Below are 60,948 nucleotides of genomic sequence, written 5' to 3'. Positions count from 1 at the left end.
GTTCCTCTAGGCTTTTCCAGTGTATATTATCATGTATCTTTTAAGAATGCATTCCAGGGAGTACAAACCAAAGGACTTCAACCATTCCCAGTAATTTAGGTGCTTTATCGTACTTATACGTGCCGTGAAAATTTTCTGTATATTCTCAAGGTCTGCAATTTTTTCTGCCTTGCAAAGGACTGTTAATGTGAAGCAATATTCCAGCCTAGAGAGAGCAGGCGATTTGATGGGCTTGGCATCTCTAGTTTTGAAGGTTCTCATTATCCATCCTATCATTTTCCTAGCAGATGTGGTAGTTGCCAGTTTTCATAGGCATTTGTCGACAGACTTTTAGCCTGGTGTTCTGTGGGTCTTTTTAGTTGTTTGTATGTGTGTGCCATTAGGCAGAGAATTCCACATTCAAAAGGCGAACAGGAAATAGCAAAGACGAAGAGAGCCCTTAGCTTAAGCAGAGGAGAGAAAAAAAGAGAAGGATAAGAGCATGGAGAGACTTAAGGAAGCAAAGGGCAGACGAAAACGAGAAGCAAGCAGATTAGGCAGAAATGAATATGCATTGTGAGGCGAGAGGCTGAGAAAAGATTTGAGAATTGTGTGTGTGTGTGTGTACTCACCTATATGTGGACGCAAGAGTCGACTCACAGCACCTGGCCCCACCCCTTCGTTTGTCACTCTAGGTCCACTCCCTGCTCCAAGAGCCTTATCATACCTTTTCTTAAAGCTATGTATGGATTCTGCCTCTACTAATACACTTCAGATTGTTCCACTTCCTGACAACCCTAAGGCTGAAGAAATACTTCCTAACATCCCTATGACTCATCTGAGCTTTCAACTTCCAGTTGTATCTCATTGTTCCTGTATCTCATCTCTGAAACATTGTCCCTGTTCCCCTTCCTCTCAGTATTTTTTACGTAGTTATCATGTCACCCGTATCCCTCATATCCTCCATTGTCATCAGGTTGAGTTTCTTACCCTCTCATTATGGGTTCTGCAGGAGTTTAGGTAAAGGGGTCAACCTGACCTAGTCCGGAGTATACCTGGAGTATACCTGGAGAGAATTCCGGGGATCAACGCCCCCGCGGCCCGATCTGTAACCAGGCCTCCGGAACATTGTGTTCCAGTCTCTTTTTTGAAGGTAACTTGTTTCTTCTCCATTATCTGCCCACATTTGGGAGGCAAAATCTTGACCGGACTTCTGTAAGTTTATTTAGGTACAAGTACATATTAGTACAATTACATAAATTTAGGTGACTACAGTTATCATACATAGTAACATATGTTGGTAACAGGACTCATGCCATAAACGGTCGTATTTTTATATTATGTTCCCTGTCGAGTAATAAACTCGTAAGAGATCATACAGCTCTTGTAGCATGATACTCGATTGAATTTTATCCCGTATAGGTATAAATGCCCAAATATAGGCAATAAATACAGTGATCATCTTAATACATATGTGGTGATCACATATAAGTATAACTTGTCCATTCACAGACAATATATGCATTGTGAGCAGCTTCATGCAATTTTGAAGTTTATGCAATTTTGAACGACTGATTACCTACAGTCAATCAAAATACAGCCTGGTTGATCAGACCCTGATGCACCGTGAGGCCAGGTCTGAGACCGGGCAGCGGGGGCGTTGACCCCCGAAACCCTCTCCAGGTAAACCCAGAACATCTCAGGTTCCATGTGCTGTGGTAGCCCTTAACAACAGTCAACAACAATAACATCTGGTTCGTGCGCGTCACATCCGGATTTTTTAGTTTAGATCCGGATTTTGGCGATGAACGCATCAAGCCTCAGCCAATCAGGAGCATTCGCGCCATTTATATAGTTATTTACTGAACGTGAATATGTCTGCTAAGAATAATGTTGTTAATTTGTTCAAATTACACGGTCTTGCAGTGCGCAGGTAAGATTGAATTTGGGTAAAGACTGTCACGGAAAACTTTGTATAAATGTAAAAGTTTGAGTGCAGCTATAGCAATTTAGTTCTCAAGTAGTAAAATATCTTCATTGTAGAATAATAAGAAAATATTATAACCTTTATACTATAATAATAAGGTAAAAGGACCCCAATGGAAATAAGTCACTCTGTCTGACTTTTTTGGGTTATCCTAGGTTCTCTACACATATGCTGCTATGTATGATAATTCTATGTAACTGTATTTGTGTATACCTGAATAAACTTACTTACTATCAAACGTATCAACACATCTGACCAACACCAAGATTCATAATTATGAATTAATTATAAAACCTGTGGTTAAATCTTCCTCAAACAAAGTTTCATCAGAGTTAGCCTCCCATACCTTGAATTGAACTTGATTATGCTGGAAACCTGATATTCAATACCAACTTTTGTCTTCAGGATAAGTGTTGGTAATTACGAGGTTTCTTTCCCATGATGACTGCAAGACATAAATTTCGACTTTTTATAAATTGCAATACATAGGAATATACAATAATCTGAATGCCCATAGATGGACAGCATCTTGGGCCAGGGCAATACTGTCGTCTTGTGTCACACGTCACATTGTACTGATTCACATTTGATCTGAGGAAGGGAACCCCTCAAGGAAGGTTCCTTGATGTTGGTGAGGGGCTCTTGATTTAGGGAATTGGATCTGTGCTCCAGTTCCCCGAATTAAGCCTGAATGCCTTCCACATCCCTCCCCCAGGCGCTGTATAATCCTCCGGGTTTAGCGCTTCCACCTTGATTATAATAATAATAATAAATGAGGAAGGGAAGGTTTACTTCAGTCCCTTTGATCAAGATCTCTTACTAACATATAGTCACCCCTATTGAAGGAATACACATTTGGAACCAGTCCCTCTAATATTATGGTATAAATATCTGATGATTTTGACTTTTAAGTCTGTAACAGGACTTGTATATTGTTGTTTAATTACTAAAGCCTCTCCATATGTTTTGTATGTAAGTGATGGAGCCAAGTACCTGTGTGACCTACTTAATCCACTGCCCAAACATGAACATGATAAGTGGATTGAGAAGGTTATAGAAGCTGTTCAAAAACTTCCAATAAGTTCAACATTAATATCTAAGGAAGACATCCACAAAGCTGCCCAGGTAAATATTTTTTCACTTTCTCATCACTGTTTATAACATTGCTTATTGCAAACATTGTTTGTTAATAAGATGCAATATGCAGTTTGACATTTTATTGATAAAAATAAAATAAAATGCCATTAATCATATATTGCATCATATTTACATGTCAGTACAGTATATAATACTGTTGATATGCAAACATTGAGATTTAAAATAGCTGTCTGTAAAAACATTTGTAAATTTAGTCTCAATAAAGTTATCTTAATGTTGGAAGCTGATAATTACACTTATCATTTTTCAAAAAAGATTTTAAATCCAATTCAAAATTTTGATCAGTATTTGTTACCAGTTATGACATAATTTGTGCTATAGACTCATCCTCCTAAAGCCAGTTATGCTATACAAATTTTTAAGTAAAAAAGCAAACATACTCATTACTTTGGAGATATTGTGATCATTTTGCAGGAAGTTGGCACTTCTGAAAATGATGATATTGAAAACCTTTTGCAAATTGTGGATATCTACAAAGTTCCCAAATTAATTTACAATACAGAGAGGAAGAAATTTGTGCTAGCACCAGCAAGAGCCCGGGACTTACATGGAGATCCATCAGATAAGGCTGGGATTTTTCGGGACAGGTAATTTTAATATGTTTGTTGTTATATTTTATTGTATGGATGTGATTACTTAAGGGCTACAGGAGTGATAACTTTAAACAAGTCATAATACGGTTACTCTTATACAGGAATTTAAAGTACTTAAAAAGCTGGAGACTAAAAAATTTAGACTCCTGATGTTTTTCAAGAGATCCAGCATGGTACATTCTCGAGGTACAATTTTGAGGTTTCCCAACCACATTGCAGATGTCAGGAAGTTCTTTTTCTCTTAGATTTATTGTTATAATTATTGTTATTATTATAATATGAAACTGCTATTATTATTATTATTATTATTATTATTATTATTATTATTATTATATTCACCTAATCTATGGTGTGTATAAAACAAAGACTTTCTACCCCAGGGCCACTAGACAGTTACCAATAGGTAACTAGTGTACTTATCCTCATCAATATTACTTTATTACTGAATTTGTATCACTGAATTTGTGAGGTGTTCTTTACATCATCTTGACTTCCTTTCTCTTCATATAATCTACACCTAACTTAAATATAGTATTGGCAGTCATTATTAATTTTTCGAGACGTTAAAAATTATTTATTCTTTTCACAAAATCTCAAGAAATTTGTATATGCAATAGAAGACATTATATTTCAGATACAGCATAGTTTATCAGAGAACGTGTAATCATGATCTGTTTCGTCAGCCAGTTGTTGGAAACACTGATGAGGATAGCAAGAAATTTGGCCTTGTGAAGGTAAGCATTTTAAATGTAACTACAAAAGCTATTAATGTAACTTTTGGCCTAGTTGTTTCAGCTATTAAGAAATTAAAGCTGGATTGCTCATGCCACATATTTTCTCATGATTTTATGCCAGATTTTGTCAGTGTTCCCAAAAGTACCAGAAATTTAAAGAAAAATGAGCCTTTACACAAGTTTAGATTTTAAGAAAAATTGTATTTGACATCTTCATGCACAGATGTATTCCATATACAAGTTTATTATCTTATTACTAAATTCATTATACAAATACAACTTTATTTCAACATGATACATAGTTTATAGAGAAATTGGTAACACTTGAGAGCATGTTGAATGTCTGTAGCTGTTGCAGATATTGAAATATCTCAAAATGCTCTGCATTTTGAGATATTTCCATGTTTGCAGTAACTGTCTACACTTTCAAATATTGTAGTAAAATTGAGTGTGAAATATCTTAATATGTACAAGGTAGAGCAGAAAGGTATTAACAATATGTTAAAACCTTTCTGGTTTTAACATATTGTTAAAACATTTGTAACATTTCAGGTCGAGTATCTGTTGGGATCAAGCTCCCGCTTGGAAGGTGTGGTAGCATTAGGTCTATTAACACAACTGATTGAGGGTCAACACCATCTTGAAGATGACACAGGGGCTGTTCATCTTGATCTTACCAATGCTAAATTCCACCCAGGTCAGTATCTTTCTTGTTGTAAGTCTTGGTGATATGGAATTTTACCCAAAAAAGGTTCTTTTACTGTTACAAACCTCAGATTCTTAATATCAAAAGTTGTAAGACTCTTGATAATAAGTCAACACCAAGCTTAATGGTAAGTTTATTCAGGTAGAAGTACACATAAATACAGTTACAGAAATTGTCATACATAGCAGTATATGTATAGATTATCTAGAGGCAGTTAACATCATTTACTCACTAGTGTGTTGCCTTAGTGACAAACTTCCAAATTATTGATGTAAACCTTGACTAATAAGTGTTCAGTTTCCTTGTTTTAGTTTCCTTAGTGACAGCTCTGTCTGTCCGTGTATTTCTGTTATCTTATTTTCCCAGTAACTTCCCTCCAGATTAGCGGACATGGTAGAAAAACCTCTAGGTAAACCTAACTGAGCATGATGTTTTAGCTAGTTTTATACCTCTTTTGCTTTTATGTTAGATGTCTACCAGTCTTTATTAATTCATTCTGCTTCAAATACTGTTTCTTGAACACATGCCTACCCCTCAGATAATACTGAATAGATTGGTAAGGATCTAGATTATTATCTGTTATTTTATTTAGCCCATGGATGCCAGGATATGGTATATTGGTATAGTAAATCACTGTAAAATGATTGTTTCTTATACTTTGACTTGTGCTACAAACATATTTGTTGTGTGTGGCTTGTAAACCAATGTTAACATTTCTCTCAGGTTTATTTACACACAATTGCTTTATCTTGGTGGAAGGATGGTATGAAGATGGAATGCTACATGCCAGTGCTATTGGGCTGCCACCTCCTGAGGCTTCCAGCTCAACAAGGTCAGTTCTGACTCCTAATTCTTTTTGAATTCTGATTAGCAATGTGGTCACTGAATGAAACCAAAAAATCCTAAAAAAAAAAAAGAAAAATGCTTCATGAAAAGCATTTAATCTTCATCTGATCATTGATGAAATGGTCATTTATGAGGTTTTACCAGTGACTGCATGTAATCATTAAGTTTTAAACAATAAATTGGAGGGTTTTATTCATATTACAAAAAAAGTTTCATTATGGTTGTCTGATCTGTACAACCTCAACATGTGCACCTTGGGTGGCCAATGACATTATATGTATTGACCAATATACGTATCAAGTGTGACTTTTAAATGCCATCATTTTTTAATGTTATATACTAGTATATGAAAAACGTGTCTTCAGAAACCCCCGTAAGAAGTCTAAAGGCATGGGGGCCATTTTATGGTAAGTTGTGTGTGTTGTAATTTACTGTAGTGTTGACCTTTGGACACCATTTTGTAAAAATATGGTTTAAGTGGCAGAAATATGGGTGATAGACATGAAAATGCAGTTTTCTGCATATAGTATCTCCAACAATTATTTTAATACAGCTTCACGGTTGTCTAATTGTAGCTTGAACATATGCACCTCCAGTAGCCTTTAACATACCTGATACTCCAAGTTCATTCCAAGTATTGGCTAACTCTGACTTTCCTGATACCATTTATTCTGAGATGGAGTATTTTAATGTCAGCTAATGATGATATCTGGAAACCATAATTCTTCACAAACCTACACTAAAAGAAGTCTAAAAGAGTGATATCAGGGAAGCGAAGGGAAGGGAACCATTGGTTTGGGTCATCATGCCCAGTCCATCTGCTAGGAAGCCTCATAAATATAGGCTATTCAATGTAAGAAACCATGTTTGCAGAAAACTGCATTTTTATAACTTGGAGTATTCTTCGTTATTTCAACACACCGGCCGTATCCCACCGAGGTGGGGTGGCCCAAAAGGAAAAACGAAAGTTTCTCCTTTTACATTTAGTAATATATACAGGAGAAGGGGTTACTAGCCCCTTGCTCCTGGCATTTTAGTCGCCTCGTACAACACGCATGGCTTACGGAGGAAGAATTCTGTTCCACTTCCCCATGGAGGTAAGAGGAAATAAACAAGAACAAGAACTAGAAAGAAAATAGAAGAAAACCCAGAGGGGTGTGTGTATATATATGCTTGTACATGTATGTGTAGTGTGACCTAAGTGCAAGTAGAAGTAGCAAGACATACCTGAAATCTTGCATGTTTCTTTCTTCTTCTTTCAACAAACCAGCCGTATCCCACCGAGGCGGGGTGGCTCAAAAGGAAAAACGAAAGTTTCTCCTTTTACATTTAGTAATACATACAGGAGAAGGGGTTACTAGCCCCTTGCTCCCGGCATTTTAGTCGCCTCTTACAACATGCATGGCTTACGAAGGAAGAATTCTGTTCCACTTCCCCATGGAGATAAGAGGAAATAAACAAGAACGAGAACTAGAAAGAAAATAGAAGAAAACCAAAAGGGTGTGTATATAAATGTTTGTACATGTATATGTAGTGTGACCTAAGTGTAAGTAGAAGTAGCAAGACTTGCCTGAAAATCTTGCATGTTTATGAGACAGAAAAAAGTACACCAGCAATCCTACCATCATGTAAAACAATTACAGGCTTTCGTTTTACACTCGCTTGGCAGGATGGTAGTACCTCCCTGGGCGGTTGCTATCTACCTATAAACTTAGAGTATTGTTATAATAAATTTTGTAATTGGAGGACTTTCTGGACACCATATATTTGTTGTAACTGAGCAGTTACAACAAATATGGTATTTTGAAATACTTGTAATATAATATCAGAAAAGGGCTCCTACATAATGTCATAATTCCAGACTTGAATGAACTGATTATACATCAAAATTCGTTAAATCTACTTGTTGCAAACTGATGCATCACAGCTTGGATCACCTAAACTTGTGGAAGACAGCTGCTAGTATGGTGATTCATATATGACAAGGCACACTAGTTACTAGTGTAGCTACACTTTTTGTATACAATCTATAACAATGAAAAAAACTCCCACAAGTTATTTTGCTTAAAAATGAAGTAACACTGGTATAATTTATTAGTTATTTGATTGTAAAATGTTACAAAAGTTATAGCTACAGTATATACTTTGTTTTGCATCAGTTTGTTGCACATTTTCTTCACAGGGCACTGATGGGGAACATCAATTATTTTGGTGGTCAAGGAAGCGTATGCTCGAAAAATGTTATAAAACTCCAGCAAGCCGAGCAGGAGAATAAGGATGCTATGTTCGTTATATTGTCGGATGTCTGGTTAGATAAAATTAAGGTACAGTATCAACTTTGTCATGGTAGATACAAAGAAATGTATACTATATATCAAGCATATGCATGCATGCATACTTTTTTTATTTATGTATTTATGTATTTTATTTATGTGTTTATGTATTTATGACACAGTTACTTTTTGCTGATGATACTGTGCTTATGGGAGATTCTAAAGAAAAATTGCAAAGGTTAGTGGATGAGTTTGGGAATGTGTGTAAAGGTAGAAAGCTGAAAGTGAACATAGAAAAGAGTAAGGTGATGAGGGTATCAAATGATTTAGATAAAGAAAAATTGGATATAAAATTGGGGAGGAGGAGTATGGAAGAAGTGAATGTTTTCAGATACTTGGGAGTTGACGTGTCGGCGGATGGATTTATGAAGGATGAGGTTAATCATAGAATTGATGAGGGAAAAAAGGTGAGTGGTGCGTTGAGGTATATGTGGAGTCAAAAAACGTTATCTATGGAGGCAAAGAAGGGAATGTATGAAAGTATAGTAGTGCCAACACTTTTATATGGGTGTGAAGCTTGGGTGGTAAATGCAGCAGCGAGGAGACGTTTGGAGGCAGTGGAGATGTCCTGTTTAAGGGCAATGTGTGGTGTAAATATTATGCAGAAAATTCGGAGTTTGGAAATTAGGAGAAGGTGTGGAGTTAATAAAAGTATTAGTCAGAGGGCAGAAGAGGGGTTGTTGAGGTGGTTTGGTCATTTAGAGAGAATGGATCAAAGTAGAATGACATGGAAAGCATATAAATCTATAGGGGAAGGAAGGCGGGGTAGGGGTCGTCCTCGAAAGGGTTGGAGAGAGGGGGTAAAGGAGGTTTTGTGGGCGAGGGGCTTGGACTTCCAGCAAGCGTGCGTGAGCATGTTAGATAGGAGTGAATGGAGACGAATGGTACTTGGGACCTGACGATCTGTTGGAGTGTGAGCAGGGTAATATTTAGTGAAGGGATTCAGGGAAACCGGTTATTTTCATATAGTCGGACTTGAGTCCTGGAAATGGGAAGTACAATGCCTGCACTTTAAAGGAGGGGTTTGGGATATTGGCAGTTTGGAGGGATATGTTGTGTATCTTTATATGTATATGCTTCTAGACTGTTGTATTCTGAGCACCTCTGCAAAAACAGTGATAATGTGCGAGTGTGGTGAAAGTGTTGAATGATGATGAAAGTATTTTCTTTTTGGGGATTTTCTTTCTTTTTTGGGTCACCCTGCCTCGGTGGGAGACGGCCGACTTGTTGAAAAAAAAAAAAAAAAAAATTATTTTATTTATATTTATTTATGTATATATGTTATAAATATATAGACAGACTACTCAGCTCTCTTTAAACATTCACATAGTCCAATCCAGTCTCTATCCTAAAGAAAAATGCTGCAGTGAGCTTCACATTTCAGATGTAGCATTTATTGAGCATTCTCTTGAAGAATTCTGAAAACAAAAGATCAAAGAATTCTACCTTTGTGAAGAGAATGGAAAACTTAAATGTTCATATTCTCACTTGTACTGTTTTTTAGAGCAATAATTATCATGAGTAGCAACTGAGAAATCACTCTCAAGAAGATAAAAGATAGTTTTCTGATTCCCAAGAACCCAACCATGAAAGTATCTAGAAAAGAGAGTGTGTGAGAGAGAGAGTGAGTCAACTTAGCTATGGTGAGAAAGTATGGAGTCTGAATTATTATTATATTCACAAAAAAAATGCTAAACCTGTCTTGAGTCATTCAAGTCTACTAAGGAGGCTGGAAGAGCTTGAGAGCAGCAAACCACTTGAATGTTATTAGAATTTTGTTATGTATTTATGTGTAGAAATTTTTTAAGAAATTATTTGTTACTGCATTATTGTATTGTTTCAGGTTACAGAAAAGTTGCGGACACTTTTTACTGGTTATGCTCAGTTCCCGCCAGTGGCTTTCATCTTCTGTGGTAATTTCTTATCAGTCTGCCATGGAGCTGAGCAGGTCAGTCTGGGCATCAGTAGTCTATGATAATGACTAAGTTTTTAGAGAAATGCATCTTAACCTTGATGCTAAGCAAGCATAATATGATGTGCAGTTTATCTTTGGGGTAATCTAAAAAAGTATTATTTCTTGTTAATAAAAACTATGTACAAAAATGTATAGTAGGCCTAGTGGGTCTGTTCTTACTGCAGAAGCATCTCATCACTGTCTTGCCAGAGGCATGCCGATAATATACTTCAAATGATTCTCTAAATTGTAATATCCCTACCCCTCTAAAGTGCAGGTACTGTACTTCCCACCTCCAGGACTCAAGTCCAGCTAACTGGTTTACCTGAATCCCTTCATGATGTTACTTTGCTCACATTTCCCCTCAAGGAAGGTTCCTTGATGCTTGTGAGGGGCTCTTGATATAGGGAATTGAATCTGTGCTCTAGTGCCCTGAATTAAGCCTAAATACTTTCCACATCCCCTCCACAGATGCTATATAATCCTACAGGTTTAGCACTTCACCCTTCATTATAATAATAATAATTTCCTCACACTTCAATAGGATGTTGAGTCATGGATACCACTTGCCTCCATTCTATCTTGCCTAATACACTTGCACAAACCTGTTGAGTGTCCAAGCCCCTCACAAACAAAACCTTTACCCTGTCCCTCCAACCTTTCCTAGGATGACCCTTACCCTGCATTTCCTCCACTATAGATATATACCCCCTCCAAGTCATCCCATTTGGCTCCATGTTCCTTAAATGTCCAAACCACCTGAACCACCCCTCCTCAACCTCTGGATAATACTTCTAGTAACCCTGCACCTCCTCCTAATCTCCAAACAACGAGTTCTCTGCACAATATTTACACCACACATTGCCCGCAAACACGACATCTCTACTGCCTCCAGCCTCCATCTCGCTGCAACATTCACAACCCATGCCTCACACCCATATAAGATTGTTGTGCCACTATACTCTCGTACATCTCTCTCTTTGCCTCCATGGATAACATTTTTTTGTCTCCATGGATGCCTTAATGCACCACCTACTTCTTTTTCTTTTTTTTTATAGCTTTCAGCCTTCCTTTAATCTAATTTTGCAGTTGTATATGGTTCACATGGGGAAGTGGAACAGAATTCTTCCTCTGTGAGCCATGCATGTCATAAGAGGCAGCTAAAATGCCAGGAGCAAGGGGCTAGTAACCTCTTCTGTATGTATTACTAAATATAAAAGGAAAAGCTTTTGTTTTTCCTTTTGGGCCACCCTGCCTCAGTGGGATACAGCTGGTTTGTTGAAAGAAGAAGATATTGTTCATTTCTTTTAATACAAGCAAGTAATGATATGATAACTATAATAACATGAAACCTCAAAACTAAATACTGCATCGGAAGTATTTTATTAATGTCTCTTGTTGAAAAAGATCAATGACTTAGCCTTACATAGATGTAAATTAACAGTAATATTTGTTAAATCATTTGAAGAGGTATTTCTAGGAATTATTTATGTTGGTAAATTACTCTAGAGAAAAAATAATCCAACTTTTACTTGACAAAAATAGAAATAAAAGTTTTGTTTAAGATGGTCTTCACTTTTTGTAGGCACCTGAGTTACGTCAAGCACTGACATCACTGGGAACCCTCATTGCAGGGTTCCCTGAACTCATGGCTCACTCCAAGTTTATCTTTGTACCAGGACCCAGTGATCCTGGACCAGGCAGCATCTTTCCCAGGTGATTTAAAACATTAAAAGATTTTTGTTTTTCTTCTATGAGATTATATATATATATTTTTAACTGGACCCCATTGTCTGCACCCTTTAACAGGGTTTACACAATGGGGTCCAGTAGTGCCCCACTGAATGCCAAGCTCCTTGTCCAGCTTCCAGAGTATAAGCATTTATTATGATTCCCGTGCTGCATTTTATATAATTACCCTTAGACACTTCTTAATTATGATAAAGCTGACTTACAACACTAGAGTAGCTTCCAGAATATTGTATAATATAATTTTAGTAAGTTCACCAGGGTGGCTTAATCAACCAGGTTTTCTTCACAGATATTGGTCTGTTTTCAGCATTAGCATTTAATATGGTAGCTGTTATTACAAAGAATTTTAACATTTACACTATGCACTTATTGATTATGTGAATGTATGGGATTGAACACTAATAGGATAGCATCTTCCCTTTAGTATTTCTGATGCATAATTTTGATGCAATACATCCTCAGACCTCCACTGCCAAAGTATGTAACTGAAGAAATAAAGAAAACAGTGCCAAGTGCCATCTTTGTTTGCAACCCGTGTCGTCTGCTTTACTGTACCCAAGAAATTGTTATCTTTCGGGAAAATATTGTAGCCAAGATGTGTCGGAACTGTGTTTATTTTCCCACCAATTCTGAGGACATTCCAGCTCATGTAAGTCTTGAATAATGTAATATTCTCACCTAATTTATTTGGATATTTAATATGGTTAGTAAACATTGCATCACTGTATTATGAAATGTAAGCTCCAGTCAGCACTTGTGAATTGCCTGAAATATGGAAAAACATAAAAAAATTTAGATAAATCACTGATTGAATGACAGTGGAGGTGTTCCTTCTTTTCCGAGCCATCCTACCTCAGTGGGAGACGGCCAAGTGTTAAAAAATATGTGTATAAAGTATATATATCTATATTTTTTTTTAACACAATCAGCCAATTCCCACCAAGGCAGGGTGGCCCAAAAAAGAAAAACTTTCATCATTCACTCCATCACTGTCTTGCCAGAGGGGTACTTACACTACAGTTATAAAACTGCAACATTAGCACCCCTCCTTCAATCCCTGCCTGTACCGTGGTTTATAACCTTATTGCATTTCTGTAACCATTAATTGATTAGATTATCATTTGGTCCAAGTGTGTGCAAGTAATGGAAGATGAAAACCATTCATCAATAATAGTGTGTCAGTGTCAGTATTGGTGAATATCAGCCAATTTTGGTGGCATCAGTATTGATGGGTATTAGCTGATTTTGATGGTATTGGTATTGGCCTAAAATTGACTATTGGTATTGGCAAAAACAAGAATAGTATTTTGCCATACTTAATCACTTGCATACTTCCTTATTTGAAAGCACATGATTCAGTGGTAGGCTGTCTTACAGATGGACAGGTTTGAGACCTGTAAGAGTGTGAGTTTTAAGGACTGTGTATTATAATTTATTCAGATTTGATGCAGAGGTGCTTTAGGACATGTTAATATAATGTACTGTACCTCAGTGGGACACATACAAACACAAAAAAATTAAATTAGGTGTAAAGCATGTATATGACCCAGAAGTTGAGACTTAATAATTGTGTTGTAGGATAGTGTTGAAAGGACAAGGGCACTTCCCACAGTTATCTTTCAATGAACACTTCAGTTTTCTACTTACTTGGTATCAGTATTCAAGATGTCACTGCACTTGAAACTTTTATCTTTTTTTAACATTCAGTTGGTTTTGTATGTTGGATATTTCCAGACTTCCTGAACAGAATGATAATAAAATAATTTACATATTATGTGTACTGTGTTTTCTTATAGTCATGTTATTGAATATCATTTTGGTTTGTATTTTCAGTGTTAAATAAATGAAATTGGTTTTATTGCAGTTTGCAAAGACACTATTGAGTCAGAGTCATCTGGCAGCACTGCCTCTTCATGTTTTGCCCGTGTACTGGGGACTTGACCACTGCCTCTCCCTCTACCCAACACCAGACGTAATTATCACTGCTGACAAAGGAGATGCATTCGCCACAACATACAACCACTGTGTGATCATGAATCCGGTATATTTTTCCTCTGACTTGTATTTGCCAGTTTTTTAGTAAATTTTTAAAAAACTTTTTTTTTTTTTAATGTTCGTTTGATAGTTTTATAAGACAATATTTTTTAATATAGTTCTGTATATTAAAATGTGTAATAAATGCTACCTTGCTCAAATATAAAATAAAGACAAAGTGTTTTCAGTAGCAATAAATACAGGCAGAATAAGATTTTAGATTATTGACCCAGGATAACTCAAAACCACAGGTTCACAATAATTTACTAACAATATAAGCCTCTCAAAATTTTTGTGAGGAGGAGAGTTAGGATAAGTGTGTGAATAAAGTGAATCATTATAAATAGCAAACAGTATTGATGCTAGTGGGGCGGGGGAAGAAATTGTGTAGTGATGTGAAACTTGGGCAGAATGGAAGTACATTATTGTGCTGTGCTGAACATCAAAATCTTATTCTCCCTTTTTGTGATTGGATCTTCATTGCTTTTCTTAATTCTTTTTGTCTTGCAGGGCTCATTCTCCAAGACAGACTTCAGTTTTAAAGTTTACTTTCCTGCAACGAGACAAGTTGAAGACAGTCAAATTGGAGATGAGGACATTTAGCATTTTTTTAACACATCCTAAACATGTTCAATCAGGTAAATTTCATAATCCTATTGGAATTACATTAGTGATATTAAGCCTTTTAAATATTTATGTACAGAATATGATTATGAAGTTTAATGTAAAAAGGAATAAAATGTTGTATACATGTACTGTAATAGTATATTCAGCAGTTTATTTTTACACCTTTTTTTTTTTTGGTAACAAGAGGCTTTTATGAAGGTGACCCCACAGTATATAGCATAATATAATAAGAGTGTGAGTGTGGAGTGTGAGCAGGGTAATATTTAGTGAAGGGATTCAGGGAATTGCGTGTCGTATGAGGCGACTAAAATGCCGGGAGCAATGGGCTAGTAACCCCTTCTCCTGTATACATTTACTAAAAAAGAGAAGAAGAAAAACTTTATAAAACTGGGATGCTTAAATGTGCGTGGATGTAGTGCGGATGACAAGAAACAGATGATTGCTGATGTTATGAATGAAAAGAAGTTGGATGTCCTGGCTCTAAGCGAAACAAAGCTGAAGGGGGTAGGAGAGTTTCAGTGGGGGGAAATAAATGGGATTAAATCTGGAGTATCTGAGAGAGTTAGAGCAAAGGAAGGGGTAGCAGTAATGTTAAATGATCAGTTATGGAAGGAGAAAAGAGAATATGAATGTGTAAATTCAAGAATTATGTGGATTAAAGTAAAGGTTGGATGCGAGAAGTGGGTCATAATAAGCGTGTATGCACCTGGAGAAGAGAGGAATGCAGAGGAGAGAGAGAGATTTTGGGAGATGTTAAGTGAATGTATAGGAGCCTTTGAACCAAGTGAGAGAGTAATTGTGGTAGGGGACCTGAATGCTAAAGTAGGAGAAACTTTTAGAGAGGGTGTGGTAGGTAAGTTTGGGGTGCCAGGTGTAAATGATAATGGGAGCCCTTTGATTGAACTTTGTATAGAAAGGGGTTTAGTTATAGGTAATACATATTTTAAGAAAAAGAGGATAAATAAGTATACACGATATGATGTAGGGCGAAATGACAGTAGTTTGTTGGATTATGTATTGGTAGATAAAAGACTGTTGAGTAGACTTCAGGATGTACATGTTTATAGAGGGGCCACAGATATATCAGATCACTTTCTAGTTGTAGCTACACTGAGAGTAAAAGGTAGATGGGATACAAGGAGAATAGAAGCATCAGGGAAGAGAGAGGTGAAGGTTTATAAACTAAAAGAGGAGGCAGTTAGGGTAAGATATAAACAGCTATTGGAGGATAGATGGGCTAATGAGAGCATAGGCAATGGGGTCGAAGAGGTATGGGGTAGGTTTAAAAATGTAGTGTTAGAGTGTTCAGCAGAAGTTTGTGGTTACAGGAAAGTGGGTGCAGGAGGGAAGAGGAGCGATTGGTGGAATGATGATGTAAAGAGAGTAGTAAGGGAGAAAAAGTTAGCATATGAGAAGTTTTTACAAAGTAGAAGTGATGCAAGGAGGGAAGAGTATATGGAGAAAAAGAGAGAGGTTAAGAGAGTGGTGAAGCAATGTAAAAAGAGAGCAAATGAGAGAGTGGGTGAGATGTTATCAACAAATTTTGTTGAAAATAAGAAAAAGTTTTGGAGTGAGATTAACAAGTTAAGAAAGCCTAGAGAACAAATGGATTTGTCAGTTAAAAATAGGAGAGGAGAGTTATTAAATGGAGAGTTAGAGGTATTGGGAAGATGGAGGGAATATTTTGAGGAATTGTTAAATGTTGATGAAGATAGGGAAGCTGTGATTTCGTGTATAGGGCAAGGAGGAATAACATCTTGTAGGAGTGAGGAAGAGCCAGTTGTGAGTGTGGGGGAAGTTCGTGAGGCAGTAGGTAAAATGAAAGGGGGTAAGGCAGCTGGGATTGATGGGATAAAGATAGAAATGTTAAAAGCAGGTGGGGATATAGTTTTGGAGTGGTTGGTGCAATTATTTAATAAATGTATGGAAGATGGTAAGGTACCTAGGGATTGGCAGAGAGCATGCATAGTTCCTTTGTATAAAGGCAAAGGGGATAAAAGAGAGTGCAAAAATTATAGGGGGATAAGTCTGTTGAGTGTACCTGGTAAAGTGTATGGTAGAGTTATAATTGAAAGAATTAAGAGTAAGACGGAGAATAAGATAGCAGATGAACAAGGAGGCTTTAGGAAAGGTAGGGGGTGTGTGGACCAGGTGTTTACAGTGAAACATATAAGTGAACAGTATTTAGATAAGGCTAAAGAGGTCTTTGTGGCATTTATGGATTTGGAAAAGGCGTATGACAGGGTGGATAGGGGGGCAATGTGGCAGATGTTGCAAGTGTATGGTGTAGGAGGTAGGTTACTGAAAGCAGTGAAGAGTTTTTACGAGGATAGTGAGGCTCAAGTTAGAGTATGTAGGAAAGAGGGAAATTTTTTCCCAGTAAAAGTAGGCCTTAGACAAGGATGTGTGATGTCACCATGGTTGTTTAATATATTTATAGATGGGGTTGTAAGAGAAGTAAATGCGAGGGTCTTGGCAAGAGGCGTGGAGTTAAAAGATAAAGAATCACACACAAAGTGGGAGTTGTCACAGCTGCTCTTTGCTGATAACACTGTGCTCTTGGGAGATTCTGAAGAGAAGCTGCAGAGATTGGTGGATGAATTTGGTAGGGTGTGCAAAAGAAGAAAATTAAAGGTGAATACAGGAAAGAGTAAGGTTATGAGGATAACAAAAAGATTAGGTGATGAAAGATTGAATATCAGATTGGAGGGAGAGAGTATGGAGGAGGTGAACGTATTCAGATATTTGGGAGTGGACGTGTCAGCGGATGGGTCTATGAAAGATGAGGTGAATCATAGAATTGATGAGGGAAAAAGAGTGAGTGGTGCACTTAGGAGTCTGTGGAGACAAAGAATTTTGTCCTTGGAGGCAAAGAGGGGAATGTATGAGAGTATAGTTTTACCAACGCTCTTATATGGGTGTGAAGCGTGGGTGATGAATGTTGCAGCGAGGAGAAGGCTGGAGGCAGTGGAGATGTCATGTCTGAGGGCAATGTGTGGTGTGAATATAATGCAGAGAATTCGTAGTTTGGAAGTTAGGAGGAGGTGCGGGATTACCAAAACTGTTGTCCAGAGGGCTGAGGAAGGGTTGTTGAGGTGGTTCGGACATGTAGAGAGAATGGAGCGAAACAGAATGACTTCAAGAGTGTATCAGTCTGTAGTGGAAGGAAGGCGGGGTAGGGGTCGGCCTAGGAAGGGTTGGAGGGAGGGGGTAAAGGAGGTTTTGTGTGCGAGGGGCTTGGACTTCCAGCAGGCATGCGTGAGCGTGTTTGATAGGAGTGAATGGAGACAAATGGTTTTTAATACTTGACGTGCTGTTGGAGTGTGAGCAAAGTAACATTTATGAAGGGATTCAGGGAAACCGGCAGGCCGGACTTGAGTCCTGGAGATGGGAAGTACAGTGCCTGCACTCTGAAGGAGGGGTGTTAATGTTGCAGTTTAAAAACTGTAGTGTAAAGCACCCTTCTGGCAAGACAGTGATGGAGTGAATGATGGTGAAAGTTTTTCTTTTTCGGGCCACCCTGCCTTGGTGGGAATCGGCCAGTGTGATAATAAAAAATATAAAATAATTCAGGGAAACCGGTTATTTTCATATAGTCGGACTTGAGTCCTGGAAATGGGAAGTACAATGCCTGCACTTTAAAGGAGGGGTTTGGGATATTGGCAGTTTGGATGGATATGTTGTGTATCTTTATACGTATATGCTTCTAAACTGTTGTATTCTGAGCACCTCTGCAAAAACAGTGATAATGTGTGAGTGTGGTGAAAGTGTTGAATGATGATGAAAGCATTTTCTTTTTGGGGATTTTCTTTCTTTTTTGGGTCACCCTGCCTCGGTGGGAGACGGCTGACTTGTTGAAAAAAAAAATAAAAATAATAAGAGAAGAAAGTACATCTGATTGTTCTGAGATTAGTTCATTCAGCAGGTGGCTGGATATCCACAAGTGGGTAAAAAGACCCAAAACATCGTCATAAGTTTCAGTCTTCTAAGTGCGGGTTATTTGTGTATTGCTCCAGTCACGGTATTGTGCCTATGTATTCTTTGTTTAATTAACCTCTTATACATATATATAATAATGTGAGCTCTGCCAACACAGGAAGAAAATACCTGTACCACAAATCAGTGAATTACAAGAAATTCTAGGTCTCTGACTTCCAGGCTCTGGGTCTGAGGTACAACTTGGTGGATTGGGGAAAAGTCGTATTTATACCTTACTGAACATAATGAATTTCCCAACTGGGTAATTATCAACATACTTAATATACTGTAATATGTTGGCAAATAATTTAGAATTTTATCAACTAAATTGTTAGTGCAGTAAATAATCCACTGTGCTTAACCATAACCATTCGTACAAAATGACATCCAATTTCCATTTTTCTTTTGTAGCCCCCCATGTGAGATGCCTTGATATTCAACAAAATGGCCTATGCCTTCCCTTCCTCAGATCATACCTGATTGCCTCCCATTTCTCATTCACTGTATGGACTGTTTAGCTCATTCCCTGTATGTGTGTATGTATGTGTGTGTGTGTGTGTGTGTGTGTACTCACCTATTTGTACTCACCTATTTGTGGTTGCAGGGGTCGAGTCATAGCTCCTGGCCCCGCCTCTTCACTGATTGCTACTAGGCCCTCTCTCTTCCTGCCCCATGAGCTTTATCATACCTCGCCTTAAAACTATGTATGGTTCCCGCCTCCACTACTTCACTTTCTAGGCCATTCCACGGCCTGATCACTCTATGACTGAAGAAATACTTTCTAACATCCCTTTGATTCATCTGAGTCTTCAACTTCCAACTGTGACCTCTTGTGTCTGTGTCCCATCTCTGGAACATCCCGTCTTTGTCCACATTGTCTATTCCGTGCAGTATTTTATATGTCGTTATCATGTCTCCCCTGACCCTCCTGTCCTCCAGTGTCGTCAGGCCGATTTCCCTCAACCTTTCTTCATAGGACACTCCCCGTAGCTCTGGGACTAGTCTTGTTGCAAACCTTTACACCTTCTCTAATTTCTTGACGTGCTTGACTAGGTGTGGATTCCAAACTGGTGCTGCATACTCCAGTATGGGCCTGACGTAAATGGTATACAGAGTCTTGAACGAATCCTTGCTGAGGTATCGGAATGCTATCCGTAGGTTTGCCAGGCACCCGTATGCTGCAGCAGTTATCTGATTGATGTGCGCCTCAGGAGATATGCTCGGTGTTATACTCACCCCCAGATCTTTTTCCTTGAGTGAAGTTTGCAGTCTTTGGCCATCTAAACTATATTGTGTCTGCAGTCTTCTTTGCCCTTCCCCAATCTTCATGACTTTGCATTTGGCAGAGTTAAACTCAAGAAGCCAGTTACTGGACCAGGCTTGTAGCCTGTCCAGGTCTCTTTGTAGTCCTGCCTGATCCTCATCCGATTTGATTCTTCTCATTAACTTCACATCTGCAAACAAGGACACTTCTGAGTCTATCCCTTCCGTTATGTCGTTCACATATACCAAGAACAGCACAGGTCCTAGGACTGACCCCTGTGGAACCCCGCTTGTCACAGGCGCCCACTCTGACACCTCGTCACGTACCATGACTCGTTGTTGCCTCCCTGTCAGGTATTCTCTGATCCATTGCAGTGCTTTTCCTGTTATGTGTGCCTGATCCTCTAGCTTTTGCAGTAACCTCTTGTGAGGAACTGTGTCGAAGGCCTTCTTGCAGTCCAAAAAAATGCAGTCGATCCACCCCTCTCTCTCTTGTCTTACTTCTGTCACCTTGTCATAAAACTCTAGTAGGTTTGTGACACAGGATTTTCCTTCCCTGAAACCATGCTGGTTGTCAATTATACACTTGTTTCTTTCCAGGTGCTCCACCACTCTCCTCCTGATGATCTTCTCCATGACCTTGCATACTATACACGTTAGTGATACAGGTCTGTAGTTTAGTGCCTCATGTCTGTCTCCCTTTTTAAAAATTGGGACTACATTTGCCATCTTCCATACCTCGGGGAGTTGCCCAGTTTCAAATGATGTGTTGAAGATCTTTGTTAATGGTACACAATATCTGCTCCCTCTTTAAGGACCCACGGAGAGATGTTGTCTGGTCCCACCGCCTTTGAGGTGTCAAGTTCGCACAGCAGCTTCTTCACCTCCTCCTTGGTTATATGTATTTCATCCAGCACTTGCTGGTGCCCCCCCCCCCTGTTCTGATTTCCTGGAGTCCTACTGGTTTCCACTGTAAATACTTCTTTAAATCTCGTGTTGAGCTCCTGACATACCTCCCGGTCGTTTCTTGTGAATTCCCCATCACCCTTCCTCAGTCTGATTACCTGGTCCTTGACTGTTGTTTTCCTCCTGATGTGGCTGTACAACAGCTTCGGGTCAGTCTTGACTTTTGATGCTATGTCATTTTCATATTGTCGCTGAGCCTCCCTTCTTATCTGTGCATATTCGTTTCTGGCTCTTCGGCTAATCTCTTTATTTTCCTGAGTTCTCTGTCTTCTGTACCTTTTCCATTCTCTAGTACACCTAGTTTTTGCCTCCCTACACCTTTGGGTGAACCAAGGACTCGTTCTGTTCTTCCCATTATTTCTGTTTCCCTTGGGAACAAACCTCTCCTCTGCCTCCTTGCATTTTGTTGCCACATAGTCCATCATTTCTTGTACTGGTTTTCCTGTCAGTTCCCTCTCCCACTGAATGTCTTGAAGGAAGTTCCTCATGCCTGGGTAGTTCCCCCTTTTGTAGTTTGGTTTTTCCCACCCTATTCCTGCTACTCTCTCCACTTGGAGCTCAACTATGTAGTCGAAGCACAGAACCACATGATCACTAGCTCCCAGGGGCCTTTCATACATGATTTCCTCGATGTCCGAACAACTCAAGGTGAATACAAGGTCCAGTCTAGCTGGTTCATCCTCTCCTCTCTCTCTGGTAGTGTCTCTAACATGTTGATGCATGAGGTTTTCCAGTACCACATCCATCATCTTGGCTCTCCATGTTTCGGGACCCCCATGGGGCTCCAGATTTTCCCAGTCAATCTCCTTGTGATTGAAATCACCCATAACTAGTAACTTTGCTCCCCCCATGTGTGCTCTCCTGGCCACCTCGGCTAGTGTGTCGACCATTGCTCTGTTGCTCTCATCGTATTCTTCTCTTGGCCTCCTGCAGTTCTGTGGTGGGTTGTACATTACTGCAATTATCACCTTATGTCCCTCAGACTGGATTGTTCCTACTAAGTAGTCCCTTTTGCCCGTGCCATCCATTCCTTCCATTTTCTCAAAACCCCACTGGTTTTTAATGAGCAGTGCAACTCCTCCCCCTCTCCTCCCTCTGTCTTTCCTGAGGATTTGATATCCGGATGGAAAGATTGAATCTGTTATTATTCTGGTGAGTTTTGTTTCTGTGAGTGCTATTATGTCTGGGGATGTCTCCTTGATTCTTTCGTGCCACTCCTCATACTTATTTGTTATTCCATCTGCATTTGTATACCACACCTTGAAATTCTTTTCTAAGACTGTGGTCTGGGAGGTGTATTGGGGTTGGGGAAGTGGGAGACCTGATAAGGAAATATGGGTGGTTGCTGTGGGGGTGGAGTTTGTAGTGTAGTGGGTGGGGGCATTGGATATGGCATGGGTGTTTTGGTTTAGAGTGTTTGGTTGCACTGGGGTTGACCTGGTTGGGAGGCTTCTATAGGAAGTTGTGAGGGAGGCTGTATTTGATCTTCCTGTGTCTGGGATCTCCTGTCTGTCTTCTCCATGTGTGTGTGTGTGTGTGTGTGTGTGTTTTACCATTTTGTCCTAGGCACATGTCGATTAGACACTAGGCCTGCTGTATATATAGATATATGTGTGTGTACTCACCTAGTTGTGTGTGTGTGTGTGTGTGTGTACTCACCTAGTTTGTGTGTGTGTGTGTGTGTGTACTCACCTAGTTGTGTGTGTGTGTGTGTACTCACCTAGTTGTGTGTGTGTGTGTGTGTTGTGTTGTGTTGTGTGTGTTTGTGTAGTGTATGTGCAGTGTGTGTGTGTGTGTGTGTGTGTGTGTGTGTAGTGTGTGTGTGTGTGTTTGTGTGAATAGTGTGTGTTTGTGTGTATAGTGTGTGTGTGTGTGTGTGTGTGTGTGTGTGTGTTCGTGTGCGTGTATATAGTGTGTTTGTGTGTATTCAATTCAAAGTTTATTCTCTATAAGGATTACAATGCTGAGTTTACAGAAATTTGGTTATTGTGTGGTTTACATGTAGTAAAATTGTGATTACAGAGTGTACCACTAGAACGCTTAGCATGGCTAGGCATTTCGGGCAGACTTAGTTTTATTCTTAATTGTAAAATATTACAAATTATGAGGTAAGTTGGTATTATGGCTAAGTGACTAAATACTAGTTTGTGAGTTTAGCAATGTGAATGCTTTTGTTTTGGCACAGTACATAGTTTCAGTATTGGAGTATCACAGGATTCATTATTTTAAGATTGAGGTTAATATTTCTGTTTATGGTCAAATGAGTGAGTGAGTGTAATAGTGTGTGTGTGTGTGTAGTGTATGTGTAGGGTGTGTGTGTGTGTGTACTCACCTAGTTGTACTCACCTAATTGAGGTTGCAGGGGTCGAGTCCTAGCTCCTGGCCCTGCGTGTATGTGTGTGTAGTGTGTGTGTGTATGTGTGTGTGTGTGTGTGTGTGTGTGTGTGTGTGTGTGTGTGTGTGTGTGTGTGTGTGTGTGTGTGTGTGTGTGTGGTTGTGTGTGTGTGTAGTGTGTGTGTGTGTGTGTTGTGTGTGTGTTGTGTGTGTGTGTGTTGTGTGTGTGTGTGTGTGTGTGTGTGTGTGTGTGTACTCACCTAGTTGTACTCACCTAGTTGTACTCACCTAGTTGAGGTTGCGGGGGTCGAGTCCGAGCTCCTGGCCCCGCCTCTTCACTGATCGCTACTAGGTCACTCTCCCTGAGCCGTGAGCTTTATCATACCTCTGCTTAAAGCTATGTATGGATCTTGCCTCCACTACATCGCTTCCCAAACTATTCCACTTACTGACTACTCTGTGGCTGTGTGTGTGTGTGTGTTTGTTTGTTTTTCGAAAAGTGAATAGGTAGTGGTTGGATCATGCTCACAAGTACTAAATACTTTTGTTCTACACTGAACCTGAATTATGAAAGTATATTTTCTGTTCGAGTGTGAGCAGGGTAATATTTTGTGAAGGGATTCAATGAAACTGGTTAGGCAGACTTGAGTCCTGGAGGTGGGAAGTACAATGCCTGTACTTTGAAGAAGGGGTTTGGGATATTTGCTGTTTAGAGTGACATCTAAACTCGTTAGTTAACATTTTGTTCTAGGCACATGTCGATTAGACACAAGGCCTGTTGTGTGTGTGTGTGTGTGTGTCGTATCTATGCGCCTCTGCAAAGACAGTGTGAATGATAGTGAAAGTTTCTTTTTTATTCTTTTTTAGGTCATCCTGCCTCGGTGGGAGACGGCCAGTGTGTTAAAAGGGATTCTTTTAGTTTTTATTGCAGCTAGTTTGATTTAATTATGTTTAATAACAGAGTAGATCATTAGGTTAAGTTAATAATGGCCTTCAAGGAAGAGGCATTGATGGTAGTGAAGGACTTTTTACTCAAGAAAGTAGAGCTCTCCTCTTCAGGTTGAACCTGAGTACTTCCCAATCCTCAGGTGGTGGTGTGTGACCTTTGAGTTTAGTGCTTCCCCATGAATATACTACTACTAATAATGAGTTAATGATAAGTCCTTCATGGTTATTAGGTATTTCCCCTGACAGGGAACACCTATAGTGATACCATAATTTTTTTTCCCTCGAACGTCCTCCAAGGTTTACATGTGATAACCAGAGAACACCTCTTCTGCTCAGCTTTGAGCTCCTAGTGGGTTTAGTGCTTCTTTTGGATTATAATAATAATAATCAGCTTTGAGCTATCAACATTCGTGCATAATATTTAAGGGAGGGTTAGAATTGTTGTGTAGATGCTAATTTCATTGATGAAATTGGGAAATTTTGAGTGGTAGCTGGTTTGCTGATAGCAGTTTACAAAAAGAAAAATGAAGATTTTAGAGAAAAAATTGAATATAACTTCAAAGAGGAAATTGAAAAAAAAATACTCAATTCATGACCTTTTAAATATTTACAAATGTGGCGAGGCTTTAAATGCCACTTGGGGAATGGGAGGCATTAATGTTTGATCCACGAAAGTGGATGATGAAAATACGTGAACCTGGAGGTGAAGTCTTGTGTTGCACCATCATAGTCTGGCCGCCTCGCATGGCCGGGAGGGAGGAGGAGGAGGAGGGGACACAATTACATCATGTGTCTGTTATTTCCTGATTTTTTCTTAGCGTTAGCATTCTTTATAACTTTAAGTAAGGTAAATATAATACATGGTAATCCTTGAGACAGGCAGTGAGGGACACGAGTCAGGGTAACCTACATTACCCAGTGGAAATAAGTCACTTTGACTTTTTTTTTTAGCTTAATACCTCTATTATGCGCCCCCATACCCATCCTACTTGTTTTGGTTATCTTTGATAACTTACACATGTTACCATGTGTGATAATTTGTGCAACTATTTGTGTGTGCCTGTACCTAAATAAACTTATTTTTCCTGCTTATATAAATTTGTTTTACATTTTTTCACTACGAAAAGAGAAATGGCGACCCAGCTCATATAATACTACATGACTGATATTAGCATCATGAGTTTATATCTTTATTATGCAGCCTATACCCATGGTGTGGCCGGTAGTCTAAAGATTACAGAGGTACGTAATGGGTCCAGGGATTGGACCCTAAAGTTTTGATAGCTAAACAAGTTACAGTGGTTTATACCGGGTTACAATCGTAATGAGTTATTTATGCAGACGTGAATTAAGTCTCAAGGAATGTTGGAGTGGTTATGCGTTATTTACAGTTGGCAAATCCGGGGTATAATTGTGACACTGCATACAGTGGCGACCCCATAGGGATAAGTTTTTATTCAAGGTACAAGTACACATGAATACAGTTACATAGATTACGATTATCATGCATATCAGCATGTGTGTAGATTACCTAGGATAACCCAAAACAGTGACTTATTTCCATTGGGGTCCTTGTGATAAGTATTAATTATACATATATGTATTTAAAAGTTAAAAACAGGTATTTTAACTGTGAAAATTAGTTGTAATGCAAGGAGATATCTTAGGGGCAAGGTAAAATCAGATACTTACATTGACATTAAATATAGGATCAGATCAATGCACCAGTATGTTAGATATACAAAAAATCACTCTCCTTCCTTTCTGTAGCCAAATTCTTTAAGTACATTTTGGCTCTTCTTGAGCTGGCTCATGCTGTGACAAGCTGACATGTGCAGGTAGTCTATTCCATTCCTTTATTGATGTACAATAAAATGCACGTATTTGTAACCTGACCACTGACTAGGTACTACAAAGATGTTCTTCCTTCACCTAGTACTATAATTGCTGCGTTTCCCAACCTTAACAAAAATTGGCAGTAAGATATTGGGGACATTGGTTGTGAGCAATTTTATAAACGTAATTTAGCTTTACTTGTTTAACTCTATCTTCATTATTATTATTATAATCAAAAAGAAGCGCTAAGCCAAACTCTGTCTTCAACATTCAGCATATCCAGTTGTAGGTAAGATGCATAGGCAACAGTTAGGCAACTTTATTCCAAAACGTTTCGCCTACACAGTAGGCATCTTCAGTCGATTACAGAAAGTAGGCAGGAACAGTAGAGATGTGAAGACGATGTAATCAGTCCATCACCCTTGAAGTCGTAGAATTTGAGGTTGTCAGTCCCTCAGCCTGGAGAAGTTCAGTTCCATAGTCAGGAACTATGTATGATAATCCGAATAAAGTTGCCTAACTGTTGCCTATGTGTCTTACCTACCAACCTGTCGGTATTGTATACCATTTTGAAGTTCATATCCAGTTGTAATTCATTCTGGCCTACATGCTCTCTTGGACCCAGGTCCAGGATGAAACTCACCATTTTGTTCTAGGTGATTTGTAACTTATCTTTCAGTTTTTTTTTTTTTGTTTTGTTTTCTTAAGGCGGAGGGATAATTTTGTGCCAACGGTGCCAGGTTGTAGCCAGGAACCGCTGGTAAGTAAGTAAGTTTATTCAGGTATACACAGATACAGTTACATAGATTATCATACATAGCAGCATATGTGTAGAGAACCTAGGATAACCCAAAAAAGTCAGTGTGAATTATGTGGTTCCAGGGGTTGCTGATGCGGTCCCCAGGGACTGTTAGTGGTCCCAGGAACCACTAGTGTGGTCTCAGGGACCGCTGATGCTGTCCCAGGGACCGTTGGTGCGACAGAACATGGTCCCAGGGCCCGTTTGTGTGGTCCAGGGACCGTTGGTATGTTAGTCTTGACAAGCGGTCAGGAATGCTGTTCACCTCAGTTTCCTCTACCCAACGTTTCTTTTCTGTTTTCTTCACCTAAGAATATCTACTGATATGACGCAGCCAAAACATTCCTAGCAACATCGGTGCATCTGTGTTGGAAAGCTTCAAAATCATCGATGTTATGAATAGAAAAGAATAATAGTGCAATGTTCCTTTAACATTATAGTAAAGGAGGTAGAAAGCATACATTTTTTTCCTCCAGCTACCTCTCAGCGAGTCACTCCTAGAGAGCATCTTACATCACCATTTGTACCTGCACTGTTAGTATTATGTGAACATTCCTGAACTATCAGTATTATGTGAACATTCCTGAACTATCAGTATTATGTAAACATTCCTGAACTATCAGTATTATGTGAACATTCCTGAACTATCAGTATTATGTGAACATTCCTGAACTATCAGTATTATGTGAACATTCCTGAACTATCAGTATTATGTGAACATTCCTGAACTATCGGTATTATGTGAACATTCCTGAACTATCAGTATTATGTGAACATTCCTGAACTATCAGTATTATGTGAACATTCTTGAACTATCAGTATTATGTGAACATTCCTGAACTATCAGTATTATGTGAACATTCCTGAACTATCAGTATTATGTGAACATTCCTGAACTATCAGTATTATGTGAACATTCCTGAACTATCAGTATTATGTGAACATTCTTGAACTATCAGTATTTTATGAACTTTGTTGAATTATCAGTATTCCATGAATATTTCTGTTTATCAGTAACACAAACATTGCTTAGTAAACAGATTATGATAGAAATCTGCAATTAATCGGGTCAATATTGACTTTAGGTTTTATGTAGTCAATATCTTAAAAAATTTACACAAGAAATACTATTTTGCTAGGGTATAACCTTCGTATACGATATTTTAAACGGTTTAAGCAATAGTTGACCCCCGGAAATAAGTCACTGTCTGACTTTTTTGGGTTATCCCAGGTTCTCTACACACATGCTGCTATGTATGATCATTCTATGTAACTATTTGTGTATACCTGAATAAACTTACTTACTTACTGGAACTCGCCCCTCAAGGAAGGTTCCTTGATGTTGGTGAGGGGCTCTTGATTTAGAGAATTGGATCTGTGCTCCAGTTCCCCGAATTAAGCCTGAATGCCTTCCACATCCCCCCCCCCAGGCGCTGTATAATCCTCCGGGTTTAGCGCTTCCCCCTTGATTATAATAATAATAATAATTACTGGAACTCTCTCCAGGTAAACTACAGGACCCCAACGGAAATAGTCACTAGCTTTTTTTTTTTGGGGGGGGGGTTATCCTAGGTAAATAAGTTTAGGCACAGGTACACATAAGTACAATTATCATACATAGTGTAAATTACCTAGGGAAAAAAAGTCAGTGACTTATTTCCATTGGGATCTTTGAGGTAATTTACACTGTGTATGATAATTGCATTTAGTGTACCTGTGCGTAAGTAAACGTACTTAATGTTATTTACAAAAGGATAATTATATAAGTACCTATTTAGAATAAGCAAATATGTAGAGGCGTGTCACAAAGACATACCAGACATTCTTGGTTCTTAAGATGCAGCTTTCGCCTCGCCCTAGACCCTGGCCTTCCTACACACCCTCAGGTGAATTTTTTGTGTAGGAGGAATGTGATTGGAGGTTGTAGCCACGACCATACTAACTGCCCTAATTATTGGAGAAGCATGGGGCTTATGACCCATGAACATAAGGGTGAACAACGTGAACAGTCGCTTCAATCAGCTGCTAAGGCTATGGGAGGAGGATAAAAAGGAGAAGAGAGAGTAATTTTCTAGCCAATTGTGGGTCGGTTAAGAAGTGACGTCGCAAAGTAGAGAAGTTTGTGGACCAATGAGGAGGCAAGAAAGGAGTGACGTCAGTAAATGTAGGTTGGTAGTAACCAATGAGGATGCGGGAGAGTGTTGAGGTGTGAGGGAGCAGGCAGGGTGAGCCCCGCCTCAAGAGTAGTGTTGTCTCACTCAACAAGACAAGACCCGCGGCACAAACGTTGTACAGTGTGACCTTGTGTGCCATGGCTCCAGTACCTAAGACAGAAGATAAGAGTGTAGATGTTAGAGAGAGTGTTGAGACAGAGACGGTGGCAGGATGCCACTCAGCCTCAGTGAACAAAGTGGAGGTCAAGTGTGAGGAGGTGGCGCCGCCAAAGGCGGAAGTGACTAATGGTGATAGTGAAGGCACCAACTCTACCTCCCATGACGCCACAGATGGCAATAAATCCCAGTCACAAACACAAAGCCGAAGTGAAGTTAAAGATGCCAGTACGAGGCAAGAGAGAGACAAGAGCGTGGAGAGAAAGGCAGAAAGTTTGGCGCAGTTTGTGGTGTTTAGTGTAGTAGGGAAGAGGAACACTAATACTGATGATAAAGTTGAGCAGACATTACTCAGGTGTGTCAGAATGATGATGCAAAGACACGAAATTCTCCTCAAAGGTATGATGAAAAGATTAGACATCACCAGAGAGACGGGATATGTGTCATTCGTTGCTGTTGCTAATGAACTCTTTGAGGGAGGCAAGATGGCCATAACTTGGGCCAGGATAGTGGCCCTTTACGCCTTTGGTGGACAGTTGGCACTCTATTGTAAAGAGAAAAATATGGAGGACTTTTGTGCTAAGATTGCTCTGTTTATGGGGCAATATGCTAGTGAAGTAGTGGCTCCCTTTGTGAGGAAATCTGGAGGCTGGGTGAGTAACTGCTATTTATGATTTATTCTTTCCCTTCTTTCAGAGGGACTTCCTTGATAACAGTGAGCGGCTCTTGATCCAAGAAACTGGTCTTATCCACCCCATCTATGCATCAGAGCTGATTGGCTCTCATTCCTCAGGTGCTAAATCATCTCTATGGATTTAGTGCTTCCCCCTGATTAAAATAAATTTGTGATGCTTCGTAAGTAAGTTTATTTAGGCACAGGTACAAAAGTACAATTTTCATGTTGTAAATGACCTAGGATAACCCAAAAATGTCAGTGACTTATTTTCATTGGGGTCCTTCATGAGAGGTGCCTTGAGAGTGAATGTATCTTGATCCAAGGAGTTGGAGGTATCCTTTGTGTATAATAAAAATGAATTGCAGATACAGGAAACTTAGTGTACTGACTATTATATAAAAACTGTTGACAAAAATATATAATTATTTCTACAAGTACATGTACAAGGTATACAGGCCTATAGAAAGCTGCTTGTTATGCAGCATTTCAGGCAACTTGTCACTTTTGTCCCAGGATGTGACCCACACCAGTCAACTAACACCCAAGTACCTATTTTACCGGAGAACATGGACAACTTGTGTGAGGAAACACCCCCAATGTTTCTGTCCTCTCTGAGAATCAAACCTGGACCCTCACCGTGTGAAGTGAGAGCTTTAGCCACCAGGCCACAGAAAATGATGCTTGTGTACAGTTCAGGACATTTATTAAAAGTACTGATGAAGTCACAGATGTTGGTTTCCTTCAATAAATGTGAACTATACACAAGTTTCCTTTTCCACAGTTTGATGGTGTCACCATGCCATTTACAACCATTAGAAAGGAGGAGCATTACAGCAGGCCCATGCTAGGCAGGTCCAACTCTCACTCACTCGTGTACTTGTCTAACCTATTTTTATAGCAACCCAAGATTCTTACTTTGATGACATTGCTCAGAAGTTTGTTCCACATGTCCACAACTCTGTTACTAACCCAGCACTTTCCAATATCCTTTCTAAATCTAAGTTTTTCAAACTTGAAACCATTGCTGTGTGTCCTTTGTTAGATATTTCCAGCATTATTGCAAACACTTATGCACTGTTGTCATTGCTTTAGATTACTGCTAATCAGTACTCGAAAAAAAATTTCATTTAGTTTATAAAGTGCCAAGGTAAGAAGCTTAGCTAATGTACAACTGGTAATGTACAAATAAGTAGCTAATGTGCTATTACTCATCATTGAAACATTGTTCAGTAAATCATGAGAAATGAACACCTTCCCAAAAATGCTTAAATTAGCAAGGGTTGCCCCCAATGTACATGGAAACCCAACTGATGTAAATAACTGTAGGCCACTATTAAACTTGCCATTGTCATCTAAAATCTTCAAAATATTAATTCATAGGAGTATACTCCTTCCTATTCTCACAATATACTCAACCACTACCAGTTTGGTTTCAGGTCAAGCAAAAGTACAAATGATGAAATTATAAAAAGGGTAGGCTTTATACAGCTTTTGAGAATAGTAAATATCCACAGGGATTCTTCAGAGACCTTAGGAAAGCCTTCAGTACAGTAGACCACAACATCCTGCGTCTTAGTAATAATGGCAGAATTACTTAGTTTAATATGCCACTTGCAACTTTTTCTGACATGATTGACTGAGCCAGTTTGCATGTCTGATTTCTCAGCCAAATGCACATTTATGTAATAGATAATTGCAAGTAGTTTTCCAATAGGTTACTCTCTCTCTCCACTTTTCTGCTTAATTTCCTTTCATGTCTGTATGGTTGTAATCATTATTACATCCCTTTTATAGTGCAATCAAAATTCCATTGTCATTGGCATGGAAATACTTTCACTTCATTTTGAACTGATGGTTTTCTGAATGATGGCATAAATGTTCTATTTCCTCGCATTGTCCTGCACATTTATTATTAACTTTCAGGTAATTGCAAAGTACCAGTTATGTGAATAAATTATACCCCTTGCCAAGATATGTTTTGTTAACAAAACCATCTTTCATCCAAATCTGTCCCTGTACCCTCGGCCGTCCTTCAACTCCTATACAGATTGGTTACATATCTTATTCTACTTTATTTGTATTGTAACCTAAGTAACTTGGTGTATCCTCATCTGTCTAATCACTCTGCAGAACTGAAGATCATTGAAGTAGTTTAAATGTAATTCTTTTTGTAATTGACCACCTGTCATTGGTTAGCTTTCTTATTGTACTTATGAATGTAGTTTAACTGCATAAGAAGTCTTGGTTAATAGCCTATGTTTAGTTCTTAAGTAACTGAATTTGAATTTGAACTTACAAGCCATAAGATTAGATACCTGAGAAGCATTGCAAAATTAATGGCTTTCTTTTGTGCCTACCATTGTATTAATTCATGTAGATTACATTATTTGTACAGCATAAAGAAGTAAACACATTTTTATTATTTTTTATATTAATAGACCGTTAAATTTATGCACACAAAATTTAATAAGGACTATCCAGGCTCTTAGATGCACCAGACATTAAGTATTGAAGTCATTCGAAAGAGATAAGCTTTTGATTTATTTAATGGGTTTTAATGGGAATAAAAATTTCACACTATTTTACACACAATGGTCAAATTTGCATCTACAGACTTGACTTTCGCTTTCTTTCATCATTGAATTACGAGGCACCTTTTTTGAACATTTAAAGCTTTGTTGCTGAGGGTTTTGGAAGTTACTGGAGCCATTCCAGGCTGCTGGGATTGGGTTCATTAACCTTGGTCACAAGACACCTACCTACACAGACAAGTTTTCTGAGAATTTGGTCATTTTTACCATACACAAGCATTGAAAATTTGAAGCCGGTTAAAAAGGCATTCTTGAGTTTTGATAACTGGACTTGACCTGCCTATTAAATATGTAAATGATTTGATAGGGCAACAGAGAAGAGATAGAAGCTAAATTAAATTGATAAATTTTTCAAGATTTTAACCCTTTCAGGGTCCAAGGCCCAAATCTGGAGTCACGCACCAGTGTCCAAGATATTTCAAAAAAAAAAATTGTTATTTTTTCTTATGAAATCGTAGAGAATCTTTTTGTGAAGGTAATAAAACAAAAAGTACGAAAATTGGTGGAAAATTGACGAAATTATGCTCTCGCGAATTTTGATGTGTCAGCGATATTTACGAATCGGCGATTTTGCCGACTTTCACTCCCATTTTAGGCCAATTACATTATTCCAATCAACCAAATTCTTAGCTATTTCACTAGTATTACTTCTATTCTATCGATTGAGCACAAGAAATCACCAAGTCAACTGTTTCAACCACAAAATAAAGTGATCGGAAATTGTTAATTTGGCCAATTTAACACAAAGTTCAAAATATTCCAATTTCAAAATAGGGTCCAGAATGAACAATGTAGGCATTCCTGGCACTAAACTAACATTTCCTCTGTTCATTAGTTATGTTTTGAGGCTTTACAAATAAATTCCATTTTGATCTTTTATTCACATAATGAATTTTTATTCACACCAAAAAATAGAAGATTTACTGTTATGCAATACTGTAATAATTGTATAAATATCATCACCATATTTGTGAATGTATATTAGACCCACCAGCTGATGTGTATTAGACGTGTGAGGTCGTTTGTTTACTCTTGAATATCGGCAAAAATTTAACATTTCCGCTACTTTGAGCTCAGTTTCAAGCCATTTCCAATGCTAAAACCAATCAAAATCATCTCTATTTCTGTAATATGTCTTCCATTCTATCAAATGAGACCAAGAAATCGCAAATACAACTATAAAAAACATACGAAAAAACACTGCAAAGTTGCTGTTTTAATCGAAAAATCATGATTTCATTTTTTTTCTCTCATTATGCACAGTGTGCTGCAGGATCTGTTTTATGTGGTGCACACATACCACATAGATGTATTCTCTCATATCTAGGCCCAAATGTAAAACTCACAGTTTATCAGAGTGAGCTGAGCTCATGGCGTAGATCTACGGTTTGGACCCTGAACGTAAAGCCGTAGATCTACGGGACGGACCCTGAAAGGGTTAAATGTACATTAATTAAATACTGTATAGAAGAATATTTTTAAAATAGACCAGAGGCAGAAGATATAATCCACCCATGAACTGTTCTAAATAAGGTAACATTCAGGAAAAAAAAAAAAAGAATGCTTAGTTGTATAATCATTAATAATAATATTTTTTTATTTGCAGATAAAAATATGTGAAGAATTTCCAGTTGAAGAGGACTTGGAAAGCAAGGCCTGGAGATACCTCACCTGGACAGCTATTGGATTAGGGTTGGCAGCTACTGCATCATTTTTCACTTCTCATTGATTGATATTAGTCTTTCACATAAAGCTGTCTCCTGGATTCACTGGAATATATGAATCAGGGAATGGTTTATCATATGGTATGTTTGTGGCCACTTGCACTAACCTATTACCATAGTGCATAGCACATTTTTCTCTCTCTGTTTCTTTAGTTATATTTCCAAGCACTGTATGACCCCTGTGGGTTTAATACGTATAATACAGTAATAATCTTACATTTTGAATAGATTGGCTGTTATTGTTTGAAACTGGTGGTACTTGTAAACACTGAAATAATTTCTTGAATAATTATCAAAAAATTAACCTATGGGTATAAGAAAGGGGTAGCTTTGGATAGTTATAGTGTGATGTACAGTACTGTGCATTAGATGACATATTAAAGGTATTTCACAGTTTAATTTTATATAAAAAAATATTCAATTTTATTCTATGGTTAAAATATGTTTTCAATAGCTACTTTTTTCCAGTTTTTATTGTACAAGATAGCTACTAATGAGCAGTGAAACCTCAATGATCAGACAAATTAAGCGTTTTTCCATGATAATAATAGTAATGGAGAATTCTGGATTTAATGGGCTCAGTCTGTTAAATTCGAAAAGGTTTACCCAGCAGGCTCTAAGAATAATGAACAATTCTGGATTTAGCAGATCCGTCTGTTCCCAAATGTTCTCTCGCCACAGGTTTTCTCCATTAAATCTGAAATCCATAAACTCGAGGTATGATAAATCAAAGTTTTACTATACCTGGAGTTTACCTGGAGAGAGTTTCGGGGGTCAACGCCCCCGCGGCCCGGTCTGTGACCAGGCCTCCTGGTGGATCAGCGCCTGATCAACCAGGCTGTTGCTGCTGGCTGCACGCAAACCAACGTACGAGCCACAGCCCGGCTGATCAGGAACTGACTTTAGGTGCTTGTCCAGTGCCAGCTTGAAGACTGCCAGGGGTCTGTTGGTAATCCACTGTACTTATAAAATTACTATATTTCTTGGTGTATTCTGCAAACTTTTTTTTTTTTTTTTTTTTTTTTTATAAATGTGCTTTTAAATTCTCTGCACATCAGTGTATTTTTGTCCAGACATGAGACTAAGAATCAAGGTTGAGCTTGAAGGCTTGTTACAGTGGGTTTAACAAAAATTTGTGTTATTCAGTATTTGTCACCATAGGTTCATAGACAGCAACCATCTAGGAAGGTACTGCCATCCTGAAAAAGGAGTATGAAATGGAAACCTGTCATTTTTTGTACTCTGGACAAGTTCGTTGATCTTGACTTCGTCTCATGAACCTGTAGGATAACAGGTGAATCTTATAAGTTTCTGCTTGTGTGTATTCAGATTAGACATATTTTTACTGTTCTGTGTGTTTCTTAATAGTTCCTAATCTTGTAATATTTTCTTTTTAACCTAGGAGGCCTAGTCTGAGACTGGGCCATGGGAAAGATAATCCCCAGAACCACTAACAGGTAGCATATGCCAAAGTATATAGTATAGCACCCATACCGATGTACAGTGGAACCTTGGTACTCTAACTTAATTCATTCCAGAAGGCTGTTTGAGTGCCGATCTGTTCGAGTACCAAACGAAATTTTCCCAACCAATTTTCCTTTTGGTTGGCTGTTATCACTAATCATCTTAGGCCCCATGGTGACTTATTTATACATATATAAAAGAACACCAAAAATGAGAGGAAACACAAAGTAGTTTACAGCGAAGTTCTGGGAGGTTGTGTTTGTTTAGTTGAGTGCTGAGCAAACGGTTGACTACTGAGCTATTTTTTTACTGAACAAAGCATTCGCATACCGAATTGTTCGAGTAGGGAGCTGTTCAAGTACCGAGGTTCCACTGTACTATTGTGTATAACCTATAATATTTCTCTCAGATACAAATAGCAGTCACATGGGAATGAACCTGCTATCACTTAGAACATCAAGAGAACACTGAAGCTACCAGTTAAACCATATTGAAACTTGTAACTTTTGACACTTGACAAATTACTCTTGGCCCCTTTTGGTTTGGTTCTTCCCCTTGAATATAATAATTTTCGTGTAGCGGTTAGTTTACTTGGTATAGTACTTGATCGAGTTGCATAAATTGTGATATTTAATGTAAAAATGTTAAAACTTGCAAATATTGATGTTACCAAAACACAGGCCATGAAATAGACAGTCACGTCGTATTTTATTGAAACTGAGGTTTTCAAATTAGTCATACCCTGCCATATGTCAGTAATTGGTTCCAAGAGCTGTGGTGTAACCCAGTTTTTTATTTAAACCAGACATAATGCCTTAAAAATGTCGACAAACACTGTAAAATTAGCGTAAGTAACTTGCAAAAGAATATAACTATTGCTAAGCCTTAAAAAAACACTAACAACCCATTTTAGTCATATTTTTAAATTAACAATGAACACAGTTAAAAAATTATGACATAGGTGATGTTGCTGAGTGATGTAAAGTTGGATGTAATGATGTTCACTGAACTGAAATTTACTCTAGAAGGGCAGCATAAAGGCAAATTTGACGTAAGCCAAAATGACGTAAAGCTGGGTGTGACTATATATCTGTCAATCTTATTATTCCAGATTAGCGATAACTACAGTTATCTCTCCAAATCATATATATGTATAATATTGCATTATAGATTAAATGTTAGATCAGATATAGATTGCACTGCAAACAAATTTACAGTATCTGGTCAGTTATCATGGATTATCTGTGCTAAATACAGTGGAACCTTGACTTACGAGTGCCCCAACATACAAGTTTTTTGAGATTTGAGCCGTCAATCGGTCGATTTTTTGCTCTGAGTTACGAGCCAACATTTGAGTTACGAGCCAGCTCCCCCCCCCACTTCCCCCTCAACCCAAAACCTCTTTTGTTTATCTATGATTTCATGCTTTAATTCCATGGAAATCATTCTCTTTTTCTTACCAGCGCTGTCCTTTACAATTACTTTCTTAGGACCCATGGTTAGAAAAGCAAAATCTGGCCAAGTGGCTGTCAAAAATGTAAGCAAATCAGGAGAAAACTGCTCCCACTGTGAGGTAAACAGTGCACTGAGTTGACTTCGTTTTGAAGCTCTCGTTGTTATAATAATGTATTATTATTATTATTAATTTAGGGAACAGGCTCTATTGTTATTGTAATAATAATTATTATAACTATTATTATTGATAATTTAGGGAACTGAAGCCCCTCACCAGCATCAAGGTTCCTTGATGCTGGTGAGGGGCTCTTGATCTAGGGAATTGGATATGTGCTCTAGTTCCCTAAATTAATAATAATAAAAATGGATATCATCATCTTTTTCTTCTCAGCACTGTCCTTTACACTTACTTTCTTAGGACCCATGGTTAGAAAAGTGAAATTTGGCCAAATGACTGTCAAAAATGTAAGCAAATCAGGAGAGAACTGCTCCCACAGCTATGTAAACAGTGCACTGAGTTGACTTCGTTATGAAGCTCTCGTTGTTATAATAATGTATTATTATTAATTTAGGGAACTGAAGCTCTGTTGTTATTGTAATAATTATTATAATTATTATTATTGATAATTTAGGGAACTGAAGCTCTATCATTATAATTATTTTTATTATTATTATTATTATTATTATTATTATTATTAATATTATTAATAATTTAGAGAACTTGAGCACATTGCCAGTTCCCTACATTAAGAGCCCCTTACAGCATCAAGGTTCCTTGACACTGGTGAGGGTCTCTTGATCTAGGGAATTGGATATATGCTCTTGTTCCCTAAATTAATAATAATAATAACAGAACTTCAGTTCTTTAAATTATCAATAATAATAATTAATAATTATTATTGCAATGATGATAGAGCTTGTTCCCTAAATTAATAGTAATAATAACAATAATTATTATAACAATAGAGCTTCAGTTCCCTAAATTATCAATAATAATAATTATTATTGTTATTTTACAATAATGATAGAGCTTCAGTTCCCCAAATTAATAATAATAATGTACATAATGCATACGTAATAATAATTCAGAATCCTGCCGCTAGTTGGCGCAGCTGATGTTTACATCGCTGTCGAAGCAGTTCTCTCCTGATTTGCTTACAATTTTGAGTCATTTTGCTTTTCTAACCATGGGTCCTAAGAAAATAAGTGTAAAGGACAGTGCTGAGAAGAAAAAGATGATGATTTCCCTGGAATTAATGCATGAAATCATAGATAAACATATGTAAGGTGCATGAGTTGTGGATTTAGCCAGACAATACCAGCACAGTACATCTACTATATGTACCCCTCAAGGAAGGTTCCTTGATGTTGGTGAGAGGCTCTTGATTTAGGGAATTGGGTCTGTGCTCCAGTACCCCGAATTAAGCCTGAATGCCTTCCACATCATCCCCCCCCCAGGCGCTGTATAATCCTCCAGGTTTAGCACTTCCCCCTTGATTATAATAATAATAATTTACTATATGTACAATACTAAAGCAGCAGGATTTGTTAAAGGCTATATATAGTGCCAGCCAAGGGCGTTACAATAACAACTAAGCTGCGGACCTCTGTCCGTGAAAAGATGGAGAAGTTGCTGCTGACGTGGCTGAGAGAGAAGCAGCTCGCAGGAGATACCGTATCAGTTATGTTCAGTGATTAAACAAAACAAATTGTATCAGTTATGTTCAGTGTGTAAGTACATATACACTTTATATAAACAGTATTATTTCTTTACATTCTGTAGTATATTATGATTTATTATGTGTTTATATACGATATTTTCAGTGTTTTCCTTAGAAAAATAGTGATCTATTGCAGTTAGCCTCAAAAATACTCTGTTTTCTCTTACAATAAGAGCACGGGAAGATACTCTCAGTACATACACACAGGAAATGGCGGACACATTCGCTGCTGCCTCTGCCACTGTATTATGGCCTATTTTATTAATTCTAGAGTATATATCATGTTTCTGTGTTAATTATATTGTTTATTATGTCATATTAGATGAATTGTGATAGACAAATAAGCCGTATAGTTGATAATAGCGTCATATTCAAGTATTTTTTTCTTGGCTCTCCAGAGTTCAGGAACGGATTAATGGCTTTTCAGTTAATTTAAATGAGGAAAATTAATTTGATATACGAGTAAATTGAGTTACGAGCTAGCTCCTGGAACGGATTAAACTCGTAAGTCAAGGTTCCACTGTACATTACATTTAAAAATTGATCCCCAAAAAATGTGCATTATACATAAAGAAATATGGTATTTTTAAAACTGATATTCCATGTACTGGTACATGTTGTTTATCATAATAGTTTGGATAATGGTCAAATAAACACACCCATGGTTATAAGATTTAGGTTGCTTTGTGGATTTAGTGATATTTTTGTGTGTTACCTAGTATATTAAAAGGCTTCACAACTTTTTTTTTACAATCACTACTAGATTGTATATACTTCAGGTATTTTCAGTGCCTTTTTGTTTGGGTTCTGTAAATTCTCTTTTAGGTATTTTCCACTCCCACTCCATTGAAAGATTGATGTTTAACATCATATGATTATTAGTGCCCATATATTGTATATTGTAAAACTCTTGTAATTTAACCCTTAAACTGTCTAAACATAGATCTACGTCCACATGCGGGGGGGCTCCGAACATAGATCTGTTTATTTTTACATGATTTCAGATGGGGAAAATCAAGGTCGGAGCGCTATGCACGTGAACGTAGATCTACGTTTGGACAGTTTAAGGGTTAAAGAGTGTTATTTTTCATGACAGTCTTTAATCATTCCAGTTTTATGTATTTAAACCTAATGGTTACATTTAGGTAATGGGACAATACCAAAAAATTTTGCCAGTACCTATATTTTTTTATTTTTAAAATTATGACTGTTCAATATATAAGGGAATGCTTATTGTACAGTGGATATTAAATAACACAGGTAGGTTAAATATTAAATAACTTAATTTTTCTGAGATGACAGTGTCATTACTCATTACATGGCCTGTTGTTAGTTACTAGTTGTTGAAGGCACTTGTCAGAGAGAGAGGCAAAAATAGAGAGATAGGTAGATAGATATAGATAGATATCAACCAACCTACACATTCATGAAGTAGTGTGTTGATATTTTTAAGCACATGAATAATATTAATATTTTAGTATCAACCAGTTTTTTTACCATCACTGTAAAAATGGCTGATACCCACAGATAATGATACCAATTCTTTGGTGTATATCTAATTACATTAGTAACAAAAAAAAATAAACATAAAAGTGTACAGTAAATGTTGTTGCTTTAATTTTTCATAAAGCTAATTACACCTACCATCCAACTTACGACCGAGCTTGGTTCCGACTAACCGGTTGTAAGTCAAAATAGACGCAAGTTGAACCTTACTACTGAGTATCAGCATCACATTATGTAATGACTTTATTTTATTGTTTTATTTTTGCATTTCATTTTTTACTTTACTTTTTATGCTGTTTGTACTGTATTTTATACTGTAAGGTTTAGGAGAAACACTGTGTACAGCACAAACAGTTGTTCATTTCCCAGAGCATTTGCATAAAAAACATGGTCGTAAGTCGAGTGGTCGTATGTCGAGATGGTAGGTGTATATATAATGGCTATTTGGAGCTAAACTAATAAAGCTTTTTGAAGATCCATAGTATGTGTAAAAAAAAACTTATACTGTACTCTTTCAATTTTTAACGACGTACTGTAATTATTTCTATACTGACAATACAAAATCAGCCCCAGAGATAAACGTTAGTGGTTATCCTCAGTCCTGTTTAGTATATTAATACCAATATGACTTGTGATTCATTTGACAGCAGCTTTAGCACACACTGAGGGACAGGTTCAATTTTAGGATGAATGGAAATGTTGGGTATGTTTCTTTATACCTGCTGCCTGTTTATCTAGTAGGTACCTGGGTATTAAACGACTGGTGTGGATTGCATCCTGTCGAAGAAGCTTAAAGGATCGCAATGGAAATAAGATGCACAGTTCTGGAGTGTCTGACATATTGACTTTATTGGGTTATCCTGGGTTTCTGTTCCTGTGAGTTAATATGCCTAACAAAATGTACTTTCCAGGAACAAATTTACTCTGGGGCCTTAATTGTAATTTTCTCTCATTTCATGTAGAAAAACTGCCATGTAATGTACTACATATCAGTTTTGTTTATCTTTCTGGGAGAACTGTGAAGGCATTCCCTTAATTTTTACATAAATGCAACAAGTGATAAAATGTAATGTAATTTATTATGCATTCAGTTTATCTTTGCAGAAGGCACACATGAAATGAGATTGAGTAATTTGAAAGCTGTATTTTTTTTTTTTTTTTAAGGTTTAGAGAAAGTGGTTCTTTAATTATCTATTTTCTTTAGTTTATTTTCCTGGATCCCTTGAGCATTACCATAAATAACATTGGTTTGTTTAGCAGTTTTTTAGATTGTATGCAATGTACTAATTGCTGTCTCGTTCACAATTTCATTATTCAAACTGAGGTAAGCTCTGTTGCTATACTCTTAATTTTTCATCAGAATGAATTGAAATATATGTGTGCAAATTTAAGATAAATAACCCCTTCACTGTCAGGACGCCCCCCAAAATTAACCCTTAAATGGTCCAAACGTATAAATACGTTTTTTCAACATCTGAAAGTATGTAAAAAAATGTAATCATCTTTTTTGTTTTGCATTTGAAAATGTGTAAAAAAACTTTCATCTACATTTTTTTTTTGTTATATTTGAAAATATGTAAAAAAAAGTAATCTACTTTTGTAGCACTACAAATTTGAACGTCGATCTGTTTGGACCGTTTAAGGGTTAAAATAGCTGTCCACATTTGTTAAAAAAAAAAAAAAAAAAAAACTGCAATGTTAGTGACAATATTTTTCTAAAGGAACTGTGTTCATCTTATTTATGTATAAGGAACTCTTAATTGTTTGGTAAAGAACTAAAGATTAAACATTTAGATTATGCTGGTGCGGGAGGACTAGTGGGGTTTTGGAGAGGCAGGGAGATGGGTGGTTTGGCTGGCTGTGGGCCAGGTGGGAGACCAGCTAGCCACATCATGGACATGTTCAGTAAACAGTTGGACTGAGAGACATCTTCACATGACAGTACACTCCCTCATGACAACACCCTTACACTACACACCTGACCTTATACCCACCTTCACATTCACCCTCTTTTTGTTAGGTGAAAAATATCAGTACTGAATGCAAAATATTGGATTAAAAATTTTGGGAAACAATTTGCAAATTATTCTACAGAGTTTCTAATGGGGAAAATAGGTGCAGAGTATTGAACAGTTGACTTACACAATTTCCTGGAACGTATTAATGTTACAAGTTAGGGCTCAACTGTATTGTATTTACCTCCACTGATGCCACCACCCCACCTTATCTTCCCTTCTTGCAGACAGCCCTGCTTTTGACTCGCGATCACATTTTGACTTGTCAGCAACTGCTTTACGCACTTTGGCACACAGCTCTTAGCGTCGCTTCCAGCCCTTTTCTCCCCTCACCTCTGATCCCCTCTCCACCTAGGTGTTTATAGCCCCAGCACTATTTTCTGCCCTGCAGTGCTGCATGACCCTTGTCAGCTTAGTTTTTATTTGATTATAATCTACTGTACCATGTTTTCAGTTGTCAGAAGTGATGCACTCTAGTTTTATTGTAAAAATTATCTGAAGTTCATATATGATATGATAGTATATGGTATGCTAATCATTTTGCCTTGCAGTCACAGGGTAAGATAAATTGTGATAATTAGAAAAGCTGTGGAAAACTGCATAACCAGCTTAGTGCATATGCTTAGATTCTCACTATGCTGCTTACATAATTTAATGTTTGAAGCAAATATTTGAATAAATGTGCAGGGCAAAGAAATCTAACCAGGCATTACTTAGCAGTGGGTGAATTTTTTACTTTTATTTTTTATAAATACTTGCAAGACAAATTATACAATATGCATTATCTACATGTTGTGGTGAGGGGATTATAGCAATGAATTAATTCACTGTTTAAAAAAAAAACTGACTAGTTCAAACATGTGCAATGCAGCATTGTAATTGGTTCTTGCATCTGTATCACTAGTGTTGAACCTTTCCCCTCAAGCTAGGTTCCTTGATGCTGGTGAGGAGTTCCTGATCCAAGGAATTTGACTTGTGCTTCCCTTCCTTGACTCGAACCTGAATGCCTCCAATCCCCCAGGTACTGCATAACCCCTATGAGTTTAGTGCTCTCCTATAAATATACTAATATAACTAAAGCCTTTTTCACTTGTGAAATAGAATTAACAAATATATCTAGTCAGCAAATAACTACTTGTCATTTATTGAAAAAAATATATTTATAATATCTTGTTGAGTCTTGGTGATAATCTTTTGCATAGCCTTTTCATATATTATCTACAATATAAAATTAAGCTTTCAGTTATGTATTTCATATTAGTCACAATAGGTTGTTTGAATTATCCATAACTAATATTCATGTAAAAATTAATTTTTACATAGTTTTAAGTTTCCTATTGTCATTTGGTTTTCACTTTAAAATGATTTATACTGTTAAATGTTAAAACAGCCAGGTTTCGAGTTATTGCAGTACTCTGCTCAGAATCAGTGACTTACATAAAATGGATAGGTTATTGCTGTGCTTTGGTCTCAAGTTGTAAAAATAAAATGCTATTTTTGGCTTTTTTTTCTATAAATATTGGATACATTTAAATAAAATAAAATGTGAATACTGTAATTCTCTCTACCCCTCCAGGTGCAGTGTTTCATGACCAACAAAAGTTGTGCTTACTTTAGAATTACTATAATTCTTCACCAGAAAGGATTTTGACTAGGCAAGTAAAGAACAAATTACTGTACAGCATAGTACTCATGGCCATTTTTTTTAAATCCTTGTCTGCTGTGGGACACTTTGCCTAAGATATGAATTGAGTATTGACTAAGATCACTTAGAAAAATTTCTGGTGCTTTTGCAAATATTGCTTGGTTAAGCTCATTGTTCACCATATTCTAATAGTTTATCCTATTGGAGAGAATGCAGCATTAATTTTTAACATGTGAAATATGATGGTGTATGATCAGGCCTAAAGTCCTACTTCCAATGTAGATTGATGTAAAAAAAAAATTTTTTTATGCATGAAGTCCTCTCAGGATTAGCATTTCATATGATTATTTATGGTGGAAGAACTAAACCCATATACACAGAGTAATAGTAAACAGTAAAGTCAGGGGCAGCTACAGTGGAAACTGTTCCACAAGGTACAGTATTCATTCCCATCCTGTTCCTTATGCTGTTGAGAGCCTCTATGCTGAAGCGAATGTTCCATCCTTGTCTGATCACCGTGATGCCCATTGCCTTCGCTACTATGTACGCTCTCACGATCTCCACAATCCTTCCATTTATAGAATGGTCACCGATATTAGTAGACATTCTTTATTTGTTCGCCGCCCGTTTGCTCCGTCCCTTTTCTCTTCGCCTACATTCGCTCTTGTCTTCCCTTCGGTTACCACCTTTATATGTTCATGTAGCATCTCACTTTTCCCTACCCCCCTGGGAAGTTCCAGCTGTTCGGGTCTGTTCTTTCTCACTCCCTTGCTCGAAAGCCCAACTGCCTACGGTGGCTTCCCGCTCTCTTTTTCTTGATCACTTCCACTCCCATTCTCATGCCATCGCTGTGTACACAGATGGCTCTAAGTCTTCAGACGGCGTCGGATTCACAGCAGTGTTTCCGGACAGCGTCGTGCAGGGGCATTTACTATCTTTAGCTAGCATTTTTACTGCTGAATTGTATGCCATTCTTGCAGCACTTATTCGTATCGCATCTATGCCTGTGTCATCATTTGTGGTAGTCTCAGACTCCCAGAGTGCTCTACAGGCTATACGAAAATTTGATACATCTCTCCCCTAGTTTTCTGTATCCAACTTTGGCTACGCCGCATCTTTACCAAGCATAAAGATATTGTTTTTTGTTGGGTCCCTGGTCATGTTGATGTACAGGGCAATGAACAGGCAGACACTGCTGCGCGGTCAGCAGTACATGACCTACCAGTTTCATATAGAGGTATTCCATTTACAGACTATTTTGCTGCAATATCTTCCCACCTTCACACCCGTTGGCAACAACGTTGGTCTACTATGCTTGGCAGCAAACTTCAATCTATTAAACCGAGCATAGGTTACTGGCCGTCGTCTTATCACCAGTGTCGAGGTTGGGAGACAACTCTCTCCCGTCTTCGTATTGGCCATACTCATCTTACTCATGGATATCTCATGGAGAGGCGCCCTGCTCCTCTCTGTGAGAATTGCCAAGCTCCATTATCAGTCAGCCACATTATGTTGGACTGCCCACTTTATCGACGAGCACACAGAATTTACCTCCGTCGTCTTCGCTCCACTGCTCTCTCTTTACCTTCCCTTCTCGCTGATGGACCCACCTTTCATCCGGACTCTCTCATTGACTTTTTGACAACTGACTGACTTCACAAATTCTGATACCTTCAGCCCTTTCTACTTCAATCTCTTGCTACCCTCTACCCCCGTACTATCCCCTGCCCCGCTGTTTTCTGTAACCTACTGATCATCCCTCCTCCCTTCTGCAATCCAATACCCTTGCTTCCTTCCCTACCCTGCAGCGTTGTATAGCCCTTGTGGCTTAGCGCTTCTTTTTGATTATAATAATAATACCCACCTTCACACCCGTTGGCAACAACGTTGGTCAACTCTGCTTGGTAACAAACTTCATTCTATTAAACCGAGCATAGGTTACTGGCCGTCTTCTTGTCATCAGTGCCAAGGTTGGGAGACCGCTCTCTCCCGCCTTCGCATTGGCCACACTTGTCTTACGGGTATCTCATGGATTATTATAATCAAAAAAGAAGAGCTAAGCCACAAGGACTATACAGCAGGTATCTCATGGAGAGGCACCCTGTTCCTCTCTGTGAGCAGTGTCAAGTTCCAGTATCGATTAGCCACATTCTATTAGACTGCCCTCTCTATCAACGAGCACACAGAATTTACCTCCAACGTCGTCTTCGTTCTACTACTCTCTCTTTACCTTCCCTTCTTGCTGATGGACCCTCCTTTAATCCTGACTCTCTCATTGACTTCTTGACAACGACTGATTTACTCCACAAACTCTGATGATACCTTTCGCACTCCCCTCAGCCCTTTCTAGCTCAGTCTCTTTCTGCCCTTTACCCTTTCACCATCCACTGCCCCGCTGTTATCCGTAACCTATTACTCATCCACCTCCCTTTTGCCACCTGATACCCTCGCTTCCTTCCTGCCCTGCAGCGCTGTATAGCCCTTGTGGCTTAGCGCTTCTTTTTGATTATAATAATAGTATACAGTAGTGTACTGTATATTATTATTATTATTATAATCAAGGGGGAAGCGCTAAACCTGGAGGATTATACAGCGCCTGTGGGGGGGGATGTGGAAGGCATTCAGGCTTAATTCGGGGAACTGGAGCACAGATCCAATTCCCTAAATCAAGAGCCCCTCACCAACATCAAGGAACCTTCCTTGAGGGGAGTGTACTGTATAACGAAATAAACAATAGAGGGAATCAGCTCTAATGTACATTATTTAGGTATAAATACTGGTCAGAGAGCCCACTGAAAGTCCGAGGCATCAGTAAACGAGTACATCGCTAAGTGAGGAGAGGCTGTAATTACAAATGTAAACACATGGATAATGAATTGAATTGTAATTATTTCATGCTCAAAGTTGAGGCCAACCTCCTATTCGTGAAAATACAATGTTCATGAGGAATTGGAATACCTAGAAAAAAATTTCTTACTGGTGAACCCCTCCAGAGGTGCTGTGATAGCAGCAAGGGGCTTTTGATTTATCTGTAATATACGAATCTGCTGTCATGCGTAATTTATTAGGATTAAAACGGGTAATGACTACAGCAAAGTAACAAGGCTATTAATTTTGTTTCTTACAACACTGCATATACAATTATAATGCTTTGCATTATTATTATTATAATCAAAAAGAAGCGCTAAGCCACAAGGGCTATACAGCGCTGCAGGGTAGGGAAGGAAGCAAGGGAATTGGATGGCAGAAGGGAGGGGGGATGATCAGCAGGTTACAGAAAACAGCGGGGCAGGGGATAGTACGGGGGTAGAGGGTAGCAAGAGATACAAGTAGAAAGGGCTGAAAGTATCAGAATTTGTGAAGTAAGTCAGTCGTTGTCAAAAAGTCAATGAGAGAGTCCGGATGAAAGGTGGGTCCATCAGCGAGAAGGGAAGGTAAAGAGAGAGCAGCGGGGCGAAGACGACGACAGAGGTAAATTCTGCGTGCTCGTTGATAAAGTGGGCAGTCCAACAGAATGTGGCTGACTGATAATGGAGCTTGGCAATTCTCACAGAGAGGAGCAAGACGCCTCTCCATGAGATATCCATGAGTAAGACGAGTATGGCCAATGCGAAGACGGGAGAGAGTAGTCTCCCAACCTCGACACTGGTGATAAGAAGATGGCCAGTAACCTATACTCGGTTTAATAGACTGAAGTTTGTTGCCGAGCATAGTAGACCAACGTTGTTGCCAACGGGTGTGAAGGTGGGAAGATATTACAGCAAAATAGTCCGTACATGGAATACCTCTATAGGAAACTGGTAGGTCATGTACTGCTGACCGCGCAGCAGTGTCTGCCTGTTCATTGCCCTGTACGTCAACATGACCAGGGACCCAACAAAAAACAATATCTTTATGCTTAGTAAAGATGCGGCGTAGCCAAAGTTGGATACGGAGGACTAAGGGGTGAGGTGTATCAAATTTTTGTATAGCCTGTAAAGCACTAAGGGAGTCTGAGACAACCACAAATGATGACACAGGCATAGATGCAATACGGATAAGTGCTGTAAGGATGGCATATAATTCAGCAGTAAAAATACTAGCTGAAGATAGTAAATGCCCTTGTACGACGCTGTCCGGAAACACTGCTGCGAATCCTACGCCGTCAGAAGACTTAGAGCCATCTGTGTACACAGCAATGGCATGAGAATGAGAGTGAAAGTGGTCAAGAAAAAGAGAGCGGGAAGCGACCGTAGACAGTTGGGCTTTCGAGCAAGGGAGGGAGAAAGAACAGACTCGAACAGCTGGAACTTCCCAGGGGGGTAGGGAAAAGTGAGATGCTACATGTACATAGAAAGGTGGTAGTTGAAGAGAAGACAAGAGCGAATGAAGGCGAAGAGAGAAGGGACGGAGTAAGCAGGGGCGGCGAACAAATAAAGAATGTCTACTAATATCAGTGACCATTCTATAAATGGAAGGATTGCGGAGATCATGAGAGCGTACATAGTAGCGCAGGCAATGGGCATCACGGCGATCGGATAAGGATGGAACGTTCGCTTCTGCATAGAGGCTTTCGACAGGGGAAGAGCGAAAAGCACCAAGGCATAAACGTAATCCTTGGTGATGAATGGGGTTGAGGCTAGAGAGAGTAGCAGGAGATGCCGCTGAATAGATCTGGTCACCATAATCAAGTTTCGATAAAATAAGGGTGGAATGTAGGTGAAGGAGGGTTCGACGATCAGCTCCCCACGAAAGATGAGCAAGGGTTTTAAGAAGGTTCAGCCGGCTGTGACAAGTTGCCTTCAGAGAGGTAATGTGAGGTTTCCAGGATAACCTACGATCAAAGAGGAGGCCCAGAAACTTGACTGTATCACGTTCAGGGATACGTGAGCCATAGAGGTACAAAGGATGATCAGAGATGACAGAGCGTCTAGTGAAAGTGATTTGGTGGGTTTTAGTGCTGGAAAATTTAAACCCATGTGTGGTGGCCCAATTGGAAACACGGTCGACTGCATGCTGGAGAGAAACTGTAAGGAGGTGACAGTCAGCGCCTGCACAGGCAATAGCGAAGTCATCAACATAGAGTGATGACCAAATATTTGATGGAAGACTAGAGGCCAAATCATTAATAGCAAGGAGAAAAAGTGTTGTGCTCAGAACACATCCCTGGGGGACACCTTCAGCTTGGACAAAGTCCGGGGAGAGCACATTATTAACCCGAACACGGAAATGCCTGTCAGTTAAAAAGTTCTTAAGGAAGGATGGTAGATTGCCTCGAAGGCCTAAGGAGTGGGCTTGGGCTAAAATATTATACCTCCAAGTTGTGTCATATGCCTTCTCAAGGTCAAAAAATATGGCAATAACTGAGTGGTTATTCGCAAAGGCATTACGAACATACGTATCCAAGCGCAGTAAGGGGTCTATGGTAGAACGTCCCTTACGAAAGCCATATTGACGAGTGGAGAGACTGTTGTGTGTCTCTAAATACCACACTAAACGTCTATTTACTAGACGTTCCATTACTTTGCAAACTGCACTGGTAAGAGCAATGGGACGATAGTGGGAGGTTTCATGTCCCGTAGTGCCTGGTTTGCGGAAAGGGAGAACAATGGCGGATTTCCACAGCTGTGGAAGAACTCCTTGTGACCAAATAAGATTGTAAAGGCGTAATAGGACTGCAAGGGCTGACTGATGTAAATGTTGTAGCATACGAATATGAATGTCGTCGGGCCCAGCTGCCGATGATCGACAAGCTGAGAGTGTTGCCTCCAGTTCTTGAAGTGTAAAAGGCACATTATACTGTTCTTCTCTGAGAGAAGAAAAGTCCAAGGGTGCTAACTCTCTGGCAGACTTTGAGGAAAGAAATGAGGGGCATAGATGGAGTCCCTGAGAAATACGGACCAGATGATTGCCAATTTCATTGGCAACATCTAGTGGGTTTGCTATATCAACACCGGCAACCCGCAGAACAGGAGCCGGGTCAGGAGAATATTTACCACTCAGTTTTCGTACTTTTTTCCAGACTGCACTCATAGAGGAAGCAGAGGTGATGGTGGAGACATAATCTCGCCAGCAAGTGCGTTTAGCGTCACGGATGACACGGCGAGCAATCGCACGTTTCTGTTTAAAATCAAGGAGTCGCTCTGTGGTTCTATTGTACCGGTACCTGCCCCATGCAGCGCGTTTCAAACGTACTGCACGAGCACAAGCAGGAGACCACCAAGGCACGCATTTCTGAGAATGCCTGCCCGAAGTTTGGGGTATAGAATGAGAAGCTGCGGTGAAAACGGAGGACGAGAAGAGGTGTAAAAGCTCATCGATGGAGGACGAAGAAGGAACCTCTTTAAAAACAGTCAGGTGTGAGTAAAGGTTCCAATTTGCCCGATTAAATTGCCAGCGTGGGGTGCGAAGAGGTGGCGTATATGAAGGGGAAGTAAGAATGATTGGGAAATGATCACTGTCATGTAAGTCCGGGAGAACAGACCAAGTAAAGTCTAATGCGGCGGAGGAAGAGCAAACTGAGAGATCGATGCAAGAGAGAGTATGAGTCCGAGGATCAAAATGGGTGTGAGTACCTGTATTTAAAACATGGAGGGGGTGGGTGGCAAGAAAAGCCTCTAACTGAATTCCACGGGAATCACAGTGAGACCCTCCCCAGAGGAAATGGTGGGCATTAAAATCACCAAGTAACAGAATCGGTGGCGGTAATGACGAAACAAGGAAGGCAAAATCCGGAATAGATAATGCCCGAGAAGGAGAGAGATATAAAGAACAGAGCGTATACCACCTATGTAAGTGGATACGGGCTGCTGTGTAATGCAGCGAAGTATGAATAAATAGCTGATGGTACGGAATATCAGTGCGGAGAAGAAGGGCACTTTCATTAAAGGTCCCATCAGGAAAAGGATCTGAAGAATACAATAAATTATAGCCTGAGATGTGAGAAATAACAGCAGAGTGTAATTTTGGTTCCTGTAAGCAAACACCAACAGGGGCAAACTGGGAGAGTAACATCTGAAGCTCACCCCGATTACCCCTGAGGCCGCGTATATTCCACTGTAAAAAGGCCATGATTGGCAATGATAAAGATACTTGAAATCCGCAGGTAAGGGTTCCTACGGACTAGAAGGGTTAGAAAAGTCCACATGCGGAGGCAGTGGAAAATGTTCAAGCAGCGAAGGAACGGTGCGCTGTGAAGAAAGGAGTTGCGCAGATGGAGCAGAGGAGAGAGAAAGAGCGGAAGGTGGATCAGTGTCCATTGATGGTTTGGTCTCTGCAATATATTCAGAGATTGCTTCAAGTGTTTCGGAATTCAGAGATGTCGTATGGGAGACAATATTGGGAATGGTAGGGGGAGGATGAGTAAAGATTGGAACTGTATTGGACTGTACCAAGGTAGGGGGGGGCGAAAGGGTGGAGGGAACTGGAGAAGCGTGGCAGGGGACAGAAGAGACAGGAACCTGGGAGGTGGCAGAAGAGGAAGGAACTTGGGAGGGAACAGGGGAGGAAGGTACATTACGAGGAGGAGGGTGAACCTCTGCACTTGTAACTGAGCCAGTGAGAGGGGAAGAACTAGGGACAGAGACAGGGAGGGTAAAATGAGGAGGTGGAAGATGGGTAGGAGGTGTTACCGGACCTTTTTTTGACTTTTGAGAAGTAGAGGGACGATTGGGAAGAGGTGTCGTACGAGGTCTCGTCGATACGGAGGCTTGTAAGAGAGAACTCGAAGAAGCGAGATTAGACTGAGGCGTTGAAGTAGGGACGTCTGAGCCGAGGACAGCAAAAGGATTAGATACAGGAGTGATTATGGGAGAGGTAACCACAGAGGTGGGTGTAGAAGATGGGATACCAGAAGTGGGGGGACGTTTTGAAACACGGGAATAAGAAACACGTGGGAGTCTCCCTTGGAGGCGGAGATGAGAAACTGCCATGGCATAAGGGAGACCTTCTGTCTCTTTGAGGTAACGGATTTCCCGCTCGTTTAAATAGACCTGACAGCGGCGAGAGTACGAAGGGTGAGCCTCATGACAGTTAAGGCAAGAGGGAGATCGATTGCAAGACGTATTAGAATGGTCATCGGCACCACAGACTGGGCATTCGGCGATAGATCTGCAATATTTCGCTGGATGGCCAAATCGCCAGCAATTTCTACACTGTTGTGGTGTAGGGATCACCTTTCGAACTTGTAACCGATGTCCTGCTATATAAACGGAGGATGGGAGTTCTCGGCTGTCAAAAGTTAAACGAGCCACATTGCTAGGGTATCGTCTCCGCCCACGGGCAGGAAGAACGTAAGTGTCTACCTTGAGGATTGGGAGATCTTGGAGTTCCAGCTGTTCTAGAATGTCGGTGCCACATGTCTGGAAATTTTGTTGAACTATGGTATGGGGCAGAATAACGGTACCACTACAAGAATTGAGGGAATGATGTTTTTCAAGGGTGACAGGAACAGTATCTATATGGGAAAGACGAGAGAGCTCACGAGCCTGGGTAGCATTCTGTACGGTAATGATGCGCGTACCGCTCTTAAGAGCATGAAAAGAAATATCTTTACCAACATGGCGTAGGAGTGCCTTGCCAATACTATGGTCAGAAAGATAGGCAGTAGAGGAAGTTGGTCGTAAAGTGAAGAATTTAGTCCACTGTTCAGTCTGAAACTGAGCGTGGAAAGGTAGTGAAGGACGTGTCGATCGTTTCTGAGAAGAACGAGAAGGTGAAGGTGGAGAAGTATCATCAGCAGGTAATTGTCGTTGACGTTTAGGCGTGGGACCAGAGTTGGTCCGACGTGGAACGGGTCGGCGATTTGAAAATTGCCGCACCGTAGAGGGAGAGGCCGGAAGCATAGTCAGAGGAGAGCGAAGGTCTGATAAATCGAAGGAGTCAGTCGAGGCCTCAGTACCTGAAGCGGGTGAGGAAACAGCACCGGCAATAGGTACAGAGGCATGAGGAATGTCTGAAGAGTGGTCCAAAGACGAGGCGGGGTCAGAACGGGGTGCGGTATCAAGAAGGGGCCCGGGGGTACCAGGTTCATGGACTAGGGCTGCCATGGTTAGGTTACTTCTTTCTTTTTGTTTTTAAGAAAAAAAAAGAAAGAAGAAAAGAAAATAAAAATAAAAAAAAGAAAAAAAAAGGGGGGACCGGGGAGGGATAGTTCCTAGGAGGAATGAAAGGGCCAGAAATCTCCCTCCGCGCCCAAGAGGACTCGACACCGCTAGTAACGCAGATGCAGCATGGAACCCGTGCCATACCCTACCCTTCATGCCAGTAAACCAGCAATCTGGGATAGCAACCTCACATCTGCCGAGCTACCTCGGTGGACAAAAGAGAGGGCGGCCGGATATCCGCCACAAAGCATACCTCCTTCAGCCACCACCCCCGGAATCCGAAAGGTGGCTTCCAGAGATACACCCGTCGCCCAAAAGACACCCAAAGCTACTCCGGGATACCGGAGAGGGATCGGGACATCCCTAGGCAATCCAGATTCCACGGCAAACTACGCCACCGCCAAGAAACCTCAACGGAATGGGATGGACCCCGGTGTCCTTTCCCCTACCTAGGAACTAGCGCGCCTGTGGGAGAAATCACGAAGGCTAAAAAGAGGAAGGGCAAAAGGGAGGGGTGAGGAGGAGGAGGAGGAAAGGAAAAAGGGGAGGATGGGGAGGATGGGATAGGGGAGGGGAGAATGGGGGGTAATTAGGTTCGGTCTGAGGAAGAAGACCGACAGGGCTAATTCCTCAGACCAAGAGCCTCTTCACCACGCCAAGGAGCCCCCCTTGAAGAGGATTATGGTAGGCATTTCTATATCCACATTACCTGCACTGTATGACCCTTTCGGGTTCAGCACTTATTTTGATTACACTATACTCATACACTAGTGCTTCAAATCCACATACTGGAGCTTATTCAAGTTGGAAGTATTCCTATATGCAGTTCTCAAATCCATCCTTACATATTCAGAATTTGAATTAAGATAGTCATATTAACCAAAAAAAAAAAAAGTGGCTGATTCCACAATTTCAATCTTCCTTACAAATTACTTTTACTTTGATTAGCATATTGATGAGAATAATAATAATATAAACTGTTATCTAAAGATATTCTACTTTAATTCTCAAGGGAGGTTCCTTGATGCTGGTGAGGGGCTCTTGATCTAGGGAATTGGATCCATGCTCCAGTTCCCTGAAGTGAGCCTGAATACCTTCCCTCCCACAGGCACTGTATAATCCCTACTTACCTTTCTTGTACATATCAAGAGTTTATTATTCATATATAAATCTTTTTCTACACTGCAGATAGTTAAATATTACCAAACGTTTTTTTTCCATATTGCTTTTTCTTCATATGTGGTTGAGGGAATTTGGCTAGTGGGATTTTGAGTACATAGGAATGTTTTTCAGCCACGTATGTTGCTCCAACCACTTTCATGAGGATGTTAAGCCTGAAAAATAAAATTAGTACAAATGTATGTATGCCATGTGGGAGAACAAATTTAATAACACTTATTAACAATAATAGAAGAAATTGTTCCCCTTCATACAGTATAACTTTTTTTTTTTTTTTATACCTTATTGGCCATCTCCCACTAAGGCAGGGTAGCCCCAAAAATGAATCGCATTTACCATCATTCATTCACTGTCTTGCCAGAAGCGTTCTAACATCAATTCAAATGACCCTCTGTCCAGAAGCCAGGCACTGTCCTTCTCACCTTAACCCCTTCAGGGTCCAAGGCCCATATCTGAAGTGGTGCCCCAGTGTCCAAGAATTTTAAAAAAAAAAAATTTTTATTTTTTCTTATGAAATGGTAGAGAATCTTTTTGTGAAGGTAATAAAACAAAAAGTACGAAATTTGGTGGAAAATTGACGAAATTATGCTCTCGCGAATTTTGATGTGTCAGCGATATTTACGAATCGGCGATTTTGCCGACTTTGACTCCCATTTTAGGCCAATTACATTATTCCAGTCAACCAAATTCTTAGCTATTTCACTAGTATTACTTATATTCTATCGATTGAGCACAAGAAATCGCCAAGTCAACTGTTTCAACTACAAATTAAAGTGATCGGAAATTGTTAATTTGGCCAATTTAACACAGTTCAAAATATTCCAATTTCAAAATAGGGTCCAGAATAAACAATGTAGGTATTCCTGGAACTAAACTAACATTTCCTCTGTTCATTAGTTACGTTTTGAGGCTTTACAAATAAATTCCATTTTGATTTTTTTTATTCACACCAAAAAAAAAAAAAAAAAAAAAAAAAAAAAAAAAAAAAAAAAAAAAAAAAAAAAAAAAAAAAATAGAAGATTTACTGTTATGCACCCCCCTTGATTATAATAATAATAATAATACTGTTATGCAATACTGTAATAATTGTATAAATATCATCACCATATTTGTGAATGCATATTAGACCCACCAGCTGTCGTGTATTAGACGTGTGAGGTCGTTTGTTTACTCTTGAATATCGGCAAAAATTTAACATTTCTGCTACTTTGAGCTCGGTTTCAAGCCATTTCCATTGCTAAAACCAATCAAAATCATCTCTATTTCTGTAATATGTCTTCCATTCTATCAAATGAGACCAAGAAATCTCAAATAGAACTATAAAAAACATACGAAAAACACTGCAAAGTCGCTGTTTTAATCGAAAAATCATGATTTCAGTTTTTTTCTCTCATTATACACAGCGTGCTGCGGGATCTGTTTTATGTGGTGCACACATACCACAGATGTATTCTCTCATATCTAGGCCCAAATGTACCACTCACAGTTTATCAGAGTGAGCCGAGCTCATGACGTAGATCTACGGTTTGGACCCTGAACGTAAAGCCGTAGATCTACGGGACAGACCCTCAAAGGGTTAAAGACTAAAGTTCATGTCAACTGGTTTTCCCTGAAACTTCTCATAAATGTTACAGACACTTCAACAGCAGGTTTCAAGTGCTAGGAGCTTGAGTATACCACAGGCTTCTGTGAATGTGTTTTTTTTAGGGCTTCATTGTGAGCAAAGTACAGTAGGGTGCATATTAATTGGGCCAGTGATGAAAGACATATATTTGAAATATTAAATCAATTTTCAGTCATATTGCCATGTATAAGAGATATGACTACCCTGTACTTTTATAAGCATTGCTATGTGCTTTGGCATAGTATCAACCAGTGAACATATTTTGGCAAGTTCTTTGTGGTACCAGGTCCTACTAACAACAGCAATTAGCTTCTCCACAGTTGACCAGTCCTATTTTGGAATCCTGTGTTTGGTTATTTATTCACTATTACAGTTAGTACAAGTACTGTCACTTTTTTGGGGCTATACATTTTCTTTGATGTCATGGAAAGCACATTTTATTTGTATGTACAGTATTCAGAATCAGGGAAAAATGCAGTATACCACATATATTCATGTACAGGTTGAGATTTTAAGACCAAACTTTTCAGCAAAAAGTCAGGGGTTGACCAATTTATGGATACTCCTTTTTAAAGGTAGAAATTCTGATATACTAAGGGCCTACTACACATTAGATTCTTCTTTGGTACATCAAGGTATAAAGCACATTCGGGTCCCATTGCTCAATCGCTAGCGCACTCAGCTCACACACTGAAGTCTGAAGTTCAAATCTCCAGTACAGCTGGAAAACACTAGGGACATGTTTCCATAAGACACCTGGTGTCTTTGTTTACCCATCACCTGGGACAAAACTGACTTAATTTGCCTGAAATACTCAGCATAACAAGCAGCTTTCTATAGTATGTCACTGTTGTCAGCTAGACCTGTATACCTTGCACATGTACTTGTAGAAATAAAAATATTATTATATTTAATACACTAATTTGATAATATCCAGTTGATCATGCTGGCCTCTTCCCTCACTTCATTAACCCTTTGACTGTCGCAAGCCCCTTTCTGAAACTGTCATTCTACGCCAAAAAAATTTTGGAAAAAAAAAAAATTCTTATGAAATGACAGAAACTTTTCCAATGGTAATGACACCAAAAGTATGAAATTTGATCGAAAACTTACAGAATTACGCTCCCGCGAAGTTGGCAATATATACACAGCGGTGATTTTGCCGAATTTGAGCCGTTTTCGGCCAATTCCATTGTTCCAGTCAACCAAACTCATAGCTATTTCTTTAGAACTCCATTTTTTCTATCAACTGAGTATAAGAAATCACCCATTTACCAATTTCAACTACCCAATAAAGTGGTCAGAAATTGGCAATTTGACCAATTTCATACAAATTAAAAAAGATACCAATTTCAAAATAGGGTCCAGAATAAACAATGCAGACATTCTTGGCACTAAAATAACATATCCTCTGTTCATTAGTCACATCTCTAGGCCACTCTTATATTACTCTTGCTTTCTATTTTGATTTTTTATTCACCCAAAAAATAGATTTACTGTTATGCAGACTACTGCATTATTGTAAAAATGGTATAAATAATATCAGTGCACTAGTGAAAGAATATCAGACTCGCCAGTTGACGTGTGGAGTGATTTGATTACTCTTGAACATTGGTAAAAAATCGAACATCTCCGCTATTTTGAGCTCAATTTCAAGGTCGTTTTCATCGTGAAACTAATCAAAATCATCTCTATTCCTGTAGTATGTTTTCCATTCTATCAAATAAGACCATGAAAATGAGAATACAACCATAAATACTATACAAAAATACACCTCAAATTCGGTGTTTTAATCCAAAAACATGGTCGTAGTTTTTTTTTTCTCGTGCACTGTGTATTGCAGGATTTTTTTATACAGTGCACACAGACCCATTCTCTCACATGTGAGTCTACCAGCTTTCTCCTGCTTGATTTGAAGCTGATAGAATTACTGAGTATATATACATCTGAAACACTGGCTCATAAGGCATATACATATATGCAACCAAAACAGTCAAAGGTTAACATATAATAGAGGAGCACTGCAGAAGGCCTACTATCCCATGCTAGGTAAGTCCATACAAATCCAACTCCCCCATCCCCACTCGCATATCTATCCAACCTATTTTTAATGTCACCCAAGGTTTTAGTTTCAATGATCAAAGGAGGGAAGACAATACACAAATTACCTGTACATAAGAGACCAATTTGGATCATTAACTAGTCACAAAGAAGCACGAAGGGGAGCAGGAGACTGCAGAAGGGAGTAATAATAATGTAGTAATAGCACCTGCCCTGCTCTGCCTTTAGTCACTTAACCTAAAACCTTGGGTAGCCTTAAAAATAAGCGAGTGAGAAAAGTTGAAACTGAGTAAAACCTGCCTAGCATGGGCTGGTAGGTCTACCTAAGTGTTCCTAGTTTATCTTGGAGCCTGTGTTAAGAAGTAGGCAGCCAAATGGCTAAATAACAACATACCTGTCTCGAGTGATTGGCAGGGACTGAAGCAGTGTGTTGACTAATAACTTGTATTTCATCACTATTAAAGACAAAATCAAAACACAGCAAGTAGCACTGTCCTCATTGTGAGTTGAGCGTACCCTGAAAACAATGATTAACACTGACAATAGGATAAAGATGGCTCCAGTCTTTACAAAATCATGACTTTTTTTTTTAGTGTAGATCTAAGACTGAAAACTATACTGTAAAATATTTCTGAAGAAAAGTTTGACATGCATTCCAAACAATTCACATGATAGCCCAATTTAGCTATCATGTAGTTCAAACACCTGCTATTTATTTACTCTTGATAAATGAGAAATATTACTTATGGTAAAGGAAATTTGGATGTGGAGAAAAATAAAGGGGACTTTTATATAAGTAGCAGAACATTTGGTTCACATAAAAGACCTGAGTCGGTAAAGATATGGGAAAGTCTCCCAACATCCCATGTTTGCGTAGCAGTCAATATTTACCTGGCTGTAAACCCTATATAGGTTTTGCATCTTCAGGGATACTAATATACCATAGAATGAGGAAATCTTTGAAGTGAGCTCATGCAGAATACCTGACTGACAATAGCTGTATAGTCCTTGTGGCTTAGCGCTTCTTTTTTATTATAATAATAATGGACTGACAATTGAATTGTGTACAAGAGAAAAACCGACTACTGTAGGCAGTGCTTCCAGAGAAAAGTAATGTCAACTGATTAACTACCTTAAAAAAACTGATTAGAGTACATTTACACTTCATCAAAACATTAATATTTTACTAAACGTTATACAGTACGTCCCCTCGAGGAAGGTTCCTCGACATTGGTGAGGGGCTGTAGATCTAGGGAACTGGATCTGTGCTCTGGTTCCCTGAACTGAGCCTGAATACCATCCATCCCCCCTCCCTCACAGGGGCTGTATAATCCTATGGGTTTGGCGCTCCCCTACGATTTGAACCTGAATATTCACCTCCCATTTCCCCAGATCCTGTATGACCCCTATGGTTTTAGGGCTCCTCAAAGAATGACAGAGAGCATACATGACTTAAGGGGACGAGAATGTGCAAGAACTATAAGTGGATAAACCTGTTGAGTATACCTGGTAAAGCATACAGTAGAAAAGTTAAAGGTACAATTAAACAGGATTGTGGAAAAACAAGGAGGATTTAGGAAGGGTATGTAATGTATAAGACTAGTATTTACATTTAAATGTGTAAGTGAATAATAGACTAGGGTAAGGATTGTGGTGCATCTATAGATCTAGAAAAGGCATATGATATATAGAACAGGAGAGCAATGTGGTAGATGTTGCAAATGTGTGGCATAAGTTGTGTTATTAAAAGCAGTAGAGAGATTTTATGAGAATGAGGCTTAGGGCACGTGAAGAAGGGGACCATTTACTAGTAAAAGTTGGCCTTAGGCAATAATGTGTGATACCACCAAGGTTGTTTAATATCTTTGTAGATGAGGTTTTAAGATTAGAAAATAACGGATATGAAGTGGGAATTGTCACAACTGCTCTTTGCCAATAACAGTTCTTTTGGGAGATCCTGAAGAGAAGTTTCAAGGGCTGGTGTTCAAAGTTCTGGAGATAGTCAATGTGGTAAAAATAAGAGAAAATAAAATAAGTGGAGATTTGAACTAATGGAGTGTTTAGTTATTTTAATACTTTCCCAACTGCAATCAGAAATGGAGCACTACTCTGTATATAGGTGCCATCTCACAGCTTACCTCTTATTGTAATGAATTTGGGAATACTCATTCAAAATATAGTGCTTTATCTTTAGAGGACATCCTTTCAGGGTTTTTTCCTGAGTCTTTAAGTCTTGTATTTCTCGACGCCTGAGCTTCAGAAAGTTCACCAAGTACTCCACGTACACAGCTACACAAGTTAACCGTATCCGATTTTCTTCGTCTTTCTCCAATTTAGCACTTTCTAACAATTCTTGGAACAGTGCTGAGCTCCTGTTGGTCAAAGAATATTATAAACTATTATCTTTTATCTGCAGTTCAATTATTTTTTCACAGCTTTAAGAAACTAGTATTTGCTTATTTGTGCAAAACTCAATACACATAGCAATGTGTAAAATTACAAATGTTTTAAGAATTTTTTTGTATATATGATACATGCATGTGGACAGTAAACTGACTGAACTTTGGGCATAATGTTCATGTGAATAAAAAATGGCCATTCACAACCAGAGAAGAAATACGGCAAATCAAAATTTAGATGCAATTTCACAATAAAAAAAGATGCTAAACTGGTAAACTATTTAAAGCATTAATCAAAATGTAGCAGTACAGTAAGTCCATTAACCAATGGACAAATTTTCCAGCAGTAAATTACAATATTTCATGCTTCAGCTTTAACTCATGAATGACTAGTCTTATACTTTCCTTTCTCTTACAAACTTTAACTTTACACTTTTTACCCTCCTTACTATTTGCTGTCAGTTTACAAAGAAAAAAATTTTCAATGACAGAACTCGTCTGTTCAAAGTGTATTGCCTGCAGGCCTGACTAGCGAGGCAAATAAATCACTGTACTGTACTCTTCTACATATCCTAAAAGCTCTATTTTGTTAGCCCACAAATACTGAATGAAAATTTTGATAATATTGCTTCAATAGATATTAAGTTA

General features: G+C 38.9%; 2 protein-coding genes across 2 annotated transcripts in view; one reads left to right on the top strand and one right to left on the bottom strand.

Moving 5' to 3' along the window:
* The first annotated feature begins 1,722 nt into the window (after nt 1–1,722).
* On the top strand, nt 1,723–34,151 carry PolE2 (DNA polymerase epsilon subunit 2). Its single transcript, XM_053793558.2, has 13 exons — nt 1,723–1,912; nt 2,944–3,091; nt 3,539–3,711; nt 4,352–4,451; nt 5,004–5,148; nt 5,881–5,989; nt 8,186–8,327; nt 10,180–10,284; nt 11,876–12,006; nt 12,505–12,691; nt 13,907–14,083; nt 14,587–14,714; nt 34,031–34,151. The coding sequence occupies exons 1-12, from the start codon at nt 1,854–1,856 to the stop codon at nt 14,677–14,679; spliced, it is 1,569 nt and encodes a 522-aa protein (XP_053649533.1). The 5' UTR covers nt 1,723–1,853; the 3' UTR covers nt 14,680–14,714; nt 34,031–34,151.
* A 19,555-nt stretch (nt 34,152–53,706) lies between these two features.
* The window catches only part of Polr1E (RNA polymerase I subunit E), a 19,315-nt gene continuing 12,073 nt past the window's right edge, over nt 53,707–60,948 (bottom strand). The window contains exons 7-9 of the mRNA XM_070100145.1: nt 60,040–60,273; nt 58,296–58,418; nt 53,707–54,371 (exon numbers count right to left, since the gene is read on the bottom strand). Coding sequence (XP_069956246.1) covers nt 54,230–54,371; nt 58,296–58,418; nt 60,040–60,273 — 499 coding nt within the window. The 3' untranslated portion in view covers nt 53,707–54,229. The remainder of the gene's footprint in view (nt 54,372–58,295; nt 58,419–60,039; nt 60,274–60,948) is intronic.

The sequence above is a fragment of the Cherax quadricarinatus genome, chromosome 71 (genome assembly GCF_038502225.1).
Source record: "Cherax quadricarinatus isolate ZL_2023a chromosome 71, ASM3850222v1, whole genome shotgun sequence".
Taxonomy (NCBI): Eukaryota; Metazoa; Arthropoda; class Malacostraca; order Decapoda; family Parastacidae; genus Cherax; species Cherax quadricarinatus.
The sequence above is the reverse complement of the archived record's forward strand: the minus strand, read 5'-3'. Positions and strand labels throughout refer to the sequence as shown.

Bases quoted from the DNA above. Each gene is read 5' to 3' on its own strand.
- PolE2 (XM_053793558.2), top strand. From the start codon at position 1,854: ATGTCTGCTAAGAATAATGTTGTTAATTTGTTCAAATTACACGGTCTT. The intron at 10,285-11,875 runs GTCAGTCTGGGC...CACTTTTTGTAG, and splicing joins TCTGCCATGGAGCTGAGCAG to GCACCTGAGTTACGTCAAGC. The intron at 12,007-12,504 runs GTGATTTAAAAC...ATACATCCTCAG, and splicing joins CCAGGCAGCATCTTTCCCAG to ACCTCCACTGCCAAAGTATG.